Source organism: Haliotis asinina, chromosome 11 (genome assembly GCF_037392515.1).
Source record: "Haliotis asinina isolate JCU_RB_2024 chromosome 11, JCU_Hal_asi_v2, whole genome shotgun sequence".
NCBI lineage: Eukaryota > Metazoa > Mollusca > Gastropoda > Lepetellida > Haliotidae > Haliotis > Haliotis asinina.
Window position 1 is genome coordinate 8529904 of NC_090290.1, and position 72089 is coordinate 8601992.

At 40.0% G+C, this 72089-nt stretch overlaps 1 protein-coding gene across 1 annotated transcript; it reads left to right on the forward strand.

Moving 5' to 3' along the window:
- Positions 1 to 20087: 20087 nt before the first annotated feature.
- On the forward strand, positions 20088 to 59289 carry LOC137256481 (sodium-dependent proline transporter-like). Its single transcript, XM_067794318.1, has 14 exons — positions 20088 to 20116; positions 20380 to 20597; positions 28111 to 28242; positions 28622 to 28901; positions 31765 to 31897; positions 32278 to 32412; positions 33527 to 33630; positions 34008 to 34132; positions 42562 to 42674; positions 42821 to 42952; positions 50898 to 50997; positions 57126 to 57226; positions 58679 to 58852; positions 59233 to 59289. The coding sequence occupies exons 1-14, from the start codon at positions 20088 to 20090 to the stop codon at positions 59287 to 59289; spliced, it is 1833 nt and encodes a 610-aa protein (XP_067650419.1).
- Positions 59290 to 72089: the final 12800 nt, after the last annotated feature.

Genomic DNA, 72089 nt, shown 5'->3' on the forward strand with positions numbered 1-72089 from the left:
GTCTGACTGGTTCAATCCATGACACAGTTCTTAAGAACACGTAATTCAGAGGTCTATATAACCAGATTGGCCCATGAGCCACCGCCCTCTGGCATAGGACTCTAGACAATGATAATTTGTGTATTGAAATTTTCAAATAACCTAGACCCAATAGTGGAAAAGGTGCAATTATGACAATCACTAAGCAAAGGGCTTGGCGTGACCAGCCGATTGATTGAATCGGGCCCATTCAACCACCCGTCTAGGTGAAGTCAGGGCCAAAGTGGTGTGTTAGGCAACAGGAACACGATTACAGGCTCCTGTTGCCCTCAACCACCAGGATCCCTTCCTCCACCGACACAGGGCCGCAACCCACGGCAAACGGGTTGGTGGACCAAATATCCCCCCGGGTCCACAACGGGGGTGTCGGCGAGCTCTTAGAGCTACCCAGCACCCACCACGAGGAGGTGGCTCGGCAACATCTTGAAGATTAGTCTTAAGCACAACAGGGCTGTGGATAACATCTTGCCTCACAAGAATTGAAGATCCTCCACTGACCCTTTCACCTGGAGGAGAAAAAGAATGGTATGCTTGGAACTGGCGAAAAGCTATAGTATCGTTCTGCTTTAAATAAGTCTCTTGCAGGCAGAAAGCTGACGGTTTAAAATCTTGGACCAATAATTGTAATTCATTGAAGTTGGTCCGCAGTCCTCGACAATTCCACTGTATAAGATTATTCGAAAACATTATTATTTGGGTGGATTGATTGGGGATCTACCCCGCACTCTCCTTGAGGGCGAAACGCTGTGTGCCCTCGGTTGGATGTTTTCCATAACATCCATCTGTTCAAGTGATCCAAACTTATTGAAAAGTTGGATTTGGTTATTTGACCCCTTTGAAATTCTCGAATTTTGCTGTCCTTTTGATGATTCTGATGTTGGTTTAGGCTTGGATGGTTTAACATTATGCTGAGTTTGAGGTTTTTGTCCTTTTGAACGATCGTGAGACAGAGATGACGACTGTGGCTGAGCTTGAGGGTGATGTTGTGTGACTGAAAGTGATTTAGTAGTTTGTGTGGCCTGTTCGCTAGTATAAATCCCAGGTGCTTCTGTGCTGATCCATGTGAGATCTGTTTGGCAGTCTATAGATTTAGTTGTTACTTTAGGTTTCAAAACTGCACTAACAACGGATGCATAGGAATCTGTACCATCATTAGATTGGACAAGTTTCCTAGCTTCAGAGAAGCTGATGTTTCTGGAAAATTTAATCTTACTGATTTCCATCTGTTGTTTCCAGATGGGACAGTCTTTGGAAAAGGATGAGTGACTTCCTGAACAATTTGTACATTTCTTGATATCACTATCACAGTCGTCAGTAGTATGAGACTGCTGACTGCAGTGTGCACATGCAACAGGTCTTGTACAGGAATTGACACCATGGCCATACTTTTGACATTTAAAACATCGTAAGGGATTTGGAATGAAAATATCAACATTGATATTACAGTAGCCGGCTTTAATTGATCTGGGGGCAGTTGGTGCTGAAAAGGAAAAGAGATAGGTGTTAGTGAGTTGAGTTTGAGAATTTTTCCTGGTTGAGAATCTTTTCACGTATAACACACCTTGGTCTCTCATTTCAAAAGCTATTTCACTTTCAGTCATGTCTGCAAACAACTGATCTCTATCACGTACTATTCCTTTGCTGGTATTGAGAGTTCTGTGTTCAGTGACTGAAACTGGAACACCGACAAGCGAAGTGATTGACAGAAGGTTAACAGATTGCTGTTTTTTACTGCATTCAATCAACAAAGAGCCTGATCTCAATCTTTTGATGTTTTAAACCTCGCCAGCTATGCCATGAACACCCTTTGATATTGCAAATGGGTTCAGTTTCAGAGGTGTCTTGTCACTATCCTCTACAACAAGAAAACGTGGCCAATATTCTGTTTGTTTTGAAGTTTGTGGTTCATCATCATTATTAAGTGGACGTTTGGTCTTTTTTGAGGGGGTTTCGTATTCCATGTTGAGGTTATATTGGTTCGTCATCCGAGCTCAACACCCACCACGGAGTATCACAAGGACAATGCTAAAAACAAGCGGATCTCCAGCTTGCAGCACCAAGGATACCCGGATGATATACTCCAGCAGAAGAATTATAAATAATTAATCTACCAGATTGGCCCATGAGCCACCGCCTTCTGGGCATAAGACTCTAGGCAAAAATATACATGAATTTGAGGAGTTGAAATAGAGTTTGAAAAATCCGCCAATGTATACTACATTACTCATGATATTGTATAAGGGTACATAATTTTACCACAGGGCTTGGCGTGACCAACCGATTGATAGAATCGGGCCGATTCTACCACCCGTCTAGGTGAAGTAAGGGCCAAAGTGGTGTGTTGGGCAAAGGGAACACGATTCAGGCTCTCAGTGCCCTCAACCACCAGACTACCGTCCTCCACCGACACGGGACGCAACCCACGGCAAACAGGTTGCCCAATTCGGTCGCCTCTTACGATCAGCAATGGGGTGCTGTGGACACATTCTGCCCCGGGTCCACACGGGAGCTAATTTGAACTACCCGTAATAAAATATATATCAATATGCTAAACGTATCAGTCAAAGTTCATCAGTCAAATTCTGTTTCGATCTTTTAAAAAATCAGTTGTTAAGCACTGGCTCTTTCGCCCTCAACCACATGAATCTTGACACAGGGGCGCAACCCACAGGAAACAGATTGCTCAGTTCTGTCGCCTATGACGGCCAGTAACTGGGTGCTGTTGAGCTATTCGCGTTACTCAACACTCCCTACGAGGGGTTGCTGTGCACGAGAGCCCCGTATGAACCGACTTAGAATATATTAATAAACACCCTAATACAAACAATCTTTTTGCACCCTCTTTCTCCTCTTCTGGGAACTACAATTGTATCATGAAATCATTGAGTTACATAATCATCTTGCAAATGGCCGATGCGACATGGTCGATTTCGATGCAAAGGCAAAGATCAACAAATCTGTGACACCACCTCTCGTTCCACACAAAGCTATTATTATACCTTGCATCCATCATCCGATGCAGAAGAGTGAGTGAGGGAGGGAGGGAGCGAGCGAGCAAAACATGTATCGTCAGATAGGCAATATTTCAGCCTTATCATGACGAAAAGAATTACGTATAGACACAGTAAAACGAAATGGCATGTCAGTAGTAAGGAGTAAAACTAGCATATATGCTGAAATAGGATTGCAAAGGAGGACAATACAATATACAAGAAGGCAGAGGATCGCCAATAACTGAAGGTAGATCACCACTCTAAGAACAATGGGGGATTTATAGTACTTTGGCTACCTGCATAGTCCTTAGCTGGGCTTATACCATCCCTTATAGTCTGTCGTACAGATCCTGAGGCAAATATACCCAAGAAAGCCCACGCAAGTCTAGAAAATGTAAGGATGAAGAAAGACTCTGAGCTCCATTACATTATTTTGTTTTTCTATGGATATTTTTTTTCAGTTGTACATATTCAATTCAGAGACAAGCCTCTAGTCTGCATCCCTTCAGCCATTGGCGATTGTACAGACATTTACCACAATAAAACAACAAAATATTCTATAAAAGGTGTGTAGATCTAAACTGACTTTGCACGTTTTGGGACTTACGTACCCTCTCAGGAGGACACAATCATTTTATTGTACTTTAACTCCTTCAAGGACACAGCCGCACACTATCGTATATGCTGACTGAGTCTGCCGATTAAAAAATATAATTTATATATTCACAAAACATATCGTTCAAAATTGATCAATCAACTCTATTTCTTTTACAAACTCACTGATTAATCGACAATGAACCTTACTAAAAAGGTCCTTGACAGTTTTGACTTTGGAATATATATCTCTTGTGATGGCGATGCAGAAGAAGTGGGACAAGTGTGTGTTTACATATGTGTCTATGTATGTGTTGAAACGGAACGAAAACATCTACAAGGGATTCTGGATAATCCAGCAACTGACCTATCCGACAATCTGTAAATTCCGACATACATTGATGGTTTCGGCAGTTTTTTCTATATCATCATCCTTGAAACAGCGACGTATCCGACATCTCTACAGTCCGAATTCCAACGCCATTTTCTGGTCCAAATGATACTATCAATCTGTACATCAATCCAAAATCTTTTCCTCATACTGGAGTAAAATAGTGAAACAGTTTGACAATGGCCCGTTGACAACTACCATCCTGTTACTAGTAACATCTTTGGTCGCAGCTAGCACTTACTAATACCTTTATTCCTACAAGCTGATATACAAGCCTATGTAAGAAACTTGCAATGTTTTGTCAAGCATGGGATGAATCGGCTGAGAAATGGGATCAGTTGTTTTGATGAGAAACGTTACCAGCGGGTTAGTGGTGTCCGCTTCAATTGTCACTGTCAGCTAAGTGTGAATATGATTGTGATAGCAGGAAATGTATGTATATTGGACTAAAGATAACAAATCTAATGATGTACATGTAAATGCACTACTGTTGTATAGTTTTCCCTTCTTTCACCAAGAAAATAGGTAGTAAGCATTACTTTTATCATAAAAGTCAGTTACAAGGTATGTTTGAAAAATATGGAAGCAAGGAGACATTGAATTATCCGACATTCTGTATAATCCGAATGTATTTTTTCCTAGTCCGATTAAGAGTCGGTTTACACTGTATATGCTTGAGTGCACATTGCAGTGTGCAAGGTAATATCCCCTATCAGGATCCCAGCAAGTGCTCGTTCAGCCAATGACATGGTGGATGGATTGCTGTCTCAGAACAGAGTATATACCCCAACGTGCTTGTTACACGACCGTTCATTCACCCAGTATCCCGGCGACAATTCTCATCAGGACATAGTGTAAATGATTTGTGACCTGTGAATATACAGTGAAAACAGAGCTTTGGGCGCTGTTAGATACACAGGTAGGTTGGCTTTTGTTACCTGTGTCATTATAATCAAATTGTAGATGCTAACGGAGATGCGAACTGGACCTCTTGAGTTAAAACATTGTTATTTCAAAATGGTTTTGCACATGTGTGCATGCATCAAGCGGTTGAAGATACTCATATGTTCTTTAAATTGTTAAAACAACAATGCCAAGATATATATTATGAAGAATGATCATCCGATATGGCAAGCTCCAAATATATGTGTGCGTTATTTAAATCTTGCTTTTAAAGGCACCCGTGGCGAGCCACCTCCTCGTGGTGGGTGCTGGGTAACGCTAAGTGCTCGCCAACCCCCCGTGTGGATCCGGGGGCATATTTGGTCCACCAACCCGTTTGCCGTGGGTTGCGGCCCTGTGTCGGTGGAGGACGGGAGTCTGGGGGTTGAGGGCACTGGGGGCCTGTGACCGTGTTCCCTTTGCTCAACACACCCCTTCGACCCTTACTTCACCTAGACGGGAGGTTGAATGGGCCCGGTTCAACCAATCGGCTGGTCATGCCAAGCCCTGTGCATAGATTATAAATTTATTTATCATTGCACAAGTATGATTTGGAACTGATTTTGATTGATTTTGGTCTTGGCTCTAATGTCTAAAACATGTTTGATGTTGAATTATGTTGCTTTGAACTTTGCCTAGAGTCTTATGCCAGAAGGCGATGGCTCATGGGCCAATCTGGTAGACTAATTATTTCTAATGCTTCTACTGGAGTATATCATCCGGGTATCCTTGGTGCTGCAAGCTGGAGGCCCGCTTGCTTTAGCATCGTCCTTGTGATACTCCGTGGTGGATGGGGAGCTCGGATGATGAAATCTACATAACTAACCATGGCTTACGAAACCCCCACTAAGAAGAGCAAACGTCCTCTCGAAAATGATCCCGTTGACGACCTCAGACCGTCCAAACAAATTGATTATTGGCCACGTTTCCTTGTCATTGAGACCAAAGAAAACACACCTTTGAAGCTGAACCCGTTTGCTGTGTCTAAAGGTATCCAAGGCATTGCTGGCGAAGTAAAGAGTGAGTGAGTGAGTTAACATTTAACGTCACATCGGCAATATTGCAGCCATATCGTGACGAGAACAATATAAGTTATAGTAATGTTAGGATGAAAAAAGAGAAAAAGTAAAACCTGTCAGCGAAGGACAGTAAAAACACTAGAGTATCACAGAACATAAAACTAGCATTGAAAGATAAAACATTGGAATTAAAGAAGACAATACAACATAAAACCGGGGCTATAGATCGCCAACAACTGAAGGTAGATCACCATACTAAGGCCCATGGGGACTTACATTACTTCTGCTACCTGCATGAACCCTAGCTGGATTTACACCATCCCCTCAGCTATTGGCGATAATCCTGAAATTTAGCCATTACTTAAAACAACAAATATTCTACGATTAAAAACTTGTAGTAGATTTAAATTAACTATGAGTGTATTGGACTTACGTACCCTCTCAGGAGGACAATAATTTTACAATACTTCAACCCCCTTTGAGGGTACAGCCACTAACAATGTAAGTTACGAATTTAAACTACCAATCATTAAAATACAACTATCTACAGAACATATCAATTACAATTCAATAAGAAAATCAATTTCTTTTAAAAATCCAAGAATTAAATGAGTACTAACTGTGCTAAAAAAATCCTTCATTGTTTTGACATTGAAATAGTTATCCCTTGTGATGGAGAATTCAACACAGTCAAGCAGGATATGCTTGACCGTGGTTCTCTCATCACAAGGGATGCAAAACGGAGGATCATCGCCTTTCAGTAAATAACTGTGGGTGTAACGCGTATGGCCAATGCGACATCGTCGCATAATGACCTCTTCAAATCTGGACTGACAACCCAAGTGAGTGTAACCAATATAAGGTTTTATGGCATGTAATTTATTTATTCCCACTTGGGTGTCCCACTTCTTTTGCATCAGATCACGAATGTACGTTCTAATGCTAGCTTTATAGTCACTGTATGGAATAAAAAGTGGTGTCACAGATTTGTTGAGTGCAGCCTTAGCAGCAAGATCGGCCATTGCATTCCCAGAAATACCTACATGGCTGGGTAACCAACAAAAGACGATGTCGCACTGGCCAGTTGCAAGATCATTATACAATTCAATTATGTCAATTAAAAGTGGATGTTTAAAAGACAAATTTTTAATAGCCTGAAGGCAAGAAAGAGAGTCAGAAAAAATTATATACTGTACATGATTAGGATGTCTTTGAATATATTGAAGAGCCGTTAATATTGCATTTGCTTCTGCAGTGAAAATGGAGCTGTTTTCAGGTAATCGAGAAGATATTGTTCTGGATCCAATGACAGTGGCACAAGCAACTGTGCCACCATCCTTGGACCCATCTGTAAATAAGGATTTGTATGTACTATAATTATTTTTTAATTGCATAAACTCTTGTTTATATTGTAATTCGTTTGTGTCTGATTTTTTTTTCTGAGGTCAACCTGTGGCCTCACTAATTGCCAAGGAGGAGAAGAAAGAAGACGAGAAGGCGCTATACGTTTCAGCTCAATGCCGGCAGCAGAAATGAATGGTTTAATTCTGTGCCCAAGAGGCGGAACAAGAGAAGTCTTTTTGTTGTATAAATGCTCATAAAGAGGATCGAAAACACAGTTAAAAGCAGGGTTGGATTCGTTAGAGTATAGTTTTGTAATATATTGTAAAGCTAATTTGATACGGCGGTGTGTAAGAGATGGTTCGTCGGCTTCGACATAGAGACTGTCAATAGGAGAAGTTCGGAACGACCCAAGACAAAGTCTCAGACCTTGGTGGTGGATAGAATCAAGGAGTTTTAGATTGCTCTTACAGGCTCCACCATAAATGATGGAGCCATAATCAAGCTTCGAACGGACAAGTGAATGGTATAGGTGCAGGAGAGTAGCTTGATCCCCTCCCCATTTTGAGTTTGACACAACTTTCAATAGATCAAGTGCCTTCAGGCATTTTGTTTTCAAGGATTTGATATGCGGAAGAAAAGTTAAATGAAAGTCGAAAATCAAACCTAAGAACTTGGCCTCCTTAACGACTTTGATAGGAGTGCCATTTAAAAATAATTCTGGGTCCTTATGTGGTTTATACTTACGGCAGAAATGGATGCAATTAGTTTTTGTCTTAGAAAATTTAAAACCATTCTCAAGACACCATTTATTTATTTTGTTTAATTGCATTTGCCGTTCAATAGTATGCATATTCTTACCGCGACAGGAAATATTAAAATCATCCACGAAAAGTGATCCATCTATTGAATCGTTTAAAACCTTGGATAAACTGTTGATCTTGATACTAAATAAGGTCACAGACAAAATGCTGCCTTGTGGAACACCCTGATCCTGATTGTAATGATCAGACAGGGTAGAACCTACCCGGACTTGAAATTGCCTGCCTTGTAAAAAGTGTGATATAAAAAGAGGTAAACGACCCCTTAAACCGAAACCATGTAAATCCTTTAAAATGCCATGCTTCCAAGTGGTATCGTATGCTTTCTCGAGATCAAAAAAGATCGATACAGCATGTTGCTTATTGATAAATGCATTTTTTACAAAGGATTCTAAACGTACCAAATGATCAATGGTACTACGATTCTTCCTGAAACCACACTGAATATTTGTGATAAGGTTGTTAGTTTCAAGAAACCATGTTAATCGATTGTTTACCATACGCTCCATGGTTTTACAGACACAACTCGTTAAAGAAATTGGTCTGTAATTCGACGGATCAGTATGATCCCGGCCAGGCTTTGGAATAGGAACTACAATAGCATTACGCCAAGAAGACGGGAAATTTCCCGAAGTCCATATTGAATCAAAAATATTTAGCATTGTTTCCAAACATGATTTGGGCAAATGTTTCAGGAGCTGATAGTGAATACTATCAGCTCCTGACGCTGTATCATGAGCTTGCTCAAGGGCAGTGTGTAGCTCATGTAATGAAAATAATTCATTATAGTCTTCGCCATTGTCTGAGGTAAAATTTATTCTCTTCTTCTCCTGCTGTTTCTGGTAGTGTTGAAATTCAGGTACGTAATTGGACGAAGAAGAATGTTTGGCGAGAGTTTCACCAAGCTTGTTGGCAATATCAGATTTATCAGTTAATAACCGGTCACTATCCTTCAGATGATGAACAGTAGATCTGGAACCTTTGCCCTTAATTCTTTGTATCATATTCCACACCTTAGACATAGGTGTACGGGAATTAATTTTGGAAACATAGTTCCTCCAAGACAGACGCTTACTCTCTTTAAAAGTGCGTCGAGCCTTGGCATTTAAAATTTTTACTCTATCTAAATTATGTACTGTAGGGTGGCGGCGAAAATACTTTTCCGCTTTGCTCCTACTCTTTCTGGCCTGTTTACAGTCATTAGTAAACCATGGTTTGCGAATATGTGGAATTGCAGAGGACTTGGGGATAGTTTGGTCAGCAATGTTATTGATTATATCTGAAAACAGCTGTATAGGATCTTCGCTGTTTACAAAAACATCAGGTTTTAAATGATCAATACAAAGTGTTTCATATAAGGACCAGTCAGCCTTCTTGAAGTTCCGTCTGGATAAGGGTGGATCATCCCCAGGGATAATGCCTTTAAGAATAGTTGGGAAGTGATCACTCCCACATAGGTCATCATGCACCTCCCATTCGAATTCATTACATAAATTTGAGTCGGCAAATGATATATCCAGGGAAGAATACGTTCCCGTAGCTGGATGTAGGTAAGTAGCTGAATCGTCATTGAAAATGCATAAATTATTATCGGAAATGAATTCCTCAAGGATTTTACCTTTAGTATTTGTGGTGACACTACCCCAAAGTGGGTTGTGCCCGTTAAGATCGCCCATGATAAGACATGGTTTCGGAAGCTGATCATATAAATTTTGAAGATCTGAATGTTGAATATTTGAAGAGGGAGGTATATACAAGCTGCACAATGTCAGTGCCATGTGCAGAGTAAGACGAACAGCAACAGTTTGTAAATGTGTATTCAGAGCGACAGGGCTATGGATGACGCTCTGATGAACCAAAATAGAAGTGCCTCCAGTAGCTTTATCTCCTGCAGGAGAAAAAGAGTGATAATCACTGTACTGTCTCAGATTAAAGTTATCTGTATTTTTAAGATATGTCTCTTGAAGACATAATGCTGACGGTTTAAGATCTTGTATGAGTAACTGGATTTCATTTAAGTTATTCTTCAATCCTCTGCAATTCCAATGAAAATCAAAGGCTGAGAAGTATTCATCTCTTGGGCGGGTTAACAGGAGATCTTGTTCGCCCATTACGTTTCGGCGATAAACTTGTTCTCTGAGGGATGCTCTCTGAGACATCCATCACTTCAAGTGATCCAAACTTATTATAAAGTTTGATGGGATCATCAGAACCTTTTGATACTCTAACCGTTTCGTTGTTACGAGAAGAGTCAGTTTTATATCTAGATAACGAATTTTTCCCCTTCCTAGACTGTGAACTGGCTGAATCATTCTGTGCTCCTGTGTTCTGAACTGAAGTTACAGTAACAGCTGATAATGTAACAGGAACTTGTTTAGCTGAAGAAGGCTCAACAGGCGTTTGTGTACTGGACTCTGACGTGCAGGTGGGCTCGGGATTGATAGAATGTGTCCATGTCAGATCTGTTTGACAGCCAATTGAGGATGTTACTGCAGCTACTTTTCTAGTTACAGAAGCATATGAACCATTTGGATCACTGGATGGTACGAGTTTCCTAGCCTCATTATAACTAATGTTCTGAGCAACTTTGATTTTACTAATCTGCATCTCTCTTTTCCATATAGGACAATCTTTAGATGAAGATGAATGTTGACCAGAACAGTTAACGCATTTCTTAATGTTGCTGTCACAATCTTCCGTAACATGTGTTTTCTCTGCACAGTGAGCACAAGTAATAACATTTTTGCATGAATTTACCCCATGACCAAACTTATGGCATTTAAAACACCTCAGTGGGTTGGGGATATATTGCTCAACTGCAAGGCTGCAATAACCTGCTTTGATACTTCTTGGTGGAGACGGAGACACGAAAGAAAACAAGTAAGTATTGGTTGGAATTACTTCCGAGTTTTTACGCCGAGTAAAGCGTTTCACATTTGTCACGCCTTGATCCTTTAATTCACAAACAATATCAAGCTCAGACATGTCATCTAGGAGGTGATCTCGGTCCTTTACAATGCCTTTGCTTGAATTAAGTGACCTGTGAACTGACACTGAAACAGGGAGTCCCGCCAATGTATCAAGAGAGAGTAAGTTGGTAGCTTGCTGTCGCTTAGCACATTCAACTAGAAGTGATCCAGATCTCATACGCCTGATGTTCTTTACATCTCCTGCTATACCATATACAGCTTTTGAAATCGCAAATGGATTTAACTTTATAGGTTGTTTGTCCGGAGATTCTATGACAAGAAATCTCGGCCAGTACTCAATTTGTTTAGGAGTTTGACAACCATCATTGTCATCATGATCATTATCAAGTTGACGCTTCTTTTTCAAGGGGGTTTCAAGAGCCATGTTGAAGTTGTAAAAATTCATCACCTCAGCTCCCCACCCACCACGGAGTATCATAAAGACAATGCTATATACAAGTGGGTCTCCGACTTGCAGCACCAAGGATACTGAGGTGATATACTCCAGCAGAAGGATTAAACAAGTAATCAGTCTACCAGATTGGCCCATGAGCCATCGCCTTCTGGGCACAAGACTCTAGGCAAATGAAAGAAGACATATTTCAAAATTGAATGACATTGTACAACCAAAAGAACGAGCCAAGACCTAAGTCAAAATATAATTCATAAGATAAATTGTACAGATACAAGTAATACCACAGGGCTTGGCATGACCAGCCGATTGGTAGAATCGGGCCCATTCTACCACCCGTCTAGGTGAAGTAAGGAGCGAAGTGGTGTGTTGGACAAAGGAACGCTATTCCTGGAACCAGTGTCCTCAACCACCAGCCTACCGTCCTCCACCGACACGGGACGCAACCCACGGCAAACAGGTTGCCCAATTCGATCGCTCCTTGCGACCAGCAATGGGATGCTATGGACCAAATTGACCCGGGTCCACACGGGGGTTGGCAAGCTCTTAGCGTTATCCAGCACCCACCACGAGGAGGTGGCTTGCCACGGGTGCCGCGAAGTAAAAAACATTCGACGATTACGTTCTGGTGCGCTGTTGATTGAGTGTGCCAGAAAGCAACAATCAACCAACCTTTTGAATATTGACACTTTTGTTGGTACTCCGGTTACTGTCACGGCCCACAAAACACTCGACACCAGTAAGGGAATAGTGCGAGATCGTGATCGATTGCTTGCAGACATGTCGGACCTAGATATCGTTTCCGAGATGAGGGATCAGGGTGTACTATATGTCAAACGTTTCTCAACCCGTAAAAACAACACAACCATAAAAACCAACACATATCTGTTTTCCTTCTCATCGCCTACTGCTCCAAAGTCACTTAAGGCAGGGTACTGTAATCTCAATGTTGATACATACATTCCGAATCCGCTGAGGTGCTTCAAGTGCCAAAAATTCGGCCATGGTGTAAATACGTGCACATTGTCTGTTGTGTGTGCTCATTGTAGTGAAAAAACACACACAACAGAAGATTGTGACAGCCATGTTAAAAAGTGCACAAACTGCGCAGGGGATCACCCATCTTTCTCTAAAGAATGTCCTGTGTGGAAACAACAAATGGCCATTAACAGAATAAAGTTTACACAAAACATCAGTTTTGCAGATGCAAAGAAATTGGTCCAGAGCTCAGTACAAACGGAAAGCTATGCTTCCGTTGCCAGACCAAACCCAGACGCAACATCCACAATTATGAAATTATCTGCAAGCTGTCAGACAAACTTGACTTGGGTGAACACGGATTCCCCTCAACCTTTGTCACCTGCCATATCTACTCAAACTGCAGAATCACTTCCTGGTACATCTCAGATTCAATCAGCAACATCCCCTGATCATAACATATCTTCTCAGTCATCAACAAGGTCTCAACCCAGTAAAACAAAAACTAAGAAGCCTGATTCTTTGAAAAAGCTAAGTGGCAGAGCCCCAAAAGGATCAGAGAATAAAATCCAAATTTACAACAAATATGGATCATTCGAAGACATGGACGTGTCTGAAAACGTCCGCTCTAGGGCACACAGCCTGTCGCCGACCAAAAAGGTGCGGGGTAGATCCCCAATAAATCCCCCCAAAAGATAGGTTATCAGAATAATATTATTCAGTGGAATTGCAGAGGACTAAGGACTAATTTTAATGAATTGCAGCTTTTAATCCAGGATTTTACACCGTCAGCAATGTGTCTACAGGAAACATATTTAAAACACACTGATACTCTCGACCTCCGTCATTTCAATGCATACCATTATTTTTCACCTCCAGGTGATAGGGCAAGTGGAGGATCATCAATCTTGGTACGGCAAAATGTTATACATAGTTCAATAGCGCTTAAAACAAATCTCCAAGCTGTAGCTGTGCGACTTACATTACAAGTTGCATTTACGCTTTGTTCATTGTATATTCCACCTTCATCCACTGTCCAGTTAACTGATCTACAAGCTCTTTACAATGAACTTCCTAAACCCTGTATAATCATGGGCGATTTCAATGGCCATAACCCACTCTGGGGTGGTCCTACTACGAACACCAAAGGTAAATTACTTGAGGATTTTCTTTCAAATAATGATCTCTGTATTTACAATGACGGATCACATACATATTTACATCCTGGCACAGGGACATATTCAGATCTTGATTTATCAGTTACTGACTCTAATCTCTTAAATGAATTTGAATGGTCGGTTCACGATGACTTGTGTGGAAGCGACCATTTCCCTACAATACTAAAACCTGTGAGCCCCTCTGATGTACCTCCATCATCACGATGGAATTTTAAAACGGCCAACTGGGCTCTATATGAATCTCTCTGGCAAACTTAATCCCGAACGTTTTATTACTGCTCCTGATGCTATTAAATGTTTTTTAGATGTACTCATTGACATTGCTGATGAGTGTATCCCAAAGTCTTCTGCAGTTCCACATATTCGAAAACCATGGTTCAACGATGAATGCACACAGGCTAGAAAGGCAAGAAAAAAAGCAGAACATTATTTCCGTCGCCACCCTATGGTGCATAATTTAAATAGATTTAAAATTTTAAATGCTAAAGCACGGCGTACCTTTAAACAGAATAAACGCCAATCTTGGCAAAATTATGTATCCAAAATAAATTCTCGGACACCAATGTCCAAGGTATGGAACATGGTCCAGAAAATTAAAGGTAAAGGTACTAAATCTACTGTCCATCATCTTAAACATGGAGATCAGTTGCTTACTGATAAATCAGATATTGCTAATAAACTAGGTGAAACCCTCACTAAACACTCTTCCTCTTCCAATTATGTACCAAAATTCCAGCAATATCAAAAACAAGAAGAAAAGAAAACTATTAATTTCAATTCTGATAATGGGGAAGATTATAATGAAACTTTTTCTATTCATGAACTCCATACTGCTCTTGATCAAGCTCATGACACTGCTACAGGAGCTGATAACATACATTATCAACTCCTGAAGCACTTACCAGAATCCTGCCTAGAAACTCTTCTCAATATTTTTGATGATATTTGGACATCGGGTAACTTTCCTCCGTCATGGCGTGACGCCATAGTAGTACCAAAACCTAAACCTGGACGTGATCATACGGATCCATCCAATTATCGACCTATTTCACTAACTAGCTGTGTTTGCAAGACCATGGAACGCATGATAAATAATCGACTTGTTTGGTACTTGGAAACAAATAACCTTATAACTGATATACAGTGTGGTTTCCGCAAAAACAGAAGTACTGTCGATCACGTAGTGCGTTTAGAATCATTTGTTAAAAACGCACTAATTAATAAACAACATGCTGTGTCTATCTTTTTTGATCTCGAAAAAGCATATGACACAACCTGGAAATATGGTATTTTACGAGACTTACATGACTTCGGCTTGCGAGGTCGTTTACCTCAATTTATAGCCAACTTTTTAAATGACATACAGTTTCAAGTTCGAGTGGGTTCTACCCTGTCTGATCATTACAATCAGGATCAGGGTGTTCCACAAGGCAGTATTCTGTCTGTCACACTTTTTAGCATGAAGATAAATAGTTTATCAAAAGTTTTAAACGATTCAATTGATGGATCGTTATTTGTGGATGATTTTAATATTTCTTGTCGTGGTAAAAATATGCATACCATTGAACGACAACTGCAGCTTTGTTTAAACAAAATAAATAAATGGTGTCTTGAAAACTGCTTTAAATTTTCTAAATCCAAAACTAATTGTATACATTTTTGCAGAAAATATAAGCCACATAAGGACCCGGAACTATCTCTAGATGGCACTCCCATCAAAGTTGTAAAGGAGGCCAAGTTCTTGGGCCTAGTCTTTGACTCCCACTTAACATTTCTGTCTCATATTAAATCTCTTAAAACTAAATGCCTGAAGGCTCTTGACTTGTTGAAAGTTGTTTCCAACTCAAAGTGGGGAGGGGATCAGGCTACCCTCTTACACCTATATCGATCACTGGTCCGTTCGAAACTCGATTATGGCTCCATCGTATATGGTGGAGCCTGCAAAAGCAACCTTAAACTTCTTGATTCTGTCCACCATCAAGGTCTAAGACTTTGTCTTGGGTCTTTCAGAACGTCACCTATTGATAGTCTTTACGTTGAGGCCGATGAACCATCTCTTACTCAACGTCGTATAAAATTGTCTTTACAATACATTACTAAATTATATTCTAACGAATCTAACCCTGCCTATAACTGTGTGTACAATCCGCTTAATGAGGATTTGTATAACAAAAAGTCGTCTCTTGTCCCCCCTCTTGGGCACAGAATTAAACCATTTATTTCTTCTGCTGGCATTGAGCTGGAAAGTGTATCGCCTTCCCGTCTTCTTTCTTCTCCTCCTTGGCAATTGGTTAGGCCACAAGTTGACCTAACCTTAACATCATTTAAAAAATCAGAAACAAATGACTTACAATATAAACAAGAATATCATCAATTAAAACATCAATATAGCAATTACAAACCCTTATTTACAGATGGATCCAAGGACGGTGGCGCAGTGGCTTGTGCCACTGTCATTGGATCCAGAACAATATCTTCTAGATTACCAGATAATAGTTCTATTTTTACAGCAGAAGCTAACGCCATATTAACAGCTCTTAAATATATTCAAAGACACCCGAATCGTAAACAGTATATAATCTATTCAGACTCTCTCTCTCTTGCCTTCAGGCTATTAAAAATCTTTCTTATAAACATCCACTTTTAATTGAAATTATTGAACTGTATAATAATCTTGCTACTGGCCAATACGACATCGTCTTCTGTTGGATACCCAGCCATGTAGGCATTTCTGGTAACGCAATGGCCGATCTTGCTGCCAAGGCAGCACTCAACAAATCTGTGACACCACTTCTTATTCCCTACACTGATTATAAAGCTACCATTAGATCTTATATCCGTGATCTGATGCAGAAGAAGTGGGACATCCAAGTTGGTATAAATAAATTACATGAGATAAAACCTTACATTGGTTATACCCACTTGGGTTGTCAGTCCAGATTTGAAGAGGTCATACTACGACGATGTCGTATTGGCCACACTAGATATACCCATGCATACCTGTTAAAAGGTGAGGATCCTCCATTTTGTATCCCTTGTGATGAGAGAGTCACGGTCAAGCATATTCTGCTTGACTGTGTCGAATTCTCCATCACAAGGGATATGTATTTTACAGTTAAAACGATGAAGGATCTTTTTACCAGCGTTAGTTTTCATTTAATTATTGGTTTTTTAAAAGAAATTGATTTTTTGATTGAATTGTGAGCAATATGTTTCTGTAAAAAGATGTATTCTAATAATTGGTAGTTTGGATTCGTAACTAGAATTGTTAGTGGCTGTACCCTCAAAGGGGGTTGAAGTATTGTAAAATTATTGTCCTCCTGAGAGGGTACGTAAGTCCAAAAACATTTATAGTAAATTTAAATCTACCAGGCTTTTAATCGTAGTATTCCTGTTGTTTTAGTATTGGCTAGCATATTGTACACTCGCCAGTGGCTGAAGGGATGGTGTAAATCCAACTAGGATCCATGCAGGTAGCAAAGGTACTGTAAGTCCCCATGGTCCCTAGTATGGTGATCTACCTTCTGTTGCTGGCGATCTATAGCCTGCTTTTATATTGTATTGTCTGAATATTGATATTAGTTTTAACTTTCCAAGCTAGTTTTAATTCAAATTGTGATACTGTAGTTGTTTTACTGTCCTTTGTCGACAGGTTTTATAACACACATATATTCCTTTTCAGTGGTTTGTTCCCGTCACGATATGGTTGAAATATTGCCGATGTGACGTTAAATATTAACTCACTCACTCTTGCTTTTCAAAGAAACCTTTTAAAGGTATTGCCCTCTTTGCAACAAAGCAGATCTCTTACGATATTTAGATATACCATGTACATTAATAAACTGAAGGAGCAAAGGAAGATGATATCAGTTCTGTTAAGTGCGCCCATTACATCAATTGTTGAGGACGGATCCGTGTACTATTATGCTCTAGGAGACAAATCTCTCTGCCTGCACTCACTGACTGGATATGTTTGACATGACTACTAATTTGAGTAATCATTCATAAATTTTATGCAGTAAATTGTCATCCACTACGCATTTGGTGCTATTAAATTTCAGCTTAAAGGTGCAAGTGACTGTATTACAGTTTGATTAACTATTATGAAACAATCAGGAATCAAATGTTTTAATATGAAAGGTGCAGAAATCATCAGAATTTTGATGCAGTCATTTGATTGGCTTAACTATATAGGCTTATGAGTGCAATATCTGGTCGATCATGAAGACCTAGTAGAACAGCATATGTTCTTCAATGTCGTGTATTTCCGTGCTTCCGCAGAGTCTCCGCAGACAGCCTAACACTGCTCGAAGGAACAGTGTTTCCCAAATTGAGCTATGCTAGACCAACGTGTTAGCGTTTATATCTTTGATCGCCACATTAGCTTTTATAACCTAGGTCATGTAACATATGACCGTCTGGTGAAACAAAAGGTAACGAACTATGTAAATATGACAATCATTTCCATACACCTATAACGTCAAATTTCGAAGGGCATTTAGAAGTGACATGCGAAAAGGAAAACAAGATATATGGATGTCAGCTTTTTTATTGTGAAAAGCACGACGTTTCGTGGTGTATGCTTGCTTCTTGATGAGGGTACGGTCAGGTTTATATTTATTCTATATATCATACCCTCCTAAATGCTAAGCCGTAGATAGGTACATACATTGTTAGCGTGTCGATAGAAATTAGTATACATTTCGGCGATCATGCAACTACCTTGTTTGGCCACCAATAGCTCTTTATCGTGCCACCCTACTGAAATAGCGAATGACAATGAAATCCATGGTGTCGGTTGCACCTTAAAAGCAGTGAAACAGTCTTTAGTTCTTCTTCATGTTTACATTAGAAGGGCACTGAATAACCTGTCATGAAAGATACATTGCCATGCGTAATCCTTATTTAAATATTACTTGCGTTCCACAATGTGTTCAGCTGAATATTATCATACATCAATCATTTTCATTCTGTAATTTTAAAACTTTCGACAAAGTAATGCCTTTATGACATTTACATACAGGAAACCCACACATCTGTGGCGATATCCGGGAAACTTTCGAAAAACTTTCGAAGTGAATCCTGCAAGAATATCACAAGTTTTGTTTCAACGATTCCTCTTTAAAATCAGCTTGCAATATAAACAGATATTTATGCAAAAGTATGTAGTATTATTGTGATATGTACAATCACGCTTCTAACGTTTTCCTTATTATTTCCTTGTTGAATATGGTTTCGTATTCTATTTTATAACTGCTTCAATAATCACAGAATGTTTCTTTTCTCTCTTATCCTACAAAGCAATATGACATATGACATATGACATATCATCTGATTTGCGTACGGTTACCGATATTTGCAACTTTCGTGGTATGTCTTATGTGAAGCTTAATCTTTGTAATACATATTTTTCGTATATTGCAGAAAATCTGATTCACCAACTTCTAAGTCTTGTATCAGTCCGGATATAACGAGAGTGTGTATGTGTTCATGTTATCAGTACTAGAGATGAACACAGAATCATGCGACGAAATACACACATAAACCGCGGCCCATATAACCATGGTTTAACGTCTCATTTGTCTGCCAAAGTTGTTTCTGGTGTCATAAAATAAAAGAGTATTAAGAGCATAAAAGAAACGAATATGACAGACTTGTATAGACATACCACACGCGTTGCTACATTTGTAATGTCTGAAATATATATACATGCTGTCCATTAATGCTACAGGTATGATACCCGTGAAATCATTACTTTTGATGCACCAGTGACAATAATGGTGTCGCAGACAAATTCCTATTTTGACGTATATTTCAAAATCGTTCCCGATTATTTTCAGTATACAGTTGACAAATGTTTGCATATGTTTATGGCGGGTACCGCCGCTGGGGCAGGGTACCTTTACTGGTATCGTCACTGTCTTTGAACGGCATTTACAAGTGATACACACACATTCATGCCTTTAGTATCATGTTCAACTTGGCCAGTTTTCATACCAGGCCGCGTACATTCGCACACTAAACGTTCAAATGGCACAATCTCTAAAAAATACTGGCGGCCGTTTTGGCACACTCGAGACATTAAGTTTGTTTTTAAGCGTGAACTCAAGCAAAACTCAAAACTCATGCTTAGTTAACTGTAGCAAAATGCACTAGCTTCCCTCACTGACGCTATCTGTTAATGTTTTGACAACCAAGAACACTTTCAGTTGCAATCTGTTTCAAAGGACAGAGTGAGTCCTACAAATCGGTGTTGTGAAAAATCGGATTTGTATAATGTAAGTGAACTCAAATAAGCAACGACTAAATACTGTCACAACATTTTGAGATGATGTCCCACGCTGTTTGATAAAGGACCCACAGAAATGTGGTGAATTCTAGCCAAATGCCCCCTTTTTGTTAAGGCTAGAATGAACACTGGTGAGGTGTGGGTTATAGGGTGGGTGAACTCTAGGACCACATGCACTGAACGGCCAAAACATATACTACTGTTTCATAAAAAAATATCATTCAAACTGACAATTCTGAAATAATACGAAAATGGGTTATGAGACAAACAATAGTTAGAAGTTATTCTATTCAAGACACGTTCAGGAAATCAACAGTTTGTTAGTGAGTGATGAGGCAGTTTAATCTTTTGCCCTGAGTCACCTTGAGAAGTAATAGGTGTTGTCAATCATCACATGTAATGTTGCCTCACAGGTTGAAACAGCAACCAGTGCTGACAATGGCGAGCAAGGACGAAAGTGATGTAGAAGTCCCCATGACAGATTTACACTGTCAAAGAGAAAAAGATGAAGCAAGACAACAGAGACAATCATGGAGCCGACATCTGGACTACATGCTGACAATGGTTGGCTACTGTGTTTCTTTAGGAAACCTGCTGAGGTTCCCCTACATCTGCAGCAGGAACGGTGGAGGTAAACAACCCGTGTTAACTGTACCGTACACGTTTTCACATTGCACATGTTGATATCACATCGTATAAACACCCATATGTGTGAGGGAGTGAATTTTGTTTAACGCCACACCAGCAGTGTTGCAGCTATTGTTTGACAATACAATGGAAATAATAAAAGGGATGTTGGAAATAAACTATGTATATTCATAGTTTGATTTCCTTTAAATATGTTAAACTTTTTCTAAAGAATTCTCATGATGTAGGACCATTGTCATAGACATGATTGCTTACCATGGAAACACTCAACACATTCAAGCAAAATGTGCTTGGTAGCTAGTAAACGGTCTATGGGATGGGATGCAAAATGGCAGATGTTCTCCTTTATACATAGAGGAATGTGTATAGGAACCTAACAGTGTATAGTATGCGGCATCGCCGATGCATAGTTTCATCTTGAGGAATTAGCCCAGTAAACGGATTCTGTTTCAATACTGGGTTTGGTTAAATGAATGGCGCTTATTTGACGCTCCATTACAACTCTGCGGCCACGGATTTGTCACATAGCATCGAATAGCAGGTTTAAGGTCAATAAAACGGAAGTTAGTGTTGGTAACGAGATTTTGTACAGCTGTTTTCAGCTATACACTTACACTTTATACCAGAACGGCTCGGATACCAACAAAACACGATAACCTTCCCGCCCAGGAGACCACAAACGGGTCATTATGTTTACGATTTTGGATTGTACATAAGTACGTCAATCCGTCTGGATAGTCGATAAAAAAAAATGTTGTCTTGAGTTTCTTCAATGAATTGTAACGTTGATAGAATGGTCATAGATGCAGCGGTAAAGACATATCAGCAGTTAACCTGAGGGAAAGGGGTTATCTTCACCAACATAGTCTATATCCATCTTTGATCCATCTATGTAAGGCTTTGATAATACGTGTACAAGGACATTCATTAAATATTTATGCTGCCACACTTCTGGATTTCACATGTGGATGAACCTTCGTATGAGTAATGTTTAATATGTCCGTGGGGTAATTTTCAGCTTTGAACTATGAAAGCTTTGACAAGCGTTATATTGAAGTAAGGTATTACCACGGAACCAGTTGAGTACCGAGAAGTGATCAAGTTTTTGTACTTGAAAGGTCGCCCCCTAAGAAGAGACCTTTGATCATATGAAAGCAACTTATATAAAGGATGCTCCTTTGCATGCCGTAGGTAAGCACTGTTATCCCCAGTGTAAAAGTGTTCGGAAATATGTTGAAACTACTCCCATTCCTCGTCAAACTAATTCAGTCACTGATGAAGACACGGTCCGTAAACTGGAAACTGCCATTTTTTCAAGCTTGCCGTTTTACTGTTTGTCAGTTAAGAAATGATGATACATGAATAAAACGAGGGGAGGAGTGTGTTAATTGGATGGTTGCTATGTAGAGAAGGACTAAAATCCGTGTGCCACTGTCCACTGTGCGTGGGTCAGCGGAAATGTTTAATGAAACTTCAGGATTCATGGTACGATAGGGTGTTCGTAACGCATACCAAGAAGTGTGATTCATTTTGGTTATTACCGTATAAATCTTTATAGGAAGTATTGAATACTCACTAGAAAACTGGGTTTGATTAATTTACGTGACGTTTAGAAGTGTATTGAAGTGCAGGTTTAATTCTCCGTATCTTTAAACATTGTTTGTTCAACATACATACCCTCCATTGAGGAAGTTCTGAATGTCACGGGCACCCGTGGCGAGCCACCTCCTCGTGGTGGGTGCTGGGTAACGTCAAGAGTTCGCCACCCCCGTTGTGGACACGGGTGCATATTTGGTCCACCAACCCGTTTGCCGTGGGTTGCAGCCCTGTGTCGGTGGAGGAGGGGATCCTGGTGGTTGAGGGCATGGGAGCAGGACCAGTGTTCCTTATGCTCAACACATCACTTCGGCCCTAACTTCACCTAGACGGGTGGTTGAATGGGCCCGGTTCAACCAATCGTCTGGTCATGCCAAGCCCTGTGTATGCATTTTTGATACACAATTTCGGACACTTCAGAAAAAAAGTTTTGTGAGATGACTTGGCTTAAAAATATTTATTTGAATTTGACATTATTTCTCTTTTGTATTTTGCCTAGAGTCCTATACCCAGAAGGCGGTGGCTCATGGGCCAATCTGGTAGAATGATTTATTTTTTCTACTGGAGTATACCATCCGGGTATCCCTGGTGCTACAAGTCGGAGACCCACTTGTGATGAGCACTGTCTTTATGACACTCCGTGGTGGGTGGGGAGCTGGGGTGGTGAACCATTCAATCTCAACCATGGAATACCAAACCCCTACCAAAAAAACAAAACGTCCACTTGAAAATGATGATCAGGAACGACCCTCTGTATCTGTTGATTATTGGCCACGGTTTATAGTTATTGAGACTCTTGATAAGACTCCTATCAAACTCAATCCCTTTGCCATTTCTAAAGGAATCTCTGGGATAGCAGGAGAAGTAACAAACATCAGGTACTTGAGAAATGGTTCACTGTTGATTGAGTGTAACAGGAAACAACAAGCGTCAAACTTGTTATCAATTGATGTGTTTATTGGAGTACCTGTTCTGGTTTCAGCTCACAGAACAGTGAACACTAGCAAAGGGCATTGTCCGAGACTGTGACCACCTCCTTTCAGATATGACTGAGCTTGATATCGTTTCTGAGTTGGAGGACCAAGGAGTAACATGTGTCAAAAGGTTTACAACACGAAAAAATAATGAGACTGTTCAAACAAGCACTTTTCATTTTCGGCTCCAAATCCTCCTAAGTCAATCAAGGCAGGTTACTACAATCTGAACGTTAATGTATACATTCCAAATCCTCTGCTTTAACACTACAAAAATGACTTGGTTTCCAGAAACCTGGAAACCATCCGTAATGTGGGTAATTGCGGAATCCAGTTGGTTTCCATTCCCTGAAACTCACTAACTGAGTTTCCAACTAGATTCCATTTTGGAAATGTGATTTTGGTATTTCTGTAAATGGAAACCAAAATGAAACTAAGTTCGGGGGTTTCTTGTTGGTTTCCATACCTGGAATTTGCAACTCTCAGATCTCACTACATGGAAACCAACATAAAGGTAGAAAATGTAGTTTCATGTTGGTTTCCATTGCGCTGTTTTGAACTAAGTAACATAAAATGTGTAATTGTTTACCATCCTGACATCCAGCTGGTATCCATTCAGTAAAACTGGGTGACCTAGTTTCCAAATAGAATCCATAATGGATACTCTAAGCTCCGGTGATGGAAACTGACACGAATCCACTAAGAAGTTACAACTGTGTTATAATGAAGCGGATGGGAATAATGCATAAGCCTTTTAAATTGTAAAAGCTATAATGAAATACGGTCAAATTCACAATGTAAAATTGTCTGGTACTAATAGGCGTTAAACAGGGAAAACGACATCATTTAAAGAAAGTATATATTAAATTATATAACGATGGTGTTTTATCTGATTCAACTATAATAATTCTGGTAGCGAAACCAAAATATCAGATCAGTTGATCACGCTAAGTACTTATCACTTGGATTAAGCATGAAACTACCTCTCACGCAGCAGTATCATTACTTATACTCTCTAATTTTGTTAAATTAAGATAATTCTGGTAGTGAAATAAAAAAATTCTGCCAGAAATTTCTGCAGGAAAAAAAATTTCTACACAAATTTCTGTAGAAATAAAAATTTCTGCCAGAAATTTCTGCAGAAATGCATTTTCAGAGCCAATTTGTGAGCTTATTAACACGTGGACACACTGGCACATAAACGTTTCGTGTTCATCTCCTCGAGATCTTTCCAATGATATAAAATATGTCTTTGTAGCTTGCTCCCTTCTCTGTGTCAAGTTAGGACTCGCTGGCCATTCCTAAGTTGTCCCGCCCGGCCTTATTATAATGAAACGTTTTCTATTCATGAACTCCATACTGCTCTTGATCAAGCTCATGATACTGCTACAGGAGCTGATAACATACATTATCAACTCCTGAAGCACTTGCCAGAATCCTGCCTTCAAACTCTCCTAAATATTTTTGATGATATTTGGACATCGGGTAACTTTCCTCCATCATGGCGTGACGCCATAGTAGTACCAATACCTAAACCTGGACGTGATCGCACCGATCCATCCAATTATCGGGGGATTTCGTTAACTAGCTGTGTTTGCAAGACCATGGAACGCATGATAAATAATCGACTTGTTTGGTACTTGGAATCAAAAAACCTTATAACTGATATACAGTGTGGTTTCCGTAAAAACTGAAGTACTGTCGATCACTTAGTGCGTTTAGAATCATGTGTTAAAAATGCAGTAATTAATAAACAACATGCTGTCTATCTTTTGTGATCTCGAAAAAGCATATGACACAACCTGGAAATATGGTATTTTAAGAGACTTACATGACTTCGGCTTGCGAGGTCGTTTACCTCAATTTATAGCCAACTTTTTAAATAACAGACTGTTTCAAGTTCGAGTGGGTTCTACCCTGTCTGATCATTAGAATCAGGATCAGGGTGTTCCACAAGGCAGTATTTTGTCTGTCACACTTTTTAGCATGAAGATAAATAGTTTATCAAAAGTTTTAAACGATTCAATTGATGGATCCTTATTTGTGGATGATTTTAATATTTCTTGTCGTTGGAAAAATATGCATACTATTGAACGGCAACTGCAGCTTTGTTTAAACAAAATTAATAAATGGTGTCTTGAAAACGGCTTTAAATTTTCTAAATCCAAAACTAATTGTATACATTTTTGCAGAAAATATAAGCCACATAAGGACCCGGAACTATCTCTAGATGGCACTCCCATCAAAGTTGTAAAAGAGGCCAAGTTCTTGGGCCTAATCTTTGACTCCCATTTAACATTTCTGCCTCATGTTAAGTCCCTTAAAACTAAATGCCTGAAGGCTCTTGACTTGTTGAAAGTGGGGAGGGGATCAAGCAACCCTCTTACACCTATATCGATCACTGGTCCGTTCGAAACTCGATTATGGCTCCATCGTATATGGTGGAGCCTGCAAAAGCAACCTTAAACTTCTTGATTCTGTCCACCATTAAGGTCTAAGACTTTGTCTTGGGTCTTTCAGAACTTCCCCTATTGATAGTCTCTACGTTGAGGCCGATGAACCATCTCTTACTCAACGTCGTATAAAATTGTCTTTACAATACATTACTAAATTATATTCTAACGAATCTAACCCTGCCTATAACTGTGTGTTAAATCCGCTTTATGAGGATTTGTATAACAAAAGGTCTTCTCTTGTTCCACCTCTTGGGCACAGAATTAAACCGTTTATTACTTCTGCCGGCATTGAGCTGGAAAGTATATCGCCTTTCCGTCTTCTTTCTTCTCCTCCTTGGCAATTGGTTAGGCCACAAGTTGACCTAACATTAACATCATTTAAAAAATCAGAAACAAATGACTTACAATATAAACAAGAATATCATCAATTAAAACATAAATATAGCAATTACAAACCCTTATTTACAGATGGATCCAAGGACGGTGGCGCAGTGGCTTGTGCCACTGTCATTGGATCCAGAACAATATCTTCTAGATTACCAGATAATAGTTCTATTTTTACAGCAGAAGCCAACGCCATATTAACAGCTCTTAAATATCCAAAGACACCCTAAATGTAAACAATATCTAATCTATTCAGACTCTCTTTTTGCCTTCAGGCTATTAAAAATATTTCTTGTAAACATCCACTTTAAATTGAAATTATTGAATTGTATAATACTCTTTCTACTGGCCAATACGACATCGTCTTTTGTTGGTTACCCAGCCCCGTGGGCATTTCTGGTAACGCAATGGCCGATCTTGCTGCCAAGGCAGCACTCAACAAATCTGTGACTCCACTTCTGATTCCATACTCTGATTATAAAGCTAACATTAGTTCTTATGTCCGTGATCTGATGCAGAAGAAGTGGGACATCCAAGTGGGTATAAATAAATTACATGAGATAAAACCTTACATTGGTTATACCCACTTGGGTTGTCAGTCCAGATTTGAAGAGGTTATTTTAAGACGATGTCGTATTAGACACACTAGATATACTCATTCATACCAGTTAAAGGGTGAGGATCCTCCGTTTTGTATCCCTTGTGATGAGAGAGTCACGGTCAAGCATATTCTTCTTGACTGTGTTGAATTCTCCATCACAAGGGATATGTTTTTTACAGTTAAAACAATGAAGGATCTTTTTAGCACCGTTAGTTTTCATTGAATTCTTGGTTTTTTAAAAGAAATTGATTTTTTGATTGAATTGTGAGCAATATGTTTCTGTAAAAAGATGTATTTTAATAATTGGTAGTTTGGATTCGTAACTAGAATTGTTAGTGGCTGTACCCTCAAAGGGTGTTGAAGTACTGTAAAATTATTGTCCTCCTGAGAGTGTACGTAAGTCCAAAAACATTCACATTAGTGGAAGTCGTGGTGGCTGAGCGGGCTAGGCGGCTGACTTTGTGTGCTGGCGATTAGGTGCCTGACTCTGAGGGTGCGGGTTCGAATCCCGGATGGGACTCAACCGAAAAAAGTACTAGAATTTGTACTTTACTAAGAAAGTGAAATCCCAAATATGACATATGTTGCATTTGACCACTTTCTAAATGGCATCGTGTAATCATTTGTGTACCTTGTTTAGGCAAAACTGCAATTGTCTTTTTTTCATACTCTTCATACTGGAATCATATTAAAATTATCAACGGATACAAAGCCATCACCGTTGCCATTTAGAACTTTAGCCAAACTATTGATTTTGATACTTAAAGAGTGACAGGCAAAATACTTCCTTGTGAAGCTCCCATTTCCAGATCATAGATGTCGGAAACAGTGAATCAAACTCTAACCTTGAGCTTTCTGAAATTCAAATATGTGAGAAGAGTTCATCATATTCATCTGATTTATTATCAGAATTTTAAACTCAGATATATATTTTTCTGTTGGTTCTGGTATCTTTGAAATAGAGAGTAGTAATTAGAAGATGAAGAATTCTTGCTAATCGTTATACCCGATGTATTAGCAATGACCTTCTGAAATGTTAATAAATCCTGGAGGGATTTTGTTCACATTCAAAACTTGCTGAGCTGTTTGCTTGTACTTATTCTGGAAGCCAATTGTTTCACACAACTACGTGTTCTAGATCGTGTAACCCTGACATTATTTAAGTTATCCGGGAAGGATAATTATTGAAAGTCCTCTCACTTTTGTTCCTCCCTGTAGTGGCGTTTCTGCAATTATCATTGAACTTCTAAGAGATCCCATCCTCATCGTTAACAATATGTCATAGAGGTCAGAAATGATTCTGTTAACCGTCGTCTCGTCGACAATCTGGGATCGAATCCCCACATGAATACTCCCAACATGAGATGGATGGAACAGGACTAAATATCGAGCAGCACCCAGTGTACCTAATGAGTAGAAACAAATGATATACTTACATACATTTTATCATAGTTTCTAGTTCATTTATGTATATATTTCTAACAGGAGCATTCCTGATTCCATTCATCTTGCTACTTCTTATTGCCGGGTTTCCAACGTTCTTCTTAGAGTCGATACTCTCTCAGTTCTCGGGGAAGGGTGCCAAACATGTTTGGAGCTTTTGTCCTTTGTTCCAAGGTAGGTGGTCTATTTTCAATGGCATTCCGCACTGACATAAAACGCACGTTTAATGACCTTGATTTGCTTTAGGTCATACGAAACGAATGTTTTTAATTACACCAGTTATCTCTTCTGCGAACAATCGACGATTATTACAGACTATCAATCATGATCTTTAGAAATTATATGAATACACATTGACTGATAACAAATTGAATCTTCACGGAGCACCTAAAAAAGTCCAAATTTACTACCAAAATTACACAGCACCACCTACCCAAAACGCACCCATCTCAGTTTCTCTACAGAATTAGGTTATCTCAGACTAAATGAGAGATTTTTAGTTGATGTAATACCATAATAAATGCATACATGCGTAGTTATCTTTGTCCACCAGGGATTGGTGTTGGCGCTGTGGTGGTTACATGTTCTTACATGCCCTATTACAACCTTTATCTGGCCTGGCCGATCTACTACATGGTAAAGTCCTGCTCCAGCGTCTTGCCCTGGACAACTTGTGGCAACAGTTGGAACACAGACCTGTGTGTGGAAGAAGTGAATGCAGTCTACGCCATCAATGTGACAGCCTTGGCACGGAATGCATCAGCTACAATCAGAACAGCCAAGCTGTGGGAAAATATGACTCTGGCTCATACACCAGCAGAGGAGTTTTGGCAGTAAGATGCATGAACTGGCATTCGTCAACATAAATTCTGTTTTCCATGTCAACATAGGACAAAACTGTGAAACTACGATGCAATTACAACATCACTGTCTAGCATCCGTCTTTAGTTACATGGCGCCCTTGACGAGCCTCCTTCTCGTGGTGGGTGCTGGATAAAGCTATATAGCTAAGAGCTAGTCAGTCCCGCGTCCGGGGGTATTTGGTCCACCAACCTATTTGTCCTGAGTTGTGCCACTGTGTTGGTAGGGGAAGGGATTCTGGTGGTTGAGGACGTGGGAGCCAGGAACAGTGTTCCTATAGCTCAACATATGACTTCGGTCTTAACATCACCTAGACGGGTGGTCGAGAGGGCCCAGTTCAGACAACCGACTGGTCGCGACAAGCCCTAAGGCATTTACATTATGTTATGTTCCACTAAATTTTTGAAAATATTAAAACGTGTCTTTTTAAGTGAAGGCTAATTTTTAGGCCATTAGAATTTCAAGTGCACAATTTCATACATGTTCTTGCCTAGAGTGGCCATGCAGGAAGCAAATGTATTGTAAGTCCCCTTGGTCTCTAGTATGATCTATATCTAACCCGTATTTCATATTGTCTTGTCTAAATAGTGATATTAGTTTTAAATTTCCATACTAGTTTTAAATTGTATTTGTGATATTCTAGCTCTTTTACCCTTCTTTGACGACAGTTGCTGCAGCATGCAGATGCGCTTGTATTTGTCCATGCGGTACTCCTGTGTGGGTAGGGAGCTCGGATGAAGGAAATTACTCATTCAAAATGGCTCCCCCCTTAAAAGCGAAACTTCCAGTTGAGAACGACGATGAACAGAGACACTCACGAACAACAAATTACTGGCCCCGTTTCATTGTGACTGAAACTGTTGATAAAACGTATCTGAAGTTAAATCCCTTCGCCATCTCTAAGTGCCGTATCTAATAATTAGTGCTCAGGTTCACTGTTAATTAAATGTACCAGGAGACAATAAGCATCCAGTCCTCTGTCAACTGATTCTTGATATTGTGAGAGATCGGGATCGATTCTTTACCATTATGGTAGAAATTTATATTGTCTCAGAAATGAAAGAACAAGGTGTCACCTATGCAAAAAAAAAAATTACCACTCGTAAAACCTCGGACGCCCATCAGACAAACACATATCTATTTTCGTTATCTGTTTTGGTTTTCATCCCCTATTGCTCCTAAATCAATAAAACCTGGACACTGCCATGTCAAAGCTAACACACATATTCCCAACCCTCTCAGATGTTTCAAGTGTTAGAAGTTCAGGAACGCTATGAATACTGCAGTGAGAAGACGCACATTAACTACAAAAAAATGCGCAAACACCTCTGGAGCTCAGTTGTCTTCCTCTAAGGCCTGTTCAATATGGAAACAGCAAAGTGAACTAAAGAAAATTACATTCAGTAGAAACATCGGTTATGCAGAAGCGAAAGAAAGAGACTTGTTCAAACTCCATATGTGTCAATTACCAGACGACTTTCTGGCGCACCCTGTATCTCGTAAAAGGCCTAACGGCATCAATAACGTGCCGGACAGATTTGATATGGGTGAAAACTGACACTCCTGAGATTTTTTCCACCTGAGCAATCCACACAGGCAGCTGCAATAATTCCAAGCATAACCTAAATCCAGTCTGAATCAGGAGGTCATCATGACTCGTCTGTAGCACGAGGGAAATCATCGTCTCAACCATCAGCTAATATGAAACAGGTTAGAAAAAGTAAACCTAAACCAAGACCAGAGTCTCCTAAAAACCATCACAGTGATAGACGGATCAGACAATCAAAATAAACTAGGGTTCACTTGAGGATATGGAGTTTCCGAAAATGTCCCTCCAAGAGCACATAGTTTGTCTCCCTAAAACAATGATGGGTGGAACCGCAATCACTCCAAACTCTTCCCCAAAGCATATGTTATTCCAATACAGTGATATAGCGGAACTGTAGGGTACTCAAGATTAATTTTGATTGAATACATTTATATGTACAGGACTGTATACCGTCATTATTCTGTCTACAAGAAACGTATCTAAATTTGAAGTACGTCAATTCAATGGTTACCAGTGTTTTGGTGTTTCTTTCCTGCAGGAGATAGAGCCACTGGAGGATCGTATAAAAGTACACAGTGGAATTCTATTTGTAATCAATAATCAAATGCTAGGCCTATATAAACAATCTGGAGATAGAGATAGTGTTCTATTGTCACACATATCTTTCTGGTCAGGCACTCGCGATATCTTGTACGTTCCAATCAACTACTACAAAGGAACAGAAAAGGACATTGACAGCAACGTATTGCTGACTATAACTTTGTTTCAAACATTTAGCTCTGAGCTCCAGATTTTCTTCAGGCGAGTTGTTTTCTCCGCCCGAGGTTTACCTTGAATTAGGACATTCTGGAGCCTGGGTCAACTTGTTCTTGGTTGTGCTTGTTAGATCAATTCATGATTTCTAACCCGCATATACACTTCAATCACTTTTACCTCAATCATGGGATATATGTATTCTGGTTTTATACTGTCCTCTATAGATGCTTCAGAATTAATCACTAGTTGTTCATATATAGCTGTGATATTCCCATGGTAAACTGTCCTTCGTTGACAGCTTTTAAAATTCACATTTGATTATCGTAAATGTCCTACATGATTTAGTCACGATATATATGGCTGAAATATTGCAAATGTGACAAAATGTTACTCAGACATCAGGTACTACGGTAAAATCGAATCGCAACCTGTTGCTTGGTCATGTTTTTATGGAAGGTTTTTTTGGGGTGTCTTTTGTCTATGTCTTTTTAACAAATGACACTCACTCACTCACTCAATTTGCCTTTCAGGTACAATGTACTGAGTGTCTCAACTGGTTTGGAGGATGTGGGATCTGTGCAGTGGCACATAGTTGGATGTCTGTTTGGTTCATATGTAATAATATGTCTATGTTTAATTCGTGGAATCAGATCATCTGGTAAGGTAATTAACTTGTACTACATACGATTGCTACTACCATGCCAACATCAGAAATAAACACTCTGTAAAAACAGCACCCGCCTGTTTCAGCTTATTTTAATGACTTATGATGCAAACCCATTTGTAAAAAACATCCCTCGGGATGTTGTATTCGTCAAGTTTATTACTTTCTTCCTCGCATTAGTTCACTGTGTTCACACATGTCATAAATGGTTTCTAGACAAGTCCTGAGATACTCACCTGAAAAGCTTTTCTGTCTCTGGTACATCAATACCACACATGCGTTGGATACCAGGTGACAGAGCCACATATGTAGTTAACGATTCTCAGCTTAGGCGTTTGTGTTTATATTAATAGCTCAATGATGTTTTCCTGTTTGGCAGGCTGTGTATGTCACTGCACTTCTCCCGTACATTCTCCTCGTATCTATCTTCATCAAAACAGTGCTACAACCAGGTGCTGTGGATGGCTTACACTTCTACGTTGTGCCTGACTTCAGTAAACTGCTTGATATACAGGTGTGTTACGTAATGTTTCCTGATGCGCTAGGCACTTTGAGACCTCAAAACATTTCTTGATGTTCATGTCTGCCACGGTATGACTGAAGTGACCTAAACGTTTACCTCACCCACTCCCTTGCAAGACATTACGGTGATTATTTTCACATCTGTTCCATATCCTGCCTTATGTCAACTATCTTGCAAAACATCACGGTGATTATTTTGTTGGACAGAAATTAGTTAATGCACCACGGATTGGTGAGAAAGACAGCCTGGTCCCAATGCAGCTCAGGTTTAGACCTTTGATATGGATGGCTAATTTCGTTTATTGCTAAGTTCACGGCTAAGATGTCTGAGTGTTGCCAGTTGATGGTATGGTCAGGATTCTTAACTATGTGTTCAGAAAGAACTGATTTCAAGTCTGAGTCCGGATGGAAGTAGATCTGCCAGTCTCACCAATGTAAGTGTGACCACAGTTGCATTCCAGCTTGTAGGCACATGCTATTGCGATGGGAGTGATGTTGCAGCTGCCTTTGCCAGTTCCCTTCTAAAAGGTGTTTAGGTCCCTAGCGAATGGGAATGTAGCATGTGTTGAGGATTGCATTTGGATTGGTATTGGTGTTGGTTTTTAATAGTTGTCTCGGCTAGCTGGTTGGTGGAGTTATGGATGGAGATATCTATGAAGGAAATAAACAAATCTACAACATTATGACTAACCAAAGTGCCAGCATGAGCGTGCGCAGTTACGTACCAATGACATGTGTCAACCTAATCAGCGAGCCTGACCATCTGATTCCATTAGCCGCTTCTTCTACCATACCAAGTGTTATGTATTAGTTTAATACCGGTTTAAAGTGATACCGACGAGCTATAAACAGGGAACACCCTAAACTGCAAGTCAACCAAAAACAAACAACATTAAGCATGGGGCAAAATGCTAAAACGCCGACCAGGTCGATAACATAATAACCTTGCCAAACTTGATTCAAGCTGATTTACAACAACACCCTTCACTATACATTATTTTTCACTATCGCATTTAATGTTTGAATACCATTCCATAACAATCACTTGGAGAATTCATGTTTGCAAATATCTATATATATATATCTATATATTTGCAATGGTACAGGTGTGGCTGGAAGCATGTCTGCAAGTGTTTTATTCATTAGGACCTGGCTTTGGGCTGATTGGTACCGCAGCGAGCTACAAAAAGTTCCACGAACCATGTCTCAGGTGAACAGCAATCATACTCGATAATAGAGAATTTGGCAAATGTATTATGATTTAACTTACACACAAAATGATAATAATTTTCTCAAACACTATTGTGTGCATGTCAGCTCGAAAAAGAATATATGTGGCAAACGGATTACCGTTTCTTTGCTTTTATGCAAATGGAAGCGGACACATTCATTACATGGCTTTCATGACCATTAATTGTTTGTGAGAGGGACATTCAATCGGGCTCTTCTGTTGATGTGATAAATTTACAAACATCTCTCTTAGTCAAAGGAAACTGATTTGAAAGACGCTAGTCCATGTTAACTATGTCAAGACCAGATGCTCATATTAGTGTGAATATAAGAAGATATGAACTTTCATATTTACAGAGATTGCCTCATATTGACATTAGTCTCGGAGGGAACCAGTATATTCTCTGGCTTGGTGACCTTTGCTACCCTCGGGGTCATGTCACAGAAGATGGGTGTTCCCATTGAAACCGTTGTATCAAGTGGTAGGTATGCTCTAGTGAGTGGTACGTCCACATCATTCACAGTACATGTACATAAAACTAGACACTTTTTTAATCGTAGAATACATATGAGTCGATTTCTAAAGTTGATAACGGCGTATGTACGCAACTGTACTTAAACTCCCATGGCCCTTAGTATGGTGATCAACCGTCAACTGTTGACAATATATAGCCTGATTTTACCTTGTATTGCATTCTATGGCTTTAATATGGAATCCGAGAAGGGACATTGTCGCGTTGTCGCATTGTCGCGTTGTCGCCCTCTCAAAAACAAGCAAAATGAGGTGAAAATTAACCAAAGCGCGACAATGCGACAATGCGACAACGCGACATTTCGCCTGTTTGTCGCATTGTCGCGATGTCGCGTGTCGCGTTTCGAATAACATTTACTCTGTTCCTCCAAAGTGCGACACGCGACATAGCGACACTTTTCAAGGTCAAAATATGTCGCGTTGTCGCATTGTCGCCCTATCTAAGATATGTAAGAATTCACTAAAACGCGACACGCGACAATGCGACAACGCGACATTTCATCAAAATGTCGCGATGTCGCACTGTCGCGTGTCGCGTTTTATTAAAATATTGACCATAGTGTGCATTTAACAAATTAACTGAAACGCGACACGCGACAATGCGACAAAATGTATGTCGCATTGTCGCGTTGTCGCCCTTTTTGTTACCTGTGCGCATGTGTAGAAAGTAAATTAATCTACGCATGCGCAGAAAATGTTATACTCTATTCCATACTTCACTGGTCTTTCGTTACCTCCAATGGTTTTTGAAATGAAGTAGTGCCCGAAATGGCCTTTTCTTCTTGAACTTAATGCAAATCTTTCTTTATTGTTTTACATATTGCAAATGTATTTAGCCATTCAAGTGTGTTCTAGCAGCAAAATGAATTAGTAGCGCAACTATTCATTGTAATCACGGCGCACTGTACCCCTGTCATTCAAGGCCGGGCAATTTGCTGAGCAGTTAGTCTCTTAGTCACACCAGATAGTTATTACCATACGTTCGAATACCAGCACCATACACATTAATCACGTTGGAAATTTCGATGACAGGTTGTGATTACAGGTTGTGAAAAACTATAATATTGTTAAAATTCAAGCCACATCGGCAAATTCATCAGGTGATGTCCTCGAATGGGTCACTATGTTCCAAAATGTGGCTCCTGACAGTTTCGTGGTACAGTCCTGTCGGACGCTGACGAATTTGTCTGGGATCTGCCTCTGTTCAGCCAGCAGTGGATGGATACCAAGTAGAATTAGATATCACTTAACCATCCGTCACCTCAAGGACAGTTTTGGTCGACTTTGAACGTGATAATGGGAAAACGCCTTACAAATGGACTGTTAGCAGTAGGATATTAGAAACAATGACATCACTTGGTAGAGTTGCGTACACTTGTAGTGCCAGAAACCAGCTTTCCCTCCCTCACTCCTCTTACTCTTCTCGCCGCTCCACTCCACTCACCCAAGGGTTATTGGTATAAATAGCACGGTATTTCATTACAATCATGTATTATGATGCCCGTTTTCATTTCTGTTTGAATCCTATATTATTAATCCTGCACACAGCCTGATTCACAATATGCCTCATAATTTGTTCATACGGATACTAGATCCAGCGATATACATGTACTTGTATCGTTTTAAACCTACGGCTGTTATATCAAAAAAAAAAATTCAGCAAAAGGGTCAGTCTGAATAGAACCATTCCGTTAAGCAACGACACTCAGCCACTCTGGACTTCACGACTAGATGTACGTTCATTTATCATTGTTCTGATGTCGATCCCTGGATATCTGAACCCTTTAAAAATATCGAAAAATAATCATGCTTGTCATATTTTCTTTTTACATTCCGCTGTAACTACTACAATTTTGATGAAATGTCGTATTCACGCATTACCGCGCGTCGCGCTTTGTTAAAATATTGACTACAGTATGTATTATAAGTCAGATATTAACTAAAACGCGACACGCGACAATGCGACAACGCGACATTTTGATGAAATGTCGCGTTGTCGCATTGTCGCGCGTCGCGTTTTGTTAAAATATTGACTACAATGTGAATTATAAGATATTAACTAAAACGCGACACGCGACAATGCGACAACGCGACATTTTGATGAAATGTCGCATTGTCGCATTGTCGCGCGTCGCGTTTTGTTAAAATATTGACTACAGTATGTATTACAAGATATTAAGTAAAACGTAGTCTGTCGTACAGACCCTGAGGTATATATATCCAAGAGAGCCCAAGCAAGTCTAGAAAATGTGGCAAGTCTAGATTTTCATAGCTTCAGGGTCTGTACCAATCTGCTGAATTCATAGCCTGTATATGGTTTAAAATTATCAGTTGATCGCTAGCTGTCACTGGTGTTTAGTATAAATTCATGGGGAGGCTCCCATACAGCTCCGCCATCGCCCCACACTTGGCTAAGACCTCGTGCCCTGTCCTCTCACCGCGAGGCAACATGTGTCGGGTTTTATTCAAGATTCCTGATCTTCCTTCCTGGAATTCTTCCCTCAACTCACAATGTCATCGGTAGACTAAGAACTACTCTCTCAAATGAACATATTTTACTGGGAAAAGGTCATAGTGAAAAAATAAGAATAACATAACTAGGATTGCCTCATGGGCAATACTGACGGTCTTCAGACTTCCTCCATACACCCTCCGAGGCTATCTTCACTTGAACAGTTTCTTTGGACGCCAGCTGGACCATTGCGGTAATTTTTATATTCATTTGGCACTGAGTCAACACTGCTGACACGACCACATAATTCACAAACTGCAGAAAAAGACACTGGATGGCAAAGTCAGATATACAAAGTACTGGAAAGATTACAACCTGACATTTCCCATACACTGTTTTGTTTGTGGGTCATAGGTTCCAAATTGGGTAGGTCGATGCTCATGCTGTTGATCACCGGATTGTCTGGTCCAGATTCGATCATTTAGAGACCACAGCCATATAGGTGGAATAGTACTGAGTGCGGCGTAAAATTCAACTCACTCACTGTAACAAAATCGACTATTTCCTTAATCCTCATGTATTTCTGTGAACACTCGCTGCTATGCCAGTGTAACGCAGAAATACGACTGAATGTGGCGTAAAGCAATATACAAACTAGTGGAAAGATTAGAATCTGACATTTCCATACCACTAATACTGCTGAGTGCGGCGCAAAGCAATATACAAACTAATAGTTTCCACATTGCACAGATCGATGCTCATGCTGTTGATCACTAGCTGGAATAATGCCCAGTGCGGCGTAAAACTCAACTCACTGACTTTTACACAATCGACTTTTTCCTTAACGCTCATGTATTTCTGTGACCATTCATTGTTAACCCAGTGTAATGCAGGTGAAGGGAAACTCGAGTTGTAATTTGAGTGTGCCAAAGCGGCGTTCAAAATAGATATCTGCTTGTCACAGCCGGACGGGAACATTTTGTTAAAACTTGAGTTGATTCAGGCTGGAAATGTACAAATTTTCTTTCCGTCGTAATTGTGACGTAAGTATTAATTTTTTACATAACCATAATGTGAAGCAAAGATGTTCGCCGTTCAATTAGCTACAGTTTGGTACCCTGAACGATGAAATCCAGTGTGTTTTCGCAGAGTTATGACATTTTAATGAACCCTGTGAAACGTTGACCAACTTTCAAGGGCGATAACTCCGAAGCTATGTAAGATATCACGATGCCTTGAACAAATTAAGCTTTCCAGTGTATGAGCTTTCTAATGGTGTAACAAATGGTGATTGTGCTATATGCCGTTCTGGAAAAGAAGGTTTTCAAAGACAGGCACTGGCAAAACGCGAAAATCGGCGAAAATTTCAGTTTTTTCAAAATAGCGGAAAATCTGTCACGGCGGCCAACTTCCACTGTGCTTTGAGTCGATGGAGAATGATGTTGTCTCCCTTGTGTGAAAATTTGGTTAATTTATCTCTTATAGGTTCCGAGATATTCAGGGTGAAAGATTTTTACATTTTGGGTTGTCTGCCCTTACCGGAAGACGGTAGAAGTTTTTTTCCATTGTATCAATTTCAGCATACAGGCTATCATCCCTGAAAGTTTGATCGAAATCCATCCTGTGGTTAGGTCACGAGAGCTGGTACAATATTCGTACAAATAATAATAAGAAGAAGAAAATGAAAAATGTTCGGATAATAACAGTAGGTCTTCCAGACTTTCAGTCTGAAGACCTAATAAAATGGAGACTGAGACCTTCTTCACTAAGCCTTCTTCAGAAGCTAAGGGAATCTAGATTTGCCACATTTTCTAGACTTGCATGGGCTTTCTTGGATATATTTGCTTCAGCATCTGTACAACAGACTGGGTTTTTTTTATCTCAGTTCTTTTGCGACTTCAGTTCCACAGGACAGGTACAAATCGATGGCAGTCTTTTCAAAGGGTTTTACAAGACGGCACAAAGTATCGTCGGTATGAGTGGCCTCGTGAACATTTTCTACACGCTGTGTGTGTTGAACATTTTCTGTTAACTGTTACTTGAAAAACATTTCAATCAAAGACATGGATGGCTCTCTTTTACTACTTTCAATAAACAGTTTTCTCCTGTACCATGCGATTTCAATCAAACTGCCGTATATATTGCAGACAGAATATTTTGATTTGACAGAAAAATTATATTTGATATCTTTGTTGGAGTTTTGGATACATCCAGTTTTCCAGCCATAGCATTAGTCTCAAGAGATGCTAACCCTGAGCTCTGTGTTTGCTACAGTTGATACTTCCCCAGAGCTGCTCACACCACACTGAGAGGGAGTAGGGGTCCGGCTGGGTAGGGTGATGTTGGGGGCAATAAAAAGTCCTGAAAATGAAGAAAGTCTCAGGACTCCATTTCATTATATTATTTTTTTTTACCTATGAACGTTTTTCAGTAAAATATGTTCATTTCAGAGACTAGTTGTTAGTCTAACTAAAACGCGACGCGCGACAATGCGACAATGCGACATTTTGACGAAATGTCGCGTTGTCGCATTGTCGCGTGTCGCGTTTTAGTCAATAAGTTATAATCCATACTGTGATCAATCTTTTAACAAAGCGCGACGCGCGACAATGCGACAACGCGACATTTCGTCAAAATGTCGCGTTGTCGCATTGTCGCGTGTCGCGTTTTAGTCAATATGTTATAATCCATACTGTGATCAATCTTTTAACAAAGTGCGACGCGCGACAATGCGACAACGCGACATTTCGTCAAAATGTCGCGTTGTCGCATTGTCGCGTGTCGCGTTTTATTAGTTACGGCGGAATCCAAACACTATCACAAGCATGAATATTTTTATATGCTTTTTAAGAGCTGAGATACCCGTGATTCGAACTCAGAACAATGATAAATGAACATCCATGTTGTGTTAGTGTGTGGGTTAAGGGTGCGTGGTTAATGGAATGCCGTATTCAAACTGTCCATTTTGCTGAAGAATATTATGATTCAGTAGGTGCATGTTTGAAACGATACAAGTATATAAGTATCGCTTGATCAAGTATCCATAAGAGAAAAGTATGAGATATATTGTGAATTATCTCATATCAGGGTTAATAAGACAGGATTCAAATAGAACTAAAAACAGACATGACAACACATTATTGTATTGAAATACCTTGCCAATTTGCGAAGCTTCCCAAACCTTGAGAGAGTGCAGCGGCGGAGGAGTGAGGAGTGGTGTGGAGCGAAGCGGAGAGAAGTGGGCTAGGGTGGAGTGGAGTAGAACGGAGCGCCGGAGGAGTGAAGGAGGAGGAGGGTAGAGGAGAGGTGTGGTGTGGAATGGATTGGAGCGTCGCAGAGTAGGGGGAGGGAGGGAGGGAGACTTGGTTTCTGGCACTTCAAGGGTACGCAACACTACCAAGCTATTTCATCGTTTCTAATAAACCATCCCTCCAAAAGAAACGCATAGGTGATTTGTATTTTTACAACTCTTCTGTTGCCAGGCGTCTGAATGTTAGTCGGAGCAAGATATAATGACTTGCAGCTCGTTGCAGCCAAACAGATGTAAGAAATCACCGCCCCTTTTCAGGCAGACCTAGAGTTACCACTGCAGCTCAAATAGGTACATGCGGGTACTACAGTTGCGTGATGGTACTCCCACGGGTGAGAGCACAACAGCCAGGGCACCTGGGCTTCAGAGGATGTCAGGTCAAACTGTACGGAACAGGCTGAAAGTGATTCGTTTGAGAACCAGAAAACAAGACGTCGGGGTCGTGCTACGTCGTCATCAACGTCTTCGCTGTCTAGAAGTATATTATATGCTTTATAGACATTACCTTCTTCTAAAGCACATGCACTCATTACTGAAGTAAAATTCATGCACTAAAGTCTGTTTATGGACGAGTTATATACTTTTCTCAACAGATTTCTCGTCTATGCGTTTACTTCTTGGGATAGTATATCACAATGATAACAGTCCATTTGTATGGCGTTTTCCCATTATCACGTTCAAACCGACCTAAACTGTCTTTGACGTGTCGGGTAGTTACGTGATATCTCATTCTACTCGGTATCCATCCACTGCTGGCTGAACAGAGGCAGATCTTGAACAAATTCATCAGCGTCGGACAGGACTGTACCATGAAACTGTGACAGGAGCCACATTATGGAACATAGTGACTCATTCGAGGACATGACCTGATGTTTCTGCCGATGTGGCTTGAATTTTAAAATATTTCAGTTTCTCACAACCTGTCATCTGGATATCGGCGAAATGTTCAAAGTGATTAATGCGTATGGTGCTGGGATTCGAACTTATGATAATAGTTGTCTGGTGTGATTAAAAGACTAACTCTACACAGCAAATGCCCCGCAACCGTGTGCCGTGATTACAATGACAAGTTGCGCAAATAATTGTCTTGCTGCTAAAACACACTTCATTGGGTAAATACATTTATATATGAAATAATTTTCAAACCAACAATGAAGATTTGCATTAAGTTCAAGAAAAGCAGCCCAACTGCCATTTCGAACACTACTTCATTTTAAAAATCATTGGATGTAGCAAAAAGACCATTGAAGTATGAAATAGAGTTTAACTTTTCCTGCGCATGCGTACTATAATTGACTTTCTACGCATGCGCACCGGTAATCGAAAAGGGCGACAACGCGACAATGCGACAATGCGACATTTCAATATGTCGCATTGTCGCGTGTCGCGTTTTAGTAAATGTTTAGTTTTTTCTTTACACATCTTAGATAGGGCGACAATGCGACAACGCGACATATTGTGACCTTGAAAAGTGTCGCATTGTCGCGTGTCGCACTTTGGAGGAACAGAGAAAATGTTACTCAAAACGCGACACGCGACATCGCGACAATGCGACAAATGGGCGAAATGTCGCGTTGTCGCATTGTCGCATTGTCGCGCTTTGATTAATTTTCACCTCATTTTGCTTGTTTTTGAGAGGGCGACAACGCGACAATGCGACATCGCGACAATGTCCCTTCTCGGATTCCATACTTTAACTCCCATTACTAGTTTTAAATTCGAATCTATGGTGATCATGAAAAAGTATTTTATCTCCTTCACTGACAGGTTTTCACAGTTTACGTTCAGTTACTATATATTCAGTTAATTGTTCTCGTCACGATATGGCTGAAAAATTGCTGATGTGATGTTACATTTTAACTCACTTACTCAGTCACAATAAAGCGTGTTGTCAGCTTTGAGTTTTCGTTTACCCCACTTTCAGCAATGTTCCAGCTTTATGTCTGTAAATAATCGAATCTGGGCCAGACACTCCAGTGATAAACAGCATAAGCATGAACATTTTTGACCGGATGACATGTGTCAACCAAGTCAATGAGTCTGACAACACGATCACGTTATTTACATCTTGTGACAAGTATAGTCGCCTTTTGTGGCAAGCACTGGTTGCTGAATATCTACTCGGGTGGTTGTCAGAAATACTGCTTAATACTGTAGTTCACCGTTTATCAAGATTTAGTCAAAATGTAATACTAACTTCTGATATGTAACAGTTCGCACACGTTGCTTCTCAGAAATCCTTTCGCGGCTCACACTTACAGAGCACGTTGTTATCTCTAGAGATTTCAAAGCGTAGAATCCAGCATTTATCGAAAATAGTTTGACTGGGGTAACGGCGTAGACACTCACCATGAAGCCTTCAAAATCAGTGACCAGCATAATGAATGTTCTTTCTTATCATATGCTACCGTGTTTCAGGCGAACGATTGACTTTGTGTTGCACGTATTTCAACATGCGTCTCGGGTAGGTTAGAATAAAGACATAGTCTGAGCGTAATACAATAGTGACAGGGACACATGAACATGATTCATTCAGGATCATACAATGTCCTCATAATCTTATCACAGAGGTATTTTTTTTCTAGAGTAGATCATAAATCGACATTTTTCATTAAAGGTCCAGGTTTGGGATTTGTGACCTACCCAGAAACCCTGGCACAACTGCCTCTTCCTCAGCTGTGGTCCTTCTTGTTCTTTCTGATGCTGCTGACAGTTGGCCTGGATTCACAGGTAATATCTACCCAAAGAAGTCTTTAACATTACAACCAGCTCACTTCCGAAGGTAGCATATAGTATAGTACAAATTAGTGGAACTGATATCAGTAAATATGTCATTGGAATCATCAAAGTGCACGATCGACTGATGTTTCTTTCAGTTCATGGGTGTTGAAGTTGTTGTCACTGCTCTGGTTGACCAGTATCCAAAACAACTTGGCAAGAGGAGGGTCCTTGTAACCGGGGGATACTGCCTCATCGCATTTCTTATTGGAATCATCTTCTGCACGCAGGTTAATATACACATTATATATACAATATCTTGACGGGGCATATCCACCATGAGTTCCGCACACTGAACCCGTGGGTGGAATTGAACATGGGTACATGGTGTGACTAAACAGAGAGGTAGTACAGTAGGAGCATGATATATTGATCACGTAATCCTTTCAAAACACCGTGTGACAAGTTTTTTACCCAATAGCAGTGTGATATATATTGTCTTGATAAAAGCATTGAACGCAGTGGCGAAAAAGAGGCTTAGAACACTGTGTGGAAAGTGAATTAATTATACACAACTGCCGTTCCAAGGTCATTGTGAGATACGAGGAACCCAAGACAAAATCGTTCCTTCCTGATCATGAATGTCTGTTTGCCTATCTGATGAAATATACATTATTAGTAACACGGTGTTGTGAAAGTATGTAAGGGACTGTATAGGCAATTTACAAGAGTCTTACAGACACCTATACCCTTTCAACGCACTGTGCGACAAAGTTATTACCCTTAAGATCTTTTAAATAAGCTTACCCTGAAACAACAACCTTCAACCTTCGGCAGAATGAGACTCAACACAATTTGCCATGATTTTTTCCTGAACGGTTTTGAAAGAGAGATAACTCCCGATGGCTTAATTTATTATAAAAAATGATCGAGTTTCTGGTTTTGTTAAACGACAAGTGAAATGCAGAAATGTTTTATTTTTGGTATACATTTATTGATACAAGGAAATAAGAAAGTATTGGAAAATTTTATTGTTCTGTTTATACACTTAGTTGTAAACATCAACACTAACATTTTAAAGCGATCAGCCGTTTGGCAGCTATACTCCGTCCAAGGTCAAGGTCATTCGTACAACATGTGTAGTGTGTCACATGACAGACTTGTCGGGGTGTACAGTTCGTACAACATAGCATATCCGGCTTCATGGTTTCGTGTGCTTTAACTATTAACCGGCACCCATGGCGAGCCACCTCCTCGTGGTGGGTGCTGGGTAACGCTAAGTGCTCGCCAACCCCCCGTGTGGATCCGGGGGCATATTTGGTCCACCAATCCGTTGGCCGTGGGTTGCGTCCCTGTGTCGGTGGAGGAAGGGATCCTGGTGGTTGAGGGTAATTGGGGCCTCGAACCACGTTCCTGTTACTCAACACACCACTTTGGCCCTGACTTCACCTAGACGGGTGGTAGAACTGGCCCGGTTCTATCAATCGGCTGGTCACGCCATGCCCTGTGCATGGACAAACTTCCTCAACAATTATTGTGCATGTTTGTACATTTGTGACAATGAGCGTTTGTTATTATCATACTCTATACTATAATAATTTGCCTAGAGTCCTATGCCAGAAGGCGGTGGCTCATGGGCCAATCTAGTGATGTTGACCTCCGAATGATGTATGTCTCTAATTTCTTGTCTAGGGCCGAACCAGTCTGGCATTGAATTGGTAGACAAATACAGCTATTCGTGTCATATTCGCTGGAGTATACCATCCCTGTATCCCTGGTGTCAGCATCTTGGATACCCGTTGCTAATAGACACCGTCCTTGTTGACACTCCACGGTGGGTGGGGAGCAGGGATGGTGAATGATTTTCCTTTCGCCATGACTTTCCAACAAGCTGGTTCAACTCGACATGACAAAAAGCGAGGTCTGGACGAACTAGATCGTCCATCCGACACTAATTCAACTACTGATTCCTGGGCTAGATATCTAGTGATCGAAGCAACTGATTTTATGCCTATCAAACTCAACCCATTTGCCGTGTCAAAAGCTATCTATGGGATCTGTGGGGAGGTGAAAAATGTCACCCGTCTCCGTAATGGTTCACTGCTAGTTGAGTGCGCACGGAGACAGCAATCTCTAAATCTTATGTCTGTTAAAACATTTGCCAATATAGAGGTTGCTGTGTCCGTGCACAAAACTCTTAATTCTTGCCGTGGTATCATACGTGACAGGGCACGCTGTCTGTATGATATGAGTGAAGAGGATATTGCAGCTGAGCTTGAAGATCAGGGGGTTACAGCAGTGAAACGTTTCACCATTAAAAAGGATGGAATTGTAACTAAAACAAATACATATCTCCTAACATTTGCCAGACCTTCTTTACCACAGTCCATTAAGGCAGGATATCTTAACATCGGGGTGGATGTGTATGTCCCCAATCCACTCCGGTGATATAGATGTCAACAGTTTGGTCATGGGACTTACTCATGTCGTAATCCTGCAGTATGTTATCGCTGTGGCGGTCCTCATGATGGCACAGGTTGCGAAAATGATCTCAAGTGTGTTAACTGCAAAGAGACTCATGCTGCTTCTTCAAGGTCATGCCCTATATATCAAAGGGAATCGAAGATAATGAAAATAAAATGTGAAAAAAATCTCTCTTATTTTGAAGCCAAAAAACATTTCACCACTCAACCCCAGTCCTCAACCCCATCAAATATAACATATTCTGCTGCAGGTACCCGTTCTGTAGCAATGTCCTCAGCTGCATGTCAAACTGATTTGACCTGGGTCAAATCAGAAAAACCTGTGTTTTCATCTAACAAACCTGCTTCTGAACCGAAAGAATCTACTGCCCCAGTCACTCAAACAACGTCTGAGTCTCAGACAGAAATTCAGTCTGAGTCATCACAAATGACTGCTTCGCCACTAGCCACATCACAACCACCCACTATTCCAGTGAAAAAGCAGAAAGGTAAAAAATTAAATAGGAAAGAAACACATGTTGTTCCTCTACAAAATAATTTTGGGCCTCTAGACATGGAGGTGACCCCGTACTCACAGGACGAGCGGAGGTGCTTACCCCCGTCACGTTCTCGCGAAAGATCGCCAATTGAGCCACCATGACTCAGCTGGCCAGTATAATTCAATGGAACTGCAGAGGGATTAAAAATAACTTTAACGAGTTACAGTCACTCGTACAAGATCATCAACCGTCGGCATTCTGTATCCAAGAGACATATCTTAAAGATACAGATAATTTTAAATTGAGACAGTATGATGCTTACCATTCTTTTTCTCCTCAGGGGGATCGTGCAACTGGAGGAGCTTCTATTTTAGTACATCACAACGTCATCCATAGCCCTGTCGCTCTAAATACACAATTGCTAGCTGTAGCTGTTCGTATTACTTTGCACATGGCGCTGACATTGTGCAGTTTGTACGTACCGCCCTCTTCAAATATTCATAAATCGGATCTTCAAAATCTATATGATCAACTCCCGAAGCCATGTTTAATCATGGGCGATCTTAACTTAACGGACACAACCCACTTTGGGGAAGTGTCAACACAAATACTAAGGGTAAAATCATCGAGGATTTCATATCCGATAATAACTTATGTATTTTCAATGACGATTCAGCTACTTACCTACATCCAGCTACGGGAACGTATTCTTCCCTGGATATATCATTTGCCGACTCAAATTTGTGTAATGAATTCGAATGGGAGGTGTATGATGACCTGTGTGGGAGTGATCATTTCCCAACTATTCTTAAAGGCATTATCCCTGGAGATGATCCACCCTTATCCAGACGGAACTTCAAGAAGGCTGACTGGTCCTTATATAAAACACTTTGTATTGATCATTTAAAACCTGATGTTTTTGTAAACAGCCAAGATCCTATACAGCTGTTTTCAGATATAATCAATAACATTGCTGACCAAACTATCCCCAAGTCCTCTGCAATTCCACATGTTCGCAAACCATGGTTTACTAATGACTGTAAACAGGCCAGAAAGAGTAGGAGGAAAGCGGAAAAATATTTTCGCCGCCACCCTACAGTACATAATTTAGATAGAGTAAAAATTTTAAATGCCAAGGCTCGACGCACTTTTAAACAGAGTAAGCGTCTGTCTTGGAGGAACTACGTTTCCAAAATTAATTCCCGTACACCTATGTCTAAGGTGTGGAATATGATACAAAGAATTAAGGGCAAAGGTTCCAGATCTACCGTTCATCATCTGAAGGATGGTGACCGGTTATTAACTGATAAATCTGATATTGCCAACAAGCTTGGTGAAACTCTCGCCAAACATTCTTCTTCGTCCAATTACGTACCTGAATTTCAACACTACCAGAGTGAGTGAGTGAGTTTAGTTTTACGCCGCACTCAGCAATATTACAGCTATATGGCGGCGGTCTGTAAATAATCGAGTCTGGACCAGACAATCCAGTGCTCAACAACACGAGCATCGATCTGCGCAATTGGGAATCGATGACATACGTCAACCAAGTCAGCGAGCCTGACCACCCGATCCCGTTAGTCGCCTCTTACGACAAGCTGAGTCGCCTTTTATGGCAAGCATGGGTTGCTGAAGGCCTATTCTACCCCGGGACCTTCACGGGTCCAACACTACCAGAAACAGCAGGAGAAGAAGAGAATAAATTTTACTTCAGACAATGGCGAAGACTATAATGAATTATTTTCATTACATGAGCTACACACTGCCCTTGAGCAAGCTCATGATACAGCGTCAGGTGCTGATGGTATTCACTATCAGCTCCTGAAACATTTGCCCAAATCATGTTTGGAAACAATGCTAAATATTTTTCATTCAATATGGACTTCAGGAAATTTCCCGTCTTCTTGGCGTAATGCTATTGTAGTTCCTATTCCAAAACCTGGCCGGGATCATACTGATCCGTCGAATTACAGACCAATTTCTTTAACGAGTTGTGTCTGTAAAACCATGGAGCGTATGGTAAACAATCGATGAACATGGTTTCTTGAAACTAACAACCTTATCACAAATATTCAGTGTGGTTTCAGGAAGAATCGCAGTACCATTGATCATTTGGTACGTTTAGAATCCTTTGTAAAAAATGCATTTATCAATAAGCAACATGCTGTATCGATCTTTTTTGATCTCGAGAAAGCATACGATACCACCTGGAAGCATGGCATTTTAAAGGATTTACATGGTTTCGGTTTAAGGGGTCGTTTACCTCTTTTTATATCGCAGTTTTTACAAGGCAGGCAATTTCAAGTCCGAGTAGGTTCTACCCTGTCTGATCATTATAATCAGGATCAGGGTGTTCCGCAAGGCAGCATTTTGTCTGTGACCTTATTTAGTATCAAGATCAACAGTTTATCCAAGGTTTTAAACGATTCAATAGATGGATCACATTTCGTGGATGATTTTAATATTTCCTGTCGCGGTAAGAATATGCATACTATTGAACGGCAAATGCAATTGTGTTTAAACAAAATAAATAAATGGTGTCTTGAGAATGGTTTTAAATTTTCTAAGACAAAAACTAATTGCATCCATTTCTGCCGTAAATATAAACCACATAAGCACCCAGAATTATTTTTAAATGGCACTCCTATCAAAGTCGTTAAGGAGGCCAAGTTCTTAGGTTTGATTTTCAACTCTCATTTAACTTTTCTTCCGCATATCAAATCCTTGAAAACTAAATGCCTGAAGGCACTTGATCTATTGAAAGTTGTGTCAAACTCAAAATGGGGAGGGGATCAAGCTACGCTCCTGCACCTATACCGTTCACTTGTCCGTTCGAAGCTGGATTATGGCTCCATCATTTATGGTGGAGCCTGTAAAAGCAATCTAAAACTCCTTGATTCTATCCACCACCAAGGTCTGAGACTTTGTCTTGGGTCGTTCCGAACTTCTCCTATTGACAGTCTCTATGTCGAAGCCGATGAACCATCTCTTACACAGCGCCGTATCAAATTAGCTTTACAATATATTACAAAACTATACTCTAACGAATCCAACCCTGCTTTTAACTGTGTTTTCGATCCTCTTTATGAGCATTTATACAACAAAAAGCCTTCTCTTGTTCCGCCTCTTGGGCACAGAATTAAACCATTCATTTCTGCTGCCGGCATTGAGCTGAAAAGTATAGCGCCTTCTCGTCTTCTTTCTTCTCCTCCTTGGCAATTAGTGAGGCCACAAGTTGACCTCACATTAACAAAGTTAAAAAAATCAGACACAAACGAATTACAATATAAACAAGAGTTTATGCAATTAAAAAATAATTATAGTACACACAAATCCTTATTTACAGATGGGTCCAAGGATGGTGGCACAGTTGCTTGTGCCACTGTCATTGGATCCAGGACAATATCTTCTCGATTACCTGATAACAGCTCCATTTTCACTGCAGAAGCAAACGCAATATTAACAGCTCTTCAATATATTCAAAGACATCCTAATCATGTACAGTATATAATTTTTTCTGACTCTCTTTCTTGCCTTCAGGCTATTAAAAATTTGTCTTGTAAACATCCACTTTTACTTGACATAATTGAATTGTATAATGATCTTGCAACTGGCCAGTGCGACATCGTCTTTTGTTGGTTACCCAGCCATGTAGGTATTTCTGGGAATGCAATGGCCGATCTTGCTGCTAAGGCTGCACTCAACAAATCTGTGACACCACTTCTTATTCCATACAGTGACTATAAAGCTAGCATTAGAACGTACATTCGTAATCTGATACAAACGAAGTGGGACACCCAAGTGGGAATAAATAAATTACATGCCATAAAACCTTATATTGGTTACACCCACTTGGGTTGTCAGTCCAGATTTGAAGAGGTCATTATGCGACGATGTCGCATTGGCCATACGCGCTACACCCACAGTTATTTACTGAAAGGCGATGATCCTCCGTTTTGCATCCCTTGTGATGAGAGAACCACGGTCAAGCATATCCTGCTTGACTGTGTTGAATTCTCCATCATAAGGGATAACTATTTCAATGTCAAAACAATGAAGGATCTTTTTAGCACAGTTAGTACTCATTTAATTCTTGGATTTTTAAAAGAAATTGATTTTCTTATTGAATTGTAATTGATATGTTCTGTAGATAGTTGTATTTTAATGATTGGTAGTTTAAATTAGTAACTTAGATTGTTAGTGGCTGTACCCTCAAAGGGGGTTGAAGTATTGTAAAATTATTGTCCTCCTGAGAGGGTACGTAAGTCCAATACACTCATAGTCAATTTAAATCTACTACAAGTTTTTAATCGTAGAATATTTGTTCTTTTAAGTAATGGCTAAATTTCAGGATTATCGCCAATAGCTGAGGGGATGGTGTAAATCCAGCTAGGGTTCATGCAGGTAGCAGAAGTAATGTAAGTCCCCATGGACCTTAGTATGGTGATCTACCTTCAGTTGTTGGCGATCTATAGCCCCGGTTTTATGTTGTATTGTCTTCTTTAATTCCATTGTTTTAACTTTCAATGCTAGTTTTATGTTCTGTGATACTCTAGTGTTTTTACTGTCCTTCGCTGACAGGTTTTACTTTTTCTCTTTTTTCATCCTAACATTACTATAACTTATATTGTTCTCGTCACGATATGGCTGCAATATTGCCGATGTTACGTTAAATGTTAACTCACTCACTCACTTTAACTATTAACCAGTCAAAATTGTCTTGAGGGCAATAAGATTAAATATGTGACAGAGAAATTCTGTTGGAACTTCCCGTGTCATTAGCAACAACGTCTTTTTTCAGCTCAGCCAAAACATCTCACTGAACCACCTTGACCTTTGTAGATCTGAATCTTTAATTCCATGTCACTGACCTCCAGTAAGCGACGTATGCCTTGCTTGTATATTTTGCTCGTATGACGATGTGCATGCGTGTGTACGTGTCGCTGCTTATGCTAACCCAGACATAATGTGTTTTTTATGTCAGCTTACTGAGATACGATTCTCCACTTAAGCATGAATGCCCCACTAAGACACATTGCCGGCCTGTCCTTGTACCCATCTATGCACACCGCCAGGCAGGGACTAACAAATTCCATATTTAAACGTCTCTTGGTATGACTCTGTTCGGAATGGCAACCACGACATTCCCCTCTCCATGTAAATTCACATCATACGGCGTTATGTTACCGCCTAACTTAAAAATGCCTGCTATCGTTCAGTGAATTCTTCTGGCACAATGCAATGCTCTCTCGTATCGTATAAATGTATTGCAGGGAGGCCCGTACATGTTTCAACTGGTAGACTGGTATGTTGTCTCCCTCGGACCAATAGTGATATGTACACTGGAGTGTGTTGCCGTGGCCTGGATTTATGGTATGTATATCAGGAGACAATCGTGATATGTAGACATTCTGTCATGAAACTTCGCCAAAACCGCATAATAGGTGGTTCAAGGGAAGCTACTCTTTCTCGCTGCATCTGACATGCAAATGCGGGCCCACATCCAAAACTAAATAACATTTGAAACGTGGTTGGGTAGAACGTGGTCACATATACCTGGCACGATAAAACAGTCTAAGGGCCACTTACTGATGCAATGTACATGAAACAGTTATTACAAAGTGAAACAATAGCAAACGACTTGTGTGGCCATTAACATTCACAGAAGTATAATAAAAGTAATCATGAAACACGATACCTTTGACGCCATTGGTTGAGTCTTTGAACTTTAAGGCCATAATGACAGTCATATATGTTGAATGTAAGTCTGTTTGGCACAATGACCTTTCGTGAACTTAAGTGAGAGAGTTATAAATTTAGCGTCACATCGGCAATATTTCAGTGAATTTAAGAGCTGTGTGACCTACTTTGTCCGGATGGATTTGAAATTTAAGCCGCTGTAGCACTAAGGTGATCGTAACTCCCATACTTTAACATAGACTTACGCCTGCTGTAGCGCTATTATCTTATTGATGCACGAGGCCTGGACTGGTTAACTGAGTCGAATGTAATGTTATAGTCTTTAGCGTAGCGTGAGGTTATAAATGAAAAAGATTGAGCTGTCATAATTGCACTATATACCTCTGATTTTCCAACATACCTCAGTATCTTTATATCCATAACCGCGTTATTAGGATGTTGGTATTGTTTAAAGAAAACACAGTGTGTTGGGAATCAGAGGTATATACAGTGATTATCTCTAAAAAAGATAAGAACGGTGCAAACTGCTTGACGACGGGCCTTCATGAAGCCCGTTGTTATGTGACGTCATAAGTAGCTCAGCTGTTGAACTTCAATCACCTATGGCTCGTTTGAGCTTGATCTCATTATTGACGATATATTTGGCTCACATTCGCCACACGTTCCTGTGCCATTATGAACTTTCTTGCCTCTGCCAACCATATACCAATTGTGCCATAAATGTACAACATACAGCAATGGAAATATCGACTGGAAAGCTAACGTTGTTGAGCACTGACAAAGCGTCGGCTGGCAGTATGAGCAAAGGGTCAAGGTCGAATGTCGTCACTCTCAATAGTGACGTCATCTGTGTTGATCTATGACGTGACTATACTTGTAAAAAGTGTGTCAGTGACCTCCGTCGTTTGTTGTTTGCAGTAAATGCTTCTTAGCCGAGGCCTTATTCTTATTTTATTAAAAACTCTGTTCATTTTACGCTATTTTTCAGGGCATTACCATTCATCTGAGATGGTGTATGCTTGATCTGCTACCCTTACCTTTAATTTTCTGGATCATGTTCCATACCTTTGACATTGGCGTTCGTGAATTTATTTTCGAGACAAAATTTCGCCATGATTGGCGCTTGTTTTGCTTAAAAGTACGCCGGGCTTTTGCATTGAGTATTTTAAATTTATTCAAATTACGGACCATTGGATGACGACGGAAATATTGCTCAGCCTTCTTCCGTGCCTTCCTAGCTTGTTTGCAGTCTGCAGTAAACCAAGGTTTACGTATGTGGGGAATGATAGAGGATTTCGGAATACATTCATCAGCTATTTTGTGAAGCCTATCGGAAAAGCGCTGTATGGAGTCGGGAACATCAATGAAAACATCTGGTGTTAGCTTTTCTGAACAAAGAATTTCATAGCGAGCCCAGTCTGCTTTAGCAAAATTCCATCTTGAAGACGGAGGAACATCAGATGGTGTAATTGACTTTAATACAGTAGGAAAATGATCGCTACCACAGAGGTCATCATGAACTGACCATTCGAATTCATGTAGTAAATTGGAATCAACAGCTGATAGGTCCAAGCAGGAATACGAGCCAGTTCCAGGGTGTAGATAGGTTTTAGTACCATCGTTAAAAAGGCATAAATTGTTATTTGAGAAGAAATCTTCAAGTAATTTTCCTTTTGCATTAGTGTCATTACCGTCCCAAAGTGGGTTATGACCGTTCAAATCACCCATTATTACACAGGGTTTGGGAAGGTGGTCATAAAGTGCCTGAAGATCAGACTGGTGAAGAGAATAGGACGGTGGGATATACAAAGAACACAAGGTGAAAACAATATTCAGTGTCAAACGTACTGCAACAGCTTGGAGAGGGGTGTTCAGAGAAACTGGACTGTGAATTACCCCCTGTCGTACCAGAACAGAAGCACCTCCGGTTGCTTTGTCACCTGCAGGTTAAAAGTAATGGTACGAGTCGTACTGTCTTAAATTTAATGTATCAGTTGTTTTGAGGAAGGTTTCTTGTAAACAAAAAGCTGATGGTTTGTAATCCTGGATTAATAGCTGGAGGTCATTATAATTTTTCCGAAGTCCTCTGACATTCCATTGTAATAAACAGGTGGAGGAAGTCATGGTGGTTTAACAGGAGATTGTGAATGAGGGGAAGGTCCTCTGCACTGTAATGGAGAGGTTTCCATATCCAGAGGTTCAAAGCTGTTACGAACCTCGACAGAATTGTTCAAAGATACGTCAAGGTGCTTAAGAGCTTTTGCTTCTTTTCTTTTATGTTGTTTTCTTTCTGCTTTGGAAAGGACAGTTTTGTTTGGTTCAGTTTTTTTCCCAGTATTGGGTTCTGGCACAGATTCTGGTCTACGATCAACTGTTTGAGACTGGGGGGTAGATGGTGCATCAGTCTGCGTGTCAGTTGTTGAAGTTACTGCACTGAGCGAGTAGAGGAGTGTTTGCTGATCGGTGACCCAGCTAATGGCTGTCTGGCACACACTATCCACTTTTTGGATAGAAGAAGAAACTGCGACAGAATATGGCTTTGTTAAATTGTTGTTTTGTGTCTGGTCGGCAACTAATTTTTTGGCCTCAGAGAAAGAAATGTTTGAATATTTGATTTTAATAATCCTAGATTCTTTCTCAAACACTGGACATTGCTTAGAGTAAGACATATGCTCACCACTGCAGTTTGCACATTTCATGGCATTTGTACAATCAGTGTTCTCGTGATTTCCACTGCAGCGGGAACAAATTGGGGAGTTGTTACAAGAACTTGCCCCATGACCAAAATGCTGACATTTAAAACAACGGAGTGGATTTGGGATATATGTATCCACACCGATGTTAGGATATCCAGCTTTGATGGATTTGGGTAGTGTGGCTCGCGCAAAGGTAAAGAGATAGGTGGTAGTAGGGATAACCCTGTCATTAACTTTTCTAGTGAAACGTTTCACGGATGTCACCCCTTGAGTCTTGAGTTCTGCCACAATCTCCTCTTCTGACATGTCAGACAAACATTTTGAACGATCTCGAACAATGCCTCGACACGAATTTAATGTCTTGTGGACAGATACAACAATCTCAGAATCAGCAAAATGGGTTGCTTTGAGCAAATTTAGAGACTGCTGCCTTTTAGCACATTCAATCAACAAAGAGCCAGACCGGAGACGAGTAATATTTTGCACAGTGCCACATATTCCTTCCACAGCCTTAGAGACAACAAAAGGGTTTATCTTAAGCGGGAGACCCTTAGCACCTTCCACAACCAGAAATCGTGGCCATGACTCTACATTTAAACCAGAACTTTCATCATCAGAAGACGAAATAGTGTCTATATCAATACGACGTCTTTTAGTTGAGTACCGAGAACCAGTGATTTGTGGGGAAGCCATGTTGAAGGTAAACATTCGACATCCCTGCTCCCCACCCGCCATCGAGTGTCAACGAGGACAGTGCTGTAGTGGAAACCAACGACAAACACTAGGGCTACAAGGATGTTATACTCAAGCAATATCAACACAGGTAGCAAATTTTGCCAAACAGAATAAAAGTCAGGTTGGTTCAGACCCTCATTTATTTGATGACAATTTGAACCTGGAGGTCAAAAGTGCCAGGTTGGCCCATGAGCCACCGCCTTCTGGCATAGGACTCTAGGCAATTCAATCAATAAATCGTGTATATATTTGACATAGAAACGGCCAATACCCAATAATAGTTAAATGTGCAAAATACAGTCACCATGCACAGGGCTTGGCGTGACCAGCCGATGGATAGAATCGGGCCGATTCTACCACCCGTCTAGGTGAAGTAAGGGCCGAAGTGGTGTGTTGAGCAATAGGAGCGCGGTTCCAGGCTCCTGCTGCCCTCAACCACCAGACTACCGTCCTCCACCGACACGGGACGCAACCCACGGCAAACGGGTTGGTGGACCAAATATCCCCCCGGGTCCACAACGGGGGTGTCGGCGAGCTCTTGGCGTTACCCAGCACCCACCACGAGGAGGTGGCTCGCCACGGGTGCCTGACCAAGTGTAACTCCGTCCCTATTAGGGTGGTGGTGCAGGTCTCTTGGAGTCCGACAAAAATATAATGAGACCGAGTTTTGTAAAGTGAGTGAGTGAGTTTAGTTTTACGCCGCACTCAGCAATATTCCAGGTATTTGGTGGCGGTCTGTAAATAATCGAGTCTGGACCAAACAATCCAGTGATCAACAACGTGATCATCGTTCTGCGCAACTGGGAACCGATGGCATGTGTCAACCAAGTCAGCGAGCCTGACCACCCGATCCCGTTACTCGCCTCTTACGACAAGCATAGTCACCTTTTATTGCAAGCATGGGTTGCTGGATGCCTATTCTTCCCCGGGACCTTCACCGGTCCGAGTTCTTTAAAATGCTGTCTATTAGCTTATTAGAAGGGACAACGATAGGATATAAATTTCAACTCTGTCTATCATTCCATCTATCTATCTATCTATCTATCTATCTATCTATCTATCTAGATCTACCTATCTAATCACTAGGGAGGATATGGGTTAAGGTCTTACTATAGATACAGAAAGTGGTTTACTTGAAACATGTTTATAACCACACGTGATGCACTAGACAGTAGTTTTGTAGTGGATAAACAGTCACAGATACGGCACGAGGCCACTTATCCCTGAAATATATTTATCTTATTGTAATGTGGGCTTTATGATTCGTAAAATAAACGATTCATGATTTTCACAAATTCTCTTACGTGCTATACTGCTTGTTTAAGTACTGGCGATAAAGGAGATATCGACATTATGCATGCGAAGAATTATTTTCATGATAACTGCATTGCCGGAATGATAATTAAGTAACATATGATATAATTATTATACTAGCAACTAGGAATAAATACAGAATAAATTTATAAGGAGAGTTGTTACCCGTAATTTGAAATGTCAACATCGGGAAATGTTGATATCAGTCTGTCGTCATCCGAAGTACACAGGTGACGATAGAGTGTGAATTCAAGTATCATGGCGTCATAGTAAATGGCGGTGAATTACCTGTGCGTCAGGTAGCACTCCTTTACTATTAGAGGTTAAGATGGGACAAGTGAAAGAAATAATGCTGCTGCCAGCGACACATATATCTGTTACCTCATCTTCAGATGATACACAGATGTATCCGGGGTTATCCGGGGTAATAATATGCCTGTTTTGACTGTTAGCCCTATGAGCATTCACCCCGAGAGTGGAGTGTGGCGCAATATGAATGCACATATCATATTATTTATAACTAGATTCATTAATGCTAATAAAATGTATGCCTATGTTGGGCACCCTCTAACGAACTGCTAGCAAATGATCCATTGTAATACAAGCAATATTGATAAACACGTCTAGTAATCGTACAAGTAAATGCTTGAAATGTATACTTATTTGTGACGTAATTTATCGCATTCTGGGCACCGCGCTTTTTCCTGTACACAAATGTAAACAGCATATACCCAGTCAGTATTCTAGAGTTGGCTCCCTTTGAAAGTCGAATCAATGCGGAATGGTTTTCTCCATTTAGTAACAACGTTCCGAGCTACGTTTACAGTGATAGCTGCGTGTTATGTCTGGCGACTCTGGATGGAGATGGAGATGTCTGGATATTGAGCCCAGATGTCATTGCGCACTCATAGTATCGCTCATTGGATTGGCAGATCAAAATTTGATTATATATCGGTAAATAAAGATGTTTGAAATATGCACACGCACAAAAAAACACACTCTACTGTTAAAAGTTAGATCGTTTTACTTACCGACACTATCGTATCTGTCTGTCAGGCATAAGGCGGATTAGTAGCGACGCTGAGATGATGTTTGGGAAGCAGCTGGCGATGCCTGTCAAGATCCTCTGGGCTTTTGTGACACCAACAGTTTTAGCGGTAAGTACAATACTGTTCGTTTGAGGGACGGATCATCCATGCCTAATCTATCGTTATGTGCAAACCTGTTTCTAAATGTATAGAAACGACGATTCCTGTGAATCAGGTGACAGGTCACTCGAGACTTCTGGCACTTATTTGTAGAGCAACCTTCCTTCTTAGCCAGGGTCAAACCAGATTTAGCTGAGTTTAGATAAAATCTCCCTCTTTGCTGACGTGCTCGAACTGTACGTGATATCAGTGCCACGGCGTCTGGGAGCGGTTCTCGGAAACTGGCATTATAGAAGTATGTCTAGTCAGATATTGCTGTATAGACCCTTGTCCCGTCAATAATATACTAGTTTCCATTATTGACGGGACAAGGGTCTATACAGCAATGTATAGGGACTTCGTCATTTCTGAACATAACGATACATTTCATTTTTGTGTTAAGTTCATACAAACAATTGCTCAGCAAACACACAGACAAACAATGTTGGAATGTTTCATCAATTACGGCTAGGAAAAATGTTCACAGTGACATTAAAACGAAAAAGAAGTACTAACATTGTTCCCGTATGGCGTGGACATTCTAGGTGGAATCAACGCCAGTGGTCACCCGGGCTGTGTCATCCAGGACCAAACCGGGCAATAACAGTCACAGCTTATCTGCAACAACAAAGTACTGACCACATGGACTGGTCAGCATGTTCTCGTGTCCTCAATCATGCATGGGACGAGTTGGTTAAGACAGGATTAAGGTCACATCATCAACCATGAACTGCCCAGGAGTTCCATGAATAGCAGTAGATTCCGTAAACCTTTTTCATGTATTTGATACTCAGCATGGGGTTACAGTGTAACATTGTCATTGACCAAAGGGGTGGCTACACAAGATACTGATCATCAAGACTCTGTGAAGTGCTATTCTGATTTGTAAGAGTGCCCCATATTAATGCTCTGTAAAATCGTAAGCCGTTCATTTAATGTTAGGAATATTACTTTTCCGTGCATTACATATGTTATATAAGTTGTTTATTAACACGTCGTGTGTAGCCTACAGACAACTTTACCCTTTAATATTGTATGTATGTATGTGTGTGTGTGTGTGTGTGTGTGTGTGTGTGTGTGTGTGTGTGTGTGTGTGTGTGTGTGTGTATACATACATACATACATACATACATGCATTTTTTGGAATGTAGTCGCTTTTGAAAGATGATTGGTGTATAGCATGAAATTTGCATATATACGATTTTGCATGTTAGATGGATGGATGGATGGATGGATGGATGAACCATATTTTATCGACATTAGCAATTCTTCCTCTAAATAATATAAAATACATCTCACTTCGTTTAAGAACTGCCTGTTACAGATTTGTTGATTGTGCGATGATTACAACGTGTTGTTGAAGCACTGCGATGAAGTTGCTTCTACATATCATATCACTTTTAGACCTATATTTATGTTCAGACTGCCTTCATGTTGGCACTTCTCCGCTACCAACCGCCGACCTATGGCAAGTACAAGTTTCCCAGCTACGCCTCTACAATCGGCTGGTTCATTGCAGTGCTGTCCATTCTACCGATACCCGTCTACATGGTCATCACTGTCCGGAAGCACATGGCGACCAACTCTCTGAAGAAGGTAACTGTGCAAAGCCTAATGATTACTTATTAGTTGGTGGTTTGCCTTCCCCATCACGGCAAGGACCTGCGTTCAGTTCTCCGCATAAGTATATTTTCTGAACATGATAGATGTGACATTTCATCCAGCTGGAATTTGGAGTCCGGGCCCAATCATGCACATATCAACCTAAACTTAAACTCATTTTACTGTTGACCCAGCAGATAGTTTTGCTGTTCATCCAGCAGACAAAAAAGCTACTTTGTTCGTGGTGAGCATTGTGTACTCCGTCCACAATTCTGGATAAAGAATGTGAACGTAATTATTGTAAAATATTCCCTCCATAACTAGTCAATACATTAATGTTGATGAAGCATTTACTAATTTGTTTCTGTTGACAGAGTATAAAGATCGCCTTGAGACCTGATGCTGACTGGGGTCCCGCAAATGAAGAGTAAAGTGAAGAATAAACAAGCAACACGCCCACCTTTAAAACCATCTGCAAGGATCTTATCAAACATTTTAACACCATTCTTGTGAAAACGACATCTACCTGTATTCAGCAACCTGCATTCAATGTTAGAATCACAGTATACAGAAATGCGTTACAATTGATTCTTACAAAACATCACTGTAACAAATATATTTTGTCTATATTTTTTTGCTAAACTCTATTGTATACTCTTCCCAAAAAAGTAGGGGAACCTGAACTTTCACTTTGGATAGGACGTGGAAACGTTTCAAGGACGGACATCTTAAGAAGGCACCACCGTTTCCCTCCTTTACCACCCCTAAACACAAAACATGATATGCACGTGCACAACGAAGTAACCCCATACACGTGCATGGATCCCATTCTTGATTTTGACGATTTTTTCAAGAATGTCGAGAAATCACTTAGAACATAAATTTTGACACTCATCGTGCATCACACATTGCTTAGTGTTTGTTTGTAGTCTATTGTTTTAAAATGAAGATCGTATTCATGCAAATTACATGCTGTACACCAATCATCTTTTAAAAGCGACTACATTCCGAATAACTATGGTGAAGCACTCTCAAAACATTCAATAATATCACATCGACATTGATTGACTCCGATAAAAATGCTAAATATTTTTCATTATAAATAAAAAAATAGTTCCCTTACCTTTTATGCAGAGCATGTATTATATCTTAATTGAATCACTGTCATGTGTCCGGATTTCTGGCCAGTCTTTTGATTGTTTGGTTTAGATGACAACCCGTACATTTAATGAAAACTGTGTAAATTGCAGATGCTGCACGTGAACATCGTGGACATTTGTTGACATGCCAGATGTTCAATGGTCCTTTAAATGACCACTGTTTGCATTTTACGTTCCTTGCAGCCTCTCTCTTCTGCGCACACGAGAGTGAATCTTCTACCTTTGGGAACCTTTTATTTTTGTTCTTGTGAGAGTGTACCTTCTATGTCACTGATGGTGCGTTTTATAAAGAGAATATGAGCTTCTACTCTGTAAAAAAAGATTGTTTGAAATTTTACATTTCGAATATATAATATATATTTTTACCCTTTACACTTCACAACGGTTCCTCTTATTACCGGAGAGAGAGCTTAAAAGAGGGATGCTTTTCTTCGATTTTTTGGAAAGGAGCGTGCAAGATAAACAAAACAAGCTTTCCATACAGATGCCTTACACTGACTGGTATTGACTTGTAAATCTCTGTATATGACATTGTGATGAAAGTTACGACGCCGTATTTGGTAAACGTAAAGCTGTTATGTTAGAACACATATCTCCATATTATATTACATATCCAACAAGGGTAAAATTGTATCAACTGTTGAGATCAAACAATTCAGAGTGAGTGAGTGAGTGAGTTAATATTTAACGTGACATCGGCAATATTGCAGCCATATCGTGACGAGAATGATTAATTATAAAACTACAAATGAATTGATAGCACATACATTGTAAAACCCTGTCAACGAAGGACAGTAAAACTAACTAGAATATCACAGAGTAGAAGGTAACACTAGTGAAGAGACCTAAAACAATTTATTTATAGAGGACACTACAATATAAAAATGAGCTGTAGGTTGCCAACAACAGAAGGTAGATCACCATACTAAGGACCATGGGGACTTCCAGTACATTTGCTTCCTGCATGGACCCTAGTTGGATTTACATCATCCCTTCAGCTGTTAGCAATTTAGACAAATCTAGCCATAAAGTAAAAACACAATTATTCTACGATTAAAAACGTGGAAAACTGAAATTTACTTCAAATGTTTTTGGATTTAGTACCCTCTCAGGAGGACAATTATTTTACGGTACATCAACCCCATTTGAGGGTACAGCCACTAACGATTTGAGTTACTAATTTAATCTTACAATTTTAAAATATTTATGTAGTTACAGTTCAGTTAACAAATCTAATTCCTTTAAAAATGCAAGAATGAAATGAGGGCTAATATTGCTTAAAAGATCCTTCATAGATTGTGAATTAAAATACTGATCCCTTGTGATGGAATACACAACACAGTCGAGTAAGATATGCTTGACTGTGATTCTTTCATCACAAAGGAATCAGAATGGAGGATCCTCACCTTTCAAAAGGTTTTCATGTGTATATCTCGCATGACCAATTCGACATCGCCGCAAAATGACCTCCTCAAATCTAGACTGACAACCCAAGTGGGATAACCAATATAAGTATAACCAATATATATTATTGCATGTAATTTATTTACACCCACTTCGGTGCCCCACGTCTTCTGCATCAGATCATGGGTAAGCGATCCAATTGCAGCTTTATAATCAGAGTATGGAATAAGAAATGGAGTCACAGATTTGTTTAGTGCTGCCTTAGCAGCAAGATCGGCCATTGTGTTGCCAGAAATGCCTACACGGCTTGGTAACCAACAAAAGACGATGTCGTATTGGCCAGTAGCAAGATTATTATATAATTCAATTATTTCTATTAAAAGTGGATGATTACATGACAGGTTTTTAATTGCCTGGGGGCAAGAAAGAGAATCGGAATAGATATTATACTGTTTATGTATGGGATGTCTTTCAATATATTTAAGAGCCGTTAATATAGCGTTTGCTTCAGCTGTGAAAATAGAACTATTATCAGGTAATCTGAAAGATATTGTTCTGGATCCAATGACAGTGGCACAAGCCACTGCGCCACCACCCTTGGACCCATCTGTAAATAAAGATTTGTATGTATTATAGTTACTTTTTAACTGATTATATTCTTGTTTACATTGCAATTCATTTGTTTCTGATTTTTTAAACCTCGTCAGTGTTACGTCAACTTCGGGTCTAACCAACTGCCAAGGTGGACACAAATGAAGACGGGAAGGAGATATATTGACTAGCTCAATGCCGCAAGCAGACAGAAAAGGTTTCATTCTAAGTCCCAGAGGCGGAACAAGAGAAGACTTTTTATTGTATAGATCCTCATAAAGAGGATTAAAAAGACAAATGCAGGATTGGCCTCATTAGAATATAGTTTTGTTATATACTGTAAGGAGAGTTTTATACGTCGTTGAGTAAGAGATGGCTCATAGGCCTCGACGTAAAGACTGTCAATAGCAGAAGTTCTAAATGACTCAAGACAGTCTTTGACCTTGATGATGGATAGAATCAAGTATTTTGAGGTTGCTCTTACAGGCTTCACCATAAACTATGGGGCCCTAATCAAGTTTCGAACGGATGAGAGATCTGTATAAGTGAAGTAGGGTAGTTTGGTCTCCTCCCCACTTTGAACTGGAAACAACTTTTGACAAATCAAGTGCCTTCAGGCATTTAATTTTAAGGGATTTAATGTGGGGTAAATAAGATAGATGTGAGTCAAAAATAAGACCCAAGAACTGGGCCTCCTTTACTACTTTGATGGGGGTGCCATGTAAAAATAATTCTGGATCTTTATGCGGTTTATACTTTCTGCAGAAATGCACACAATTTGTTTTTGTTATAGAAAAATTAAACCCGTTTTCAAGTGACCATTTTTCAATTTTATTGAGACAAATTTGTAATTGCCTCTCTATTGTATGCGTACCCGTGGCGAGCCACCTCCTCGTGGTGGGTGCTGGGTAACGCCAAGAGCTCGCCAACCCCGGTGTGGACCCGGGTCAGCAATGTCCATAGCACCCCATTGCTGGCCGCAAGGAGCGGTCGAATTGGGCAACCCGTTTGCCGTGGGTTGCGTCCCGTGTCGGTGGAGGACGGGATCCTGGTGGTTGAGAGCAGTAGGAGCCTGAACCGTGTTCCTATCTGCTCAACACACCACTTTGGCCCTTACTTCACCTAGACGGGTGGTAGAATCGGCCCGATTCTATCAAGCGGCTGGTCACGCCATGCCCTTTGCATGGGAAATATTATTATTCCAAGTATTCCACTGATTTATGATGTGTTTCTCTCATGAAATGTTCTAGCGGATGTATTCTGTTGGTAACCATTCTGCCTAGAGTCCTATGCCAAAAGGCGGTGGCTCATGGGCCAATCTGGCATTATTGACCTCCGGGTTCTATTTGTCTTCAGGTAAGTGTTTAGGGCGGAACCAGCCTTGCATTTTCTCTGTTTGGCAATTGTAGCTACCTGTGTCTCTTTTGCTGGAGTATAGCATCTCTGTAGCCCTGGTGTTTGTAGTCGGCTTCCACTTCGACATCGTCCTTGTTGACACTCCATGGCGGGTGGGGAGCAGGGATGCTGAATTACATTATCACAATATGTCTCAAACAAATTCTTCTGGTTCTGGCAAGACAATTAAACGCCGACATGTAGACTCTACTTCATCGGATGAAGATGTTTCTCCTGAAATTACAGATGCTTGGCCTCGGTTTATTGTGATATCATCTTCGGATGGACAGCCACTAAAATTAAATCCATTTGCTATCTCCAAAGGCATTCAAAGTGCCTGTGGTGACGTGAAAAACGTGACACGTCTTCGAAATGGCTCCATTCTAGTAGAATGTGTAAGGAGACAGCAGTCGATCAATCTGCTGGGTTTACATCAGTTTGTCAACTCTCAGGTTGTTGTGTCAGTTCACAAGACATTGAACTCAAGTAGAGGCATTGTAAGAGATTTAGCTCATTATCTGTCTGACATGAGCGAGGAAGAGATTGCTGCAGAACTGAAAAAGCAAGGAGTAACACATGTTAAACGTTTCACAAGGAAAACTCATGATGGCAATATTGTTAAAACGCATACTTACCTGTTTACCTTTTCTCTCCCAGTTATACCAAAATGTATCAAAGCAGGTTACTTCAATATCGGGGTAGATGTTTATGTACCACAGCCACTTCGATGTTTCAACTGCCAAAAATTTGGTCATGGGGCGAAGTTCTGTCGTAGCAAGCAGATAGTATGTTGAGGTTGCAGTGGAGCACATAACAGCTCTGAGTGCACACATGATTTGAAATGTGCCAACTGCAAAGAGGGGCATATGGCTTCCTCCAAAGTTTGTCCAACTTTTGAATTTGAGTAAAAAATCTTGAAACTAAAGCATACCAAAAACATCACTTACTCAGAAGCAAAACAACTTGTCCAATCTACAACAGCTCCGTCTTCTTCAGTAAAAACGTACTCGGCAACAATTTCTTCCCCACCTCCAACCTCTAGAATTATTACTTCTTCAATATCGTGCCAGACTGACATCTCGTGGGTCAAGGATAAACAGGTTATCCTTGATGTCTCACCTCAGCGAAATCAATCAGTTTCCACAGCTTCATCTCAGACTGAACCAGAAACTGAACCTGATACAGTAAAGTTATCTGCAAAAGAGAAAAAGAAACTAAGAAAAATCAGAGCACTCCAGAATGTGGAATCTTCTCCAGTTTCTTCTCTTGAGGTTCACAATTCATATGAGACACTTGAAGATATGGATGTGTCTCCTCACCCACGTGTACGCGACAACAGTAGGTCGCCATGGGTTGGCAAACGTATATCCCCAGTACTTCCACCATCACCATGAGTTCTAGTTCTTTAATTCAGTGGAATTGCAGAGGTATGAAAAATAATTTCAATGAAATACATTTACTAATACAGGATGTTCGACCGGTAGCGTTATGTCTCCAGGAGACGTATATAAAATCTACATCTAATTTACGGCAGTATAATGGTTATCACTGTTTTTCTCCCCAAGGAGATAGAGCAACTGGAGGTGCTTCAATTTTGATACGGCAGGGTATTATCCATAGCCCTGTTTCTCTCCGTACCAATCTCCAGGCGGTTGCTGTTCGTCTCACCTTGAGCATTGCGTTAACACTCTGCAGTTTGTATATACCTCCCTCTTCTACCATTCAACGGGCAGATCTTCAAACCCTATATGATCAACTTCCAAAACCATGCCTCATCATGGGCGATCTTAACGGACACAACCCACTTTGGGGAAGTGCTCACACTAATACTAAAGGTGCAATCCTTGAGGAATTCATTTCCAACAATAACTTATGCATTTTTAATGACGACTCAGCTACTTACCTACATCCAGCTACGGGAACATATTCTTCCCTGGATTTATCACTCACCGATTCAACCTTATATAATGAATTCGAATGGATGGTTCATGATGACCTGTGTGGGAGTGATCACTTCCCCACCATTCTCAAAACAGTTAACCCTAGTGATGATCCACCTGTGTCAAGAAGGAACTTTGCCAGGGCTGATTGGTCATTATATACGACTCTGTGTGTTGAACACTTGACGCATGATCTTCTTAGGGACAATGAAGATCCCATAAAGTCTTTTTCAGATATTTTAAATGACATTGCTGACAGGGCAATTCCACATTCCTCTGCAATTCCACACATTCGTAAATCATGGTTTAATAATGAATGTAAAAAGGCCAGAAAGTGCAGGAAGAAAGCAGAAAAATATTTTCGGAAACACCCTACAGTCCATAATTTAGATAAACTTAAAATTTTAAATGCCAAGGCTCGACGCGCATTTAAACAGAATAAGCGTCAGTCTTGGAAGAATTATGTTTCCAGAATAAATTCACGTACACCAATGTCTAAGGTGTGGAACATGGTCCAAAGAATAAAGGACAAAGGTTCTAAATCTACTGTATGCCATCTTAAGGATGGTGCTAATCTCTTAACTAACAAAACTCACATAGCTAATAAAATTGGTGAAACTCTTGCCAAACATTCTTCGTCATCAAACTATGTCCCGGAGTTTCAGAAATACCAGAAAGAACAGGAGAAGAAAATGATCAATTTTACCTCAGACAATGGTGAAGATTACAATGAATTATTTTCACTACATGAGCTCTATACAGCACTTCAGCAAGCTCATGATACAGCAACAGGGGCTGATGATATTCACTATCAGCTCCTGAAACATTTACCTGAAACATGCCTGGAAACTTTGCTAAATATATTTGATAAGATATGGACTACAGGAGATTTCCCAACTTCATGGCGTAATGCCATTGTAGTTCCTATACCGAAGCCTGGCCGGGATCATACTGATCCGTCGAATTACAGACCAATCTCTTTACGAGTTGTGTCTGCGAAACCATGGGACGAATGGTAAGCAATAGATTAACATGGTATCTTGAAACCAATCACCTTATAACAAATATTCAATGTGGTTTCAGGAAGAATCGTAGTACCATTGATCATTTGGTACGTTTAGAATCCTTTGTAAAAAATGCATTTATCAATAAGCAACATGCTGTATCGATCTTTCTTGATCTTGAGAAAGCATACGATACCACCTGGAAGCATGGCATTTTAACGGATGTACATGGTTTCGGTTTAAGGGGTCGTTTACCTCTTTTTATATCGCAGTTTTTACAAGGCAGGCAATTTCATGTCCGAGTAGGTTCTACCCTGTCTGATCATTACAATCAGGATCAGGGTGTTCCGCAAGGCAGCATTTTGTCAGTGACCTTATTTAGTATCAAGATCAACAGTTTATCCAAGGTTTTAAACGATTCAATAGATGGATCACTTTTCGTGGATGATTTTAATATTTCCTGTCGCGGTAAGAATATGCATACTATTGAACGGCAACTGCAATTATGTTTAAACAAAATAAATAAATGGTGTCTTGAGAATGGTTTTAAATTTTCTAAGACAAAAACTAATTGCATCCATTTCTGCCGTAAGTATAAACCACATAAGGACCCAAAATTATTTTTAAATGACACTCCTATCAAAGTCGTTAAGGAGGCCAAGTTCTTAGGTTTGATTTTCGACTCTCATTTAACTTTTCTTCCGCATATCAAATCCCTGAAAACTAAATGCCTGAAGGCACTTGATCTATTGAAAGTTGTGTCAAACTCAAAATGGGGAGGGGATCAAGCTACTCTCCTGCACCTATACCGTTCACTTGTCCGTTCGAAGCTTGATTATGGCTCCATCATTTATAGCCTGTAAAAGCAATCTAATACTCCTTGATTCTATCCACCACCAAGGTCTGAGACTTTGTCTTGGGTCGTTCCGAACTTCTCCCATTGACAGTCTCTATGTCGAAGCCGATGAACCATCTCTTACACAGCGCCGTATCAAATTAGCTTTACAATATATTACAAAACTATACTCTAACGAATCCAACCCTGCTTTTAACTGTGTTTTCGATCCTCTTTATGAGCATTTATACAACAAAAAGCCTTCTCTTGTTCCGCCTCTTGGGCACAGAATTAAACCATTCATTTCTGCTGCCGGCATTGAGCTGAAAAGTATAGCCTCTTCTCGTCTTCTTTCTTCTCCTCCTTGGCAATTAGTTAGGCCACAAGTTGACCTCACATTAACAAAGTTAAAAAAATCAGACACAAACGAATTACAATATAAACAAGAGTTTATGTAATTAAAAAATAATTATAGTACATACAAATCCTTATTTACAGATGGGTCCAAGGACGGTGGTGCAGTTGCTTGTGCCACTGTCATTGGATCCAGAACAATATCTTCTCGATTACCTGATAACAGCTCCATTTTCACAGCAGAAGCAAACGCAATATTAACGGCTCTTCAATATATTCAAAGACATCCTAATCATGTACAGTATATAATTTTTTCTGACTCTCTTTCTTGCCTTGAGGCTATTAAAAATTTGTCTTGTAAACATCCACTTTTAATTGACATAACTGAATTGTATAATGATCTTGCAACTGGCCAGTGCGACATCGTGTTTTGTTGGTTACCCAGCCATGTAGGTATTTCTGGGAATGCAATGGCCGATCTTGCTGCTAAGGCTGCACTCAACAAATCTGTGGCACCACTTCTTATTCCATACAGTGACTATAAAGCTAGCATTAGAACGTACATTCGTGATCTGATGCAAAAGAAGTGGGACACCCAAGTGGGAATAAATAAATTACATGCCATAAAACCTTATATTGGTTACACACACCTGGGCTGTCAGTCCAGATTTGAAGAGGTCATTATGCGACGATGTCGCATTGGCCATACGCGTTACACCCACAGTTATTTACTAAAAGGCGATGGTCCTCCGTTTTGTATCTCTTGTGATGAGAGAGTCACGGTCAAGCATATCCTGCTTGGCTGTGTTGAATTCTCCATCATAAGGGATAAGTATTTTTCTGTAAAAACTGTTAAGGATCTTTTTAACACAGTCAGCGCTCATTTAATTATTGGTTTTTTAAAGGAAATTAATTTCTTGGTTGAATTTTGAGTAATATGTTCTGTATATAAATGTATTTTAATGATTGGTAGTTTAGGTTAGGAACTAGAATTGTTAGTGGCTGTACCCTCAAAGGGGGTTGAAGTATTGTAAAATTATTGTCCTCCTGAGAGGGTACGTAAGTCCACAAACATTCCATGTAAATTTAAATCTACCAGGTTTTTAATTGTAGTATTCTTGTTGTTTTAATTTTGGCTAGCATATTGTACACTCGCCAGCAGCTGAAGGGATGGTGTAAATCCAACTAGGGTCCATGCAGGTAGCAAAGGTACTGTAAGTCCCCATGGTCCCTAGTTTGGTGATCTACCTTCAGTTGTTGGCGATCTATAGCCTGATTTTATAGTGTATTGTCCTAATGGTGATGTTGTTTTTTAACTTTCCATGCTAGTTTTAATTCCATTTGTGATATTCTAGTTGTTTTACTGTCCTTCGTTGACAGGTTTTATAGTCGACATATAATTAATTTTGAAATTAGATGTTCTCGTCACGATATGGCTGAGATATTGCCGATGTGACGTTAAATTTTAACTCACTCACTCACTCACTCTATTGTATGCATATTTCTACCTCTACAAGAAACATTAAAATCATCCACAAATAGGGATCCGTCTACTGAATCACTTAAAGCCTTAGAAAGACTATTGATTTTAATACTAAACAAAGTCACAGACAAAATACTGTCTTGTGGAACACCTTGATCTTGATGAAAGTAGTTTGAGAGGGTTGATCCCTCACGTACTTGAAACTGTCTGTCATTTAAAAAAATAGATATAAACTGAGGCAAGCGACCTCTCAACCCAAAAGAATGTAAATCTTTCAAATACCATGCTTCCAAGGAGTATCATATGCTTTTTCGAGATAAAAAAATATTGATACTGCATGTTGTTTTTTAATGAAAGAATTCTTAACAAATGATTCCAAACGAACAAAGTGGTCAATTGTGCTTCGGTTTTTACGAAAACCACAGTGTATATCAGTAATCAGATTGTTGGCTTCCAAAAACCAAACTAAGCGATTATTTACCATTCGCTCCATGGTTTTGCAAACGCAGCTAGTTAAGGAAATAGGTCGGTAATTTGATGGATCTGTATGATCCCGCCCAGGCTTTGGAATAGGAACAACTATGGCTTTTCGCCATGAAGGGGGAAAATGTTGTGTTATCCAAATATGGTCAAAAATGCCATGTAACGTTTGGAGACATGATTCATGCACGTGCTTTAAGAGTTGGTAATGGATATCATCAGGTCCTGTTGCTGTATCGTGAGCCTGTGATAGCGCAGTATGAAGTTCATGTAATGAAAATACCTCATTATAATCTTCACCATTATCAGATTTAAAATTCACTGGTTTCTTCTCTTGGTGTGTTTGATAAGTCTGGAATTTTGGATGATAATTTGAGGAGGACGAATGTTTAGCCAAAGTCTCACCCAACGTGTTTGCAATATCAGATTTTTCAGTTAGTATGTTATTATCATTTTTGAGATGCTGAATACTACTGGATTTGGAACCCTTTATTTTTTTGGATCATATTCCATACCCTTGACATAGGAGTACGGGAATTTATTTTGGAAACGTAATTTTTCCAAGTATGACGTTTAATGTGTTTAAAGGTTCGTCGAGCTTTAGCGTAACTGATTTTTACATTATTTAAGTTATGAACGGTGGGATGAAGACGAAAATATTTCGCTGCTTTCTTCCTCTTTTTCCTAGCCTGTTTGCATTCATCAATAAACTATGATTTAGGGATGTGCGGATTTACAGAGGGCTTAGGAATAGTTTCATCAGCTATATCTTTTAGTTTGTCTGAGAACATTTTAATTAGATCAGGTACATCCATGAAAGGGTCTGGTTTAAGTTCCATAAGGCAGGTGGCCTGAAATAATGGTCAATTGGCCTTTGAAAAATTCCATCTTGTTACAGGCGGAGCATCGGAAGGGTTGAAAAAGAATGATAAGAATGGTATTTACACAATTCGAACTTATCATTTTGTTTCAAGTACGTTTCTTGAAAACTAAGTGCTGATGTGCTAGTAATTGTACTTCATTAAAATTGGTCCTAAATCCTCTGCAATTCCATTGGATTAAGGAATTATTGTTCATTTAATAGCAGGTGGTAGTACTGGCGACCGACTTTTCCCCTTCCGAGGCGAACTGCTTCTGTTTCGCGCACGGGGATGAGGAAGGACGTCCATGTCTTCTAAAAGTTGAAACATGTTATAGACTTGTACAGGATCACGTGATCCTTTTTGTACTCGATCAGATTTTTGTCTGTAATCAACTTTATGACAAGGATTTTTCACTGCAGGAGATACTGTTTGTGAGTCAGTCTGGCAAGCTGATGTTGCATGATTCTTATCAACAGCAGAATCTGATGTACTTAAAGTATGTTTGTCAGCTTTAACCCAGGTGATATCTGTCTGACATGAAACAGACAGAACAGATTTAGCACGAGGGCGAGCAACGACAGGAGAGTATGTTATACTTGATGACTGAGGCGAGGCTGCATTTACTAAACGTTTTGCCTCATGATAGGTGACATTCTTTTGAGTTTTGATTTTGATAATTTCATATTCACGTTTCCAGATTTCACATGACTTAGATGAAGACATATAGTCTCCAAGACAATCAACACATTTTGGAGAAGACAATTAACACATTTTGGAGAAGACAAACAGTCAGAACCTTCATGATCTTCTTCACCACATCTATAACATGTTGCACTATTCCTGCAAGATTGGGCACTGTGACCAAACTTTTGACACTTGTAACAACGAAGTGGATTTGGAATATATTGCTCCACTTCAATATTACAATATCCAGCTTTGATATACTTTGGGTGTTTCGGTTGTGAAAAAGAAATCAAATAAGTGTTTGTATTTAAAGTTTCTCTATTTTTCTGAAAAGTGAATCGTTTGACATGAGTGACTTTTGTAGTTCAGTGGCGATTTCTGTTTTACTCATGTGGGCAAGCCACCGGTCTCTGTCTCTCAAGATGCCTTTGCTGCTATTCAGAGACTCATGTGGAGAAACAGATACTGCAGTATTTGCAAGCTGTTTTGTACCTATGAGGGTAGCTGATTGTTTCGCTGTTTTACACTCTATGAGGAGAAACCCAGATCTAATTTTTGTTACAGCTTGTGCATCCCCAACAAGTCCATAAATTGCTTTTGATGTGGCAAATGGATTGAGCTTTAGAGGTTCACCGTCGGTAAAAGATCCGGTAATCTGTTTGTAGCACTGTCCTCGTCAGAGGACAAACACTCATCTAGTGCTCGTTTATTTTTTTTTGGGTTGAGCCATGGTTAATAATAGAAAGTTCACCATCCCAGCTCACCACCCTCCACGGAGTATCACATGGACAATGCTACATACCAGTGGCTCTCCGACTGCCAGCACCAAGGATACTGGAATGGTATACTCCAGCAGAAGATTAATTCAAAATTAATCAATCCACCAGATTGGCCCATGAGCCACCGCCTTCTGGGCATATGACTCTAGGCAAAGTTCACAACGTCAGTTTTCAAATCTAAAAGTGTTATGTGAATGAAAAAGCCAAGGCCAAAATTGAAACAGTACAAAATGAAATCTGTGCAATTACATGAATAATC

Coding starts and splice junctions, on each gene's coding strand:
- LOC137256481 (XM_067794318.1), top strand. CDS start 20,088: ATGAACACTGGTGAGGTGTGGGTTATAGG. Junction 20,598..28,110: donor CTGCAGCAGGAACGGTGGAG/GTAAACAACCCG, acceptor TATTTCTAACAG/GAGCATTCCTGATTCCATTC. Junction 42,953..50,897: donor GAATCATCTTCTGCACGCAG/GTTAATATACAC, acceptor AATGTATTGCAG/GGAGGCCCGTACATGTTTCA.